Here is a 72089-nt window from a genome sequence, read left to right on the forward strand (position 1 = left end):
AGACAATACAGCAAAATAAAAATTAAAAATCAGATGAAAGACCTAAATAGCTTTGAAAATGAGTGGCATCTCTAAGACTAAAAGTCAAAGGAACTGTGCATAAACACTCTATTCTAGTCAGTAAACTTGTTTTCCATAAATGTACAAGTTAGTAATTCTGATATTGCTACACATGTATACTGGAACTGGCAGGCAGTGACAGATCTCTGACTGTGAGAGTGGGGCTTTACAGACAAGCAAGGGGATACAGCTGAAATGACGCAAATGGCAATGGATTAGAGGGTGTGGTAATGATGCCTGTGGTAATGGTAATACATGTGATAATGGATTAGAGTTGGAGACATTGCTATGAACTACGCTTAGCTAATATTGACATGGGTGGCAACTTGCAGAAATGTGTGTGTGTACAATTTAATGTACATATATATCAATATATTTCCATGCTCTGTCCGGTGAGAGGGCCCAAAAGTGACTATACTCCAGTAATAATCTGCATACCTATTGCCCAGATCTTGATTTCTAATAAAGGAAACCAGGGTTAGGAAATCAGAGCTTATTGGAGAAATAGCTGATTCTAGGTCTGTGGCAGGAAATACACAAAATGAATCTAGAGCATCTTGTAGTTCCAGAAATGAAAAAAAAAAGGGTTGTACTAGCTTCAGGGCGCAGTAGTAATATGCTGCTCAGGAGAAGCAGGATCTCACATGGCAACCACAGTTCAAATCCCTGGCCCAGGCAGATTGCATTCTGTCAGCACACGTGTAAGTGTCCCAGATCTGATAGGCTAGAAGCCTGGAGGAAAAGGATCACAGCATGACCAGACCCCCGTAGAGGGTGCTCCTCTCTCTTCTGCAGTCTCTCCCTCTGCTCTCTCTCTCTCATACATGCATATGTACTATGAATAAAGAAAAATGTTTAATAAATAAAGAAAATGCTTTAAGCACACACACAATCAAAAATCCTACATTGGCTAAGGCATGTCAAAGACACCGGAACCTGCTGAGAGAGCTCCTGAGGCTCAACTCTGAAACACTTTGAATAACAAAATAAATTTTGAAAGCATTCATTTATAACCCAAATATAAAATATATATGCATGAATACATATTGATATAAATAATAATCAAATAAATAAATAAAAGGAAGAATAGAGAAAAATCTTTGATGCAAAATAATCCCAAATCATTTGTGTAAGTATTCTATCCTCAAGAAGAAGGGGCTTAGCCCCCCATTTTTTTTTTTTTTTTGCTAGAGGGCGTGTGTGCTCGCCAGACAGACGGAGAGACAGAGAGACAGAAAGCAAGAAATGACCCCCAGGGGGGATGGCCACGATACAATCCCTTCTCCTCCATTCTCCTCTCAGGATCTTGGGCACGCATGCACATGCGCCCAGTGTGAGTTTAAGCCACCAGGTCTGGGACCCGAACCGTGATCGACTACATGGGAGTCCAGCGACATAGCCATTACGCTAACTGCTGGTCCCAAGCCCCCCATTTCTTAAATGTGGACTGCACACAGGGATTTCCTTCCAATGAGTACAATATGGAAAGGGTGAAAAAAGGAGTAATATTACCTGGAGAAACCTGACAAGCACCACACAGCCAGATGACCAAGGTCAGCATCACTAGTGACAAGTCGTGGTGATAGTATGTACCCTTGATACGAAAAGATAAAAAGAGCACTTCACCTCTGCAGTCTTCCTCCCCAATACTCATTACCATGAGAAAAACATGAGACCAGGTCTAACAGATGGGCATTCTACGAAATGCCTGATCACTATGCTTTAAAACTGACGAGGTCATCAGAAACAAGTTTGAGAAACTGTCCCGAGCCAAGAAGAACCTAAGGAGACGGCCACTCAGTGTAATGTGGTATCTTGGATAAGATCCTGGAATGGAAAAAAGAATATTAAGTAATATCTAAGAAAATTCAAATAAAATATCAATGTCAGTCAATAACAATCTGTCCATAGTGCTAACTAATTGTGATAAATATCAAATACTAATGAAAGATACTAATAACAGGGCAAACTGGGTGTGGTTTTATGGGACCTTTTTGTACTCTATCCTTAATTTTATATTGTAGGTACAAAATTGTTCTAAAAGTAAAATACATTTTTTAAAAATATAGAACACTGAAGATAAAACATTCTCTTTTATAATTTTTTAAAATTATAAGCAGTGTGATGCTTTCTAAATATGACATATAAGAAAATTTCCTAAATTTAGAAATTTTAAAAGAAATCACATAGGAAATTTTATACTGGTTAAATCACTACTTTTACAATGTCTCAAATTAAAGGGAAAAAAAAAAACAGAAAATATATTCAATGTGAAAGGAATAAAGAAGAATTGATATTCTAAATTTATAAAACCTCTTTAAAAACTATCTCTGGGCCAACAGATGGTGTGGTGGTTAAAGTGCTGGATTCCACATAGCCATGATTCAAATCCAGAATCAGGGGTCTGACAATCATGTCGGGCGCGTGTGCACGAGTGCCCAAAATCCCAAGAGGAGAATCAAGGAAAAGGGATTCTAGTGTGGCCATTCCCTTTGGAGGGTGATTTCTCACTTTCCCTCTCTCTGCCTCTCTCTTTCTGTCTCTGTCACTCACTTTATCTTTCTTCTGAGCACAGGTGCCCTATGGCAAAATAAAAAAATAAAAAAAAAAAACTATGTAAATTTGAGCAAAGGATATTTAAAAAGAGAAAAATAAAGTACTTAAAAAAAAAATGAAGGGCCAGCAGGTGGTATGGTGGTTAAATCACTGGACTCCTACGTGGCAGACTGAGGTTTGAGTCCCAGGTCTGGTAGCTTGCTTGATTTCTCATTTTCTCTCTCTCTGTCTCTCTGTCTCTCTGTCTCTCTCTCTCGCTCTCTCTCCAGTGACTGCACGTGTCCTATAGCAAAATAAAAATAATAATAAATAAATGTAATTAATTTTAAAAAGAAAAATTGTTTTGTCTGCTCAAAGAAATAAATAAAAATCGAAGCAATAAAATAGTTATGATACTGTTTTATATCTACTAAATGTATACAATATATTCATATATATATAACTAATTGCCATGTATGGTTACTTCATATTCATATATTTCTATGTTAAAGCAATAAACAACTAATTTGATCAGACAATGGTGGGCTGATAAAGTATCACTGGGTACATAAGCTTCTGATATATGTTGACAGGATCCTTAAAACTGTTCACACAAGGCTCTATCGCTCTGTCCTAGGGATTGGCAAACTATTGAGTTGTCGGAAAAGTCAGGACATATTTTTCTATGCAAAAATGTGTCATGACTTTCCCAACAACCCAATATTTCTATAAAGGGACAGAGAGCAATACTTTAGGCTTTTGTTGGCCTCAATGGCTCTGTTGGACCATTTGTTTCTGCTATTGTAGTATGACAACAATATATGATATGTAATGATAAGCTTACTGTGTTCCAACAAAACAGGCAGTAGGTCATATTTAGCTCATGAACCCAAACTTTCTAGCCTCTGAATTAAGAATAACAAAAATTGAGACCAGCAGTTAGCATAATGTCTATGTCGATGGACTCCCATGTAGTTGACCGCAGTTTGAGTCCCAGACCCGATGGCTTAAAACTCATGCCAGGCGCGTGTGCGTGCATGCCCCAAGATCCCAAGAGGAGAATGGAGGAAAAGAGATTGTAGTGTGGCCATTCCCCCTGGGGGGTGATTTCTCACTTTCTGTCTCTCTGTCTCTGGCTGGCTGGCTAACACACATGCTCTATAGCAAAATCCTCTCCAAAAAAAAAAAAAGAATGACAAAAGTGACAGGGACCAGCAGTTTATGTAATGGCTGTGTTGCTGGACTCCTAAGAGTCGACCATGGTTCGAGTCCCAGACCCGGTGGCCTAAAGTCATGCCAGGCGCATGTGCATGTGTGCCCAAGATCACGAGGGGAGAATGGAGAAGGGATTGCAGCATGGCCATCCCCCCTGGGGGGTGATTTCTTGCTTTCTATCTGTCTGTCTCTCTGTCTGTCTGGTGAGTGCATGCGCCCTATAGCAAAAACTTCTCCAAAAAACAAAAATAAAAAAGAATAACAAAAGTGAAATAAAAGTGCATGAAACAAAATTACATTATTGTATGATATCAATTATATAACTAGTGTTTGTAGAGAAAAACACTAGCAAAAAACAGTATTTAGCTATCAACCTGGGTCAGACGTGGCATGGTCCTTAAGACAGCAGATCCAACATGATCAATTGCATGGTTCAAGTCCTAGGCCCAGGGCTTGAAAAATACACCAGGTGCAAATGCATGTTTGTGCTAAATCCCAAAAGGAGGGAGAAATGGAAGAGAAGGAATTGTAGCATGACACCCACCCCCAGCTCCCAAATGGGAAATGCTTCTTTACTTTCTCACTCTCTCTCTGGTGAAAAAACCTACCCTCTGGTAAATTGTTTATACAAAAGAAGAAAGAAAAATAAATCCTAAAGATGGCTTCTTTGATTTGTCTTTTCATCAATAAGCTAGAGAGAGTCCCAGACCTATTCGAGATTTGAAGGTATCTTACTTGTGATACATACGTACATTCAAGAAATTTTTCAGTTAAACTTAAATTGTCCAATTTTTAAAAATGGGCTTCTTCTAACATCCAGAAAATACATTTGGAAGTGTCACTTTGTCTAATCAATTAGGATTTTGATTCTGAGTCTATTGTTAGTTATTAATTAAATGCTTCACTCTTCTTGAGCTGACATTTTAGGAGGTTTGCTTTAAGCCACACAATTGGAGAATGTGGCCTGCTTTTCTAAAGCTCTTTTTAATGACTTGTGTTCTTAATAGCCTCTGTTCAAGTGACAAAAGAACCACTGTTGTTAGGAGGGATGTACAGTACATTACACAAGTTTACCCTGGCAAGCCACAAGGGCTGATCTGCAAACCTGTGTCAGCATTTTTCAGTCCCACTAATCTGGATACAGATGAGTGTGCGACTTGCTCCAGGCTTCTCACTAGGCCAATCAAAACATGAAAAACAAAGGCCTTTAAAAGCTCAGTGCTTACCACAGTTCCCTGTAGTATTGCTGAAGTCAAGATCTTCTCCTAATTTTCCATGTACAAGATATCTCTCACCTGAGAGAAATCAGGTTTCATTCCCAGCCTTGGACTGGAGAGAGTATGTAATTGCTCCCTGTGGAAGAGAGAGAAACAAAGTCTTTTTCAGTTTTTCTGTGAAAACATACAAAACAACCCAATAGTTTTCTGAATGCCCAGGACGCAGACCAGGACAACAAGCTAGCCTAGAGCAAAGGCACACACTTGAGTTGACACAATGGAAAGAAAGAAAAATGAAAACCTGAAACCGTTATCTGCGGCCATTCCAGGAAGAGAGAGACTGACTTGTTCCTGAAGCATCAGCTCTGCTTCGTTGTCACTCACCTTGAAGATGGTCATCTCCTTTTCTTTATCCCACACATTATTTTTTCTCAGGGCATTTGTGCTATTAGAAGTGTTTGTCATTTTCTCTGGTTTAAATTTACTTTCTTTGTATGTTTCTCTTAGTATAAATAGATTGTTTTTGAGGACAGAGACTGTAGGTGGTGTTGGATTGTGCTCTGACTTCTACACTAAACACATAACAAATATTGGTTGAATATGGTGGTTAATCACAAATTAACTTAGTAGAAAGACTCTGGGCTACTAATCTGGCTCTATCATCAACCAGCTAGGTTTATTAATGATTCATGAAACTTTTATTATGAGAATGCTGTGTAACGATTCCCCCAAATCTCAGCAAATGACATCAACTAGCATTTGATTTTGCTCACACAGCTGCAGTCTTGCATGTGACTCTACTAAACTTGGCAACAATAGCCTTTGTTTAGTGTCACATATCTGTTCATTCCAGCATCAGTAGCCACTCACAGCATGGTTTTATGGCAAATGGCAGAATGACAAGGAGGAGAGCAGAAACACAGGTGAAGTCTGAGGTTAGAACTGGCATGGCATCACTTTCACCTGCATTCCATTGACCTGAATAAACATGACCAGGCTCAATATCAGGATGACAAGGAGATAGACTCCAATAGTATACCATAACAAGTTATGGAAAAGAAGCATTATGGAAAAAATAAATATGACCTATCACATTAAATAGGTGAAATTCATAGTTTTAATTTCTCCAAATAAAAGATAAAAAGAAAAATCTAGTCTTGATTATATCACAGTTCTTGTGAAGGTCAAAGCTTATTAAGTTAAAATTTAGCTTAACCAACAGTTGGATATTGCTTAGGAACCAGATAATGATTGAAAATGATCGAGTCGTGGTCAGTCCATGGGCTGTAGGTTAAGATGGTTCGATTCTACATGACTGACCACACAGTTTGAGTTTTGGACCTGTTGGTTTGAGAAACACATGGGCCACATGTCCATGTATCCCCAAAATCCTAAAAGGAGGAGAAATGGAAGAGGGGTATTGTTGTAAGCATGGGCCAGGGGGGTACTTTCTCCTCTCCCTCCATTCATCCCTCTCCTTCTGTCTCTCCCCAGCAAGTGTATGCACCCCCTGGCAAAAGTTAAAGAATTTTAAATGATCAAATCTTTTTCTTTAAGAAAAGAAAAAAGGACTGCAGTAAAAATATAATATGATCACTGCTGTAACATAAATTGTGTATACAAATATTACAGGAACAAATTATAGAGTTATTAAGTCATCCCAGGTGATAAAGGAAAGGCTTTACAAAATGATGTTCTAGGTGCTACTTTAAAATTAAATAAAAGTTGAGGAGACTAGAGTAATGGAAGAAGATGGAGCATGAGGAGGTATTGGCTTCCTTGGTAATATTTCTTTTTTCCAAAAACATGATTTAACATTTTTCAAAAGAAATACCATTTTTAGGGTAGAAAGGTGAGATTTGAAATATGGCACAAAATTTGTTATCTGGTGAATCTGCTTGTTGGAAGAATGTGTGTGTATCATATTATTTTCTATGCATACTTGAAATAATTCTTATTTTAAAAACTTTTAAATTATTTTAAAATAGGTTCTTGACAACAAAGGGAAAACATGGAGAGTATTCTAGGAAGAAAGAGCACGAGCGGTAGAAACTGGATTGTAGTGTGTGAGGGAGAATGGGAAGAGAAGAGGCTAAAGAAATGGGAAGGGGTTGTTTTGTTGAATTGTTTCCTAGGGCTCCTGTAATGAATACCACAAACTGGATGGCTTAAAACAACTGACACTGTCACACAGCTCTGGAGCCTAAAAGTCTGAGATCCAAGTATCGGTAATATTGACTCCTTTCGAGGGCTCTAAGGGAGAATCTGTCCCATGCTTCTTTCCTAGCTTTGAATGTTGGCCATCAGTTCTTGTCATTCCTTGTCTTATGTATGTATCACCCCAAGCCGTGCCTCCATCTTTGCATGGCAAAGATGTGTGTCTGCATCTTCACATGGTCTCCTCCCACTAAGCATGACTCTGTGTCCAAATTCATCTTCTTGTAAAGACACCAGTCATGTTGGATTAAAGGCCCATTGTACTGAGTATGACCTCTTCTTAATTTAGCTAATAGCATCTGCAATGGCTCTACTTCCACAGAAGATCACATACTGAGGTTCTGTCTGGGGATTAAGACTTCAACTGACCTTTTTAGGGGATACAATTTAATACATAAGAGAGGATCAACATATTCTACTATTGTGTGGCTATTTAAATTTTTTCATGTTTACTTTAAAATGTTTATACCTTAAAAATGCAAAGGAACATAGGGTCAACAGGTAGTGTAGTGGTTGAGGTGCTCGATTTCCACATGGCTGACGCTGACCATGATTTGAGCCCAGACTCTGTGGCTTGAAAAATTATGCTGTGTGTGTGTGTGTGTGTGTGTGTGTGTGTGCCTGAAATCCCAGAAGGAGAATAGAGAGGGGATCATGGTATGGCCATCCCACCTGTGGGGTGATTTCTCACTTTCTCTCTCACTGTCTCTGTCTCTCTTTCTCTCTATCTGACAAGTGCACACATCCTATGGCAAAAACCTCTAAAAAAATATTTAAAGGAACAGCATGATATGTTACTAACAAATTGGAAAATCTTCTTCAGGGACCTATGACTTAGCTGATTCTACAGAAGAAAGGAAATACAAGAAGAATTATGCTGTGTGTTTCTCCCATCTTGCTATTCATGTGCCTCCAGGATCACTCACATTATGCTCTGACTAAAATCTACCCATGCTGGGTGACTCACAACTCTGCCCCACTATCCTCTGCAAAGCAGTTTCATCGTCTAAAGAAAGAGCCCTCTGGCTACTACCACCACTCTCTTAGACTGTAATGCTTTGCTTTGAAGTCACTTTTTTAACCCTAGGCTCTCGTTAATTTGAACACCACAATCTAGTATTAATGGTCTGCTCAGATTTACATCTCTGTTGTAGGAAATTTCCTTAGTAAATTCTTCACAATGTATAGACTGCTTAGACAAAATATTTAGTCACTATAATCTTCCAGTTTGCAACCATAAGGAAGTGAACTCATATCTGTTCTTAGAACAGATTACTTGGCCCATTCCTTACTTTAGTTAAGTAGCTTTTCTCTTCTAATGGCATGATCTGGTTCTTGTCACTTTTTCTATACCCAACTCACACCTCTCTCTTTGCTTTCTATCTCCCAAATCCACTGCTTTCTGAAGCTTGAACAGGCCAAGGCCTTTCTTCTTTCCAGGCTTTTATACTTGGTCCTCACTTGACCTAGCTTCTAGAGTGTTCTTCCAACTCCTCAAATCTCTGCTCAATCTTAAACTTAATTCTCATTTTCAAATATCACTTCTTTGGAGAAGATTTTCTCTGGCATTCTATCTAAAGCACCTTCCCTGGATTCTCAGACTCATCAGCCTGTTTATTTACTCTTAGAGTTATTTGTTCCTTTTTTTATATACAAGTTGATTGTATGTCCCCTTTATAAAAATAGACGAGATGTCTATGAGTTCACTAATAGTCTCTGCTCCTTATAAAATGCCTGGCATGTAATAGGTATGAATTGAAGAAATAAATAAATAGGTAGACTCGAGCTCTTTAAAACTTTTCACAAATTTGGGCTTAAAGCGGGAGGTGTAGAAGCACTTGCATTGGTCATTTGTTAGTGCTGATACCCTGGATACTGGTTCTGATAACCTGAATCCTGGTTCTGTGACCAGATTTTTGGGCTCTGGTAGTGAGACTTCATTTTGAAAGTTTCTTATCTTGGCTGTCTGCCTGATCTCCAAAGTTTGGGATTCCAGATTTTGCTTACAAGAAACATAGACTTATCAATTGGTCTCCTCCCCCATTCTTCCTGTTCTTCTCTCCTCATGTGCTAACTCCTATAATAACTTCTCCTCCTATTTACTCAGATAAATAGCCCCAGAATTGCCCACCAAACTACCAAAGACTTCATTGTGCAATTCAACACCTGTCTTATTTCTCATCCTACTTTCTTACTCTAAATTTTCCTTCTCCTGTCTCTACTCCTATTCTGGCATCACTATAAGCATAAAGGGTGGTTAGCCTAAACACAACTACATAAAATAATCATTGCAGTTCACAGTACCCTCTTATTGGTGACTTGTACAAAACCCCATACTGTATCTGCCTCATTGAATATAATAAATATTTATGCCAACAATTAGGGTCTGTGCATTTACCAGCTCCGATACATGTAGAAGCTACATCTGCAATGTTTAAGTTGTGAGTACTCAATAACTCCTAAATAAAATTGAAGCCATTTATAACATTGATTATGGTTATGGCTTGAGTCTTCTTCTCTTGTTAACCTAATTCTATTAGCTTTCTTAACTACCCATGTTCATGAAGTATTGAAGAATAGTTCTTGTATGGGACCAGCAGATGGCATAATGGTTACGTTGCTGGACAACCAAGTAGTTGACAGTGGTTCAAGTCCTGGACCTAGTGGTTTAAAACACACCAGGCATGTGTGCATCTGTGTCCAAGATCCTGGGAGGAAAATGGAGGAGAAAATACTGCGGCATGGCTATCCCCCCCCCCGGGGGGGGGATGATTTCTCACTTTCTGTCTCTCTGGTGAACATACATGCTCTATAGGGAGAAAAAAAAAACTCTTAAAAAAAAAGAAAAAAAAAAACTTCTTGTGAGATGCTTATATATTTTCCAAGCTCTGGATATTATGGTTAGTCATATGGAATGTGGAATGGTCTAGACACCTTGGAATTGTTCTTGTTAGCCTGGAGTAAGAGATAGAACCAATTGCTTTTAAAATAATTATTTGTTTAAGAAGTTCCTGTGAGGAAAGTTATGCAGTTGTCTTGTGAAGCAGCATCTTAAAAGGCTTTTATTTTGTCTGGGTATGATAAGAATCATTACATGGTATGTCTAACTGATGACTTAGTGCTCTTTTAGTACATAGAAACGTCTATGGGAAAAGGAATTAAACAATAAGTACCAATGACTTAATACATGCTATGGTTCCAATTCAATTTGCTTTGATAAGAATCAAATAATCCCCGAGAACACAAATATTTGTCTACAGTGATTGAACAGTCTGTTAAAATTGGCATTCTCGGTCCTTCCAAAACATTCATTTGTCCTTTGTACGACCCACATGTTGTCAAGAGGTTAATAATGTTGAAAAATTCCTGTGGTATTCCTAGTTTTTGTGCTATCTGGAAGAGAAACATCAGGAACCTTAATTTTCTTCTCAACATAGCATGTTCTTTATTCATACTCAATACTTTTCTGTCTTAATCAACAAAATAGGAAACAGCTTAAATTCTAAAAGCACTAAAAGTCATAGCATTTTTCCTTTGAAGTAAAATATTTTATATGACCATAAGAAACATCAAAAGAATTCACATAATCAGAAGTCTTAACAATTAAAATATAATAATTTTTCCTCAGTGACACAGATAGACTTTAAAAGTAAACAGGCATTTTAAAAACTTAGCTAAAGGGAGTTTAAAATGTGATGGTTTTTATAGTTTAGAATATATTTCAAAATATGAATCAACCTTACATACTAGTATATAGACAATAGTTATCATATGCAATGATCATTCTTCCCATTTAGACATTTTTGGTAGTATCACATTTTACTTCTGTATCAAATTCCTTTTTATCAAGAAACAGTCTTTATTTTGAAAAGATAAGCTATCTATTCCAATTAAAGCATAGCAGGTAAAACCTTTTATCAAATGTCAAGCACAAATTATATCATAAACTATCATAAGACTAGCTATTGAGGACACCTTCAAAATTTCAAGGTTATTATCTTTATATATATTTTTACTCAATATGCTTTCAAATGAGACCCCAAAACAGAGAATTTATATTTAGTAACCTATGGCAATTAATATGAGTCAAAAGTATAAGTGGGTTTTATCTCCCTCAATCAATCTCAGGTGTTTTTTAAAAAAAAGTGACAGAGGAAGGAAACATTGTACATCATAGCATCAGGAAAGGAAGTTAGAACCCAATTCTAATCCTTCAGGGAGAAGACAGACTCTAAAAGCAGTGTATTTATGTAGATTCCCATTAGCTTGTTTGATAAGCATGTTGTTACAAAATAGCAAAGCAATAGACCACCATTTCTCCTAAAGTGATTCATAAACTAGAGTGGATGTTTCCATGTTATCGCTTGTCCCCAACCTCTCATACTTCGAATCTCCCTAGCACTTTTATCTGTCTAATCCACTGACCATCCTTCCTCTCCTCTCTACCGCCATTTCTCATTTCCTTTGCCTTTTTCAACCTGATCTTGCCCAGTGAACCCATCCATATTATCCCAAATCTTTTCATGCTTACCTCTGCCTTAGCAATGACAAGTTCACCTTCAAGTACTCTTCTGTGTCCAAGGGTATCTGTATATGTATAAGAGCTTGAATTTTAGAGTCAATCATCACATGCTCCAATCCCAGTTTTGCTCTTACTTCTGCAAAGCAGGTCAGCTAACCAAGACTCGATGCCCCATATGTAAAGCGAGAATTATAATAGAACTTACCTAATAGGGATATTCTGAGGCAAACTGAGATAATGCAAGTAAAGCACTTAATACAGTTCTAACAGAGATCAAACACCCAATGAACACTCGTTATTATTTTGTTGTATTTATTATGTCATCAATGGAAAAGCAATTCTGTTTGGTGCAAAGACAATGTTTTAGATGATTTTTTTATCATCCTGTAAGTATTATAATTGTACTTTCTGAACTAAAATCAAAACGTATAGTCTAGCAAATCACATGCACCCATGAGGCAAAAAAAAACAGAAGCACTGAAATAAAAATAGCACCAGGTGATTCCGGATAGAAAATCACCAAGCACGGTCCTATGCTTTGCTTTATAAATAGATTGAATTTTCAGATAAAAGCATTCTGGGTCTACACACATTAAGTAAAGGATTTACTTGTTTGGGGCAAGATTCTGAATTTATGGATAAGTTAAAACAAGTTATTGTTTCTCCCTTCCATGGGAGGTATAAATATAGACACCTATGCACTATACTAGGCAAGTACTCTAAAACAAATTTTTATCTAAGTCAGTCACAGGGCCACAAGCAGGAGGACACTTCTGCCCAGTGGCCAAGGTCTCATGGGAGACCTGGGTTCAGTTCCTGAGCCAATCTAAATAAGTCAGGCACAGTGGCATGTGCTTATGGCCCTAGCTAAACTGGGAGGCTACGGAAGGAGGATCGCGACATGGAGAAACCCTGTCAAAATACTTCTCTTTCTCTCTCTGGTGTTTCCCTGGCCCCAGCCTTACACTGATCATTCTCCATGGAGCCCTGGTCCCTCTGGCTTCTCTCTCTCTCTTCTCTCTCTCTTTCTCTCCCTCCCTTCTTCCCTCCCTCCCACCCTCCCTCTTACTAAAACATAAAAACAGAAAAGAAGGAAGGTTTATTTTTATTTTCCATAATTTTTTCTAGGGCTATATCAGGAAAAAGGGGGAAAAATTTCCCAGGTTCCAGAAGGAAAATATCTGAGACAGCTCTGAGAGGAAGTAGATTCACTACTGTATGAAAACTGGAGCTGGAGGTGAGATTTGACAGAGATAGAACGCCTGGTGACAGAGAAATTGGCCAGAAGGGCTATGGCTTTCCACTGGCCTCAGTGACCATTTCTGTTACCAGGATTATCTATATTAGCTTACCTCTTAGAATCACATGTTTAATCATAACTTTGTCAAAATTTTAAACGTGTTTTTATATACGAAGGAAGGACAGAACCCTTTTACAGCCTGTCATTAAGGTAATACAAGAGAGTGACAGAGAAATAGAGAAAGAGAGAGGGAAGGAGGTATGGCTAAAGGTGGGTAGAAGAAAAATGCTTCAGTGGGGTCTGGTCATGACAGAATGACTCTTTCAAGGCAACAGCAAAAATAAATACAATCCTTAGATAAATATAAGCACACTACAGTGAATGAACATAAATAAAAGAAAAAATAAATATAAGCACACTATAATTACAATGTTAAACCCTAATCCTTTTTATTATCCTCCATCTTTTGTGATCCATGCCCTAGGTCATAAGCATGTATGCAATTGAAAAATGAAAGCATAACACATTTCTCTCTTAATCTCCATTTCTCTAACATCAGATGAGCTATGGTACCTAAGAGAGACACTCCGTGAGGAAAAGGACAGTTGTATTTCTCAGGTAATCACTGGCCTTATTCTGACGGTTCTCTAATACTGTCCTTCCAATCTGGAGGAATGGATCCACTAGGCATGCACTCGTGGGAACAGAATGGCTCCCAAAGGTCTGCTTTTATGCTCCAGGTCTACGTACTCATCTTCTGATTTGCTTTATCACCAAGGTGAAATATTTATATCCCTCCTTTTTCTTATTTTGATAGTTGATTTATTATCACTCACATTGTGCTTTTTAAAAATCACTGCTGATAACCCACTGACAGTTTATACTGAAACAAAAGTTTCTATTCCCATACTAGGATAGGAATTAGGAATTCGGTTATCTTACCACCGAATACAGACAAACAACAATTTATGTCACTCTTATACAAAACAAAAATAAGATCAGAAAATATTGACTTGAGATGATGGATATGCCCATTATCCTGATTTGATCATTACACATTGTTTTTATGTACTGATAAAAATGACACTGCATCCCATAAATATATATGATTATTATGTGTCGAATAAAAGTAATTTGAAAAAATAAATTATTGGGACCACCAGATGGCATTAACAGTTATGTTGCTGGACTCCCACATAGTTGACTATAGTTTGAGTTCCAGATCCTGTGGCTTAAAACTCACGCCGGGCATGCATGTGTGCATACCCAAAATCCTGAGAGGAGAATGGAGGAGAAGGGATTACAGCATGGCCATCCCCCCTGGGGGTGATTCTTGCTCTCTGTCTCTTTCTCTCTCACGAGTACATGCACCCTATAGCAAAAATCTCTCTCTAAATAAATAAAAATAATAAATAAATTATTGAAACTGGGTTTAGGTACCCAGTTGCTCACCACAGTATTTTCTCTATTTAGTATATGTTTGAAACTTTCCATCCCCCAAAAAAAGAAAGAAAAGAAACATTCATGTGACCAGAAAGATAATGGCAAGAAAGAAGTGCTCTAAATGATATTTGATTCCAGTTACTCCAAATAGCATTCCTAGGTGCTCCGGGATTGCTCGTCTCAACCTTGGGAAGCTTACAGGAGGGAAAGGCATGATTTGTGTGTGTGCATGAGTTACTTCAGTAAGAAGAGTGCTCAGTTTTTTTCTTGAGGGGATCCAGACATGTAATTCTATACATTTAATTTTTCAAACTAGATGCGAGCCATATAACAAAGAAATGTGAAGTCTTTCTGGTGTTGGCCAGACTAGATTCAAATCCTGCTATCCGTACAGCTAGGGGGAAGCAATGAATTTTTCTGAACTTTAGTCTACTAGAAAATGAAGCTAATATGAACTTCACAAAGTCATTATACAATATGTGAAGTGCCTACTGATGTGTTAGGCAAATAATAAATGCTCATGCATGCGTACATCCTTCCTTCCTGTTGTAGTTTCAGTTGCTAATCATATAACATGTTAAAGAAACCCCAGTCTATCCAGATAAAACTGGAGAATTTTTCAGTACTTAAAAATACCAGTAACAGCGTGATATATCCAAAGTCCCTATACATGATTAACAAAGGGCTATTCATAGATAAAAAATCCATGCCATCAGAGAGATGAGACACTAGGTAGTGTGATACATTAGAAAGGATAACGAGCTCTCAAAGTCATGGCTTTTCATTTTCACTGTGTTCAGAAGCTGTTGCCTTGGAAAGAGACACCTAGTCATTTCTTTGTCCTTAGGGAAGAAATATTTCAAAAGTAATTTTAAGCTTTCCACTTTCTAAACATAGGGAAGGGTAGATATTGAGAACGATCAAACCATATAAAATTAATCATTTGCTATGTCTCTCTATTAGATTGAAAGACATCAGTTTGGTTTCCCTCAGATGTGAAAACGACCCTTGTTAGATTTTGACAAAGTAAAATATGATACAAATAGGAGGTTTTGAACTCTGAATCAAATGGCCTTGGCTGGAGGCCACTGCAAATAGTTGTATTGTGTGCTTATTACTGTTTTTACTAGATGAAAGAAGGATTATGAAGTTAATGTGACAAGGGGCTGCAAATTAACTGAAACCTGGCCTAGTGTGTGACCCCAGGCGTCACAGACACGAGGCCAGGCCCGGCATTTTACTGTGACTTTGGCTAGTTACTTCACATTTCAGAACCTCAGCTCTCGCATGTCTAAGATAAGACAGCTCTATCTTTTAAAGTTGTTAAAAATTAAATGGGAAAATGTTGGTAAAATGTCCCTGGCATTTAGGAAGTGCTTAAGAATCAACTATCTTCATGAATTTCTACTTTTAAAACATATAATACAAGCTTTTTATAAATAGTTCTGATTTTCCTCTAATTAAAACTCAAAATCTTGGGGCCAACAGGTGGCGTAGTGATTAAGGCACTGGACTTCCACATGGGTGTCCGTGGTTCAAGTCCCAGACCTGGAGGTGTGCTATCTCACTTTCTCTCTCATGCATGCATGTGCTGTCTCCCTCTGGTGAGTCCATGTGCCCTATAGAAAATTAGAAATAATAATAATAAATAAATTAAATTAAATTAAATAAATAATTCCTTGAAAAGATCAAAATCTTACTTTTCACACTGATGAGTCACACATCATTGTGCATATGTGTGTATGCACACAAGTGAACACACATTTATATGGCTTTAAAGCACACACACATACAGCTAAATCTTTTTTATAACATTTTTAATTATTTAATTTTATTTAGTCATTTATTTACTTTAATTTGATCAGAGAAAGACACGCACACAGAGGAAGAGACAGAGGGAAAGTGAGAAAGCAAGCCACTAGGACCGGGACTCAAACCATGGTCAGCTATGTGGGAGTGTCCAGCACTTTAACTACCACACCACCTGCTACACAGCTAACTCGTAACAAAATAGCAAGATAACTATTCAGTATGACCAGGCAGTCGAAGTAGCAACATGAGACTCAGGAACACACTAAAGGGCTAAGAGACTTTAAAGACTGGATGAGTCTTAAAAGAAAACTAACTTTCCCTTCAAAAGCCACAGATGTCTCTAAAGCCCATCTGGACAGCAGTCCCAGTCATAGACAGCTTGTGCAAATATGTAGCCAAGACAATTTGAAACCACCCCTGGATGACAGATGGATCACACCCCCATCATGTCATCTACCTGGAGAATTCGAAGGTAAGAAAAGAAGTCTCCTGTCCAATACATGCATGCTTTAGCATCTGCCTTGGAGATGTGAGGCGTTGAACAATCACAGGAAACAGAATTCTCTTCAAGTGGAAAATAAGCTTTGATTCAAAAAAGTAACCAATAGTACCTGGACAGCATAGGATATGACCCAGCACTCTGACATGGACACAGATCAACAGGTGACTCAAAGCTCAGATGACAGGAAGAGATAAACATAAAAACAGGACCGCCCAGACCAAGCATTCCCCAGACCATGTTTATCACGATCCTGGTGAATGAAAGAAGATAAGCTGTTGTTGGTATCTAAACTACTCTGTGATGTGTGTTAGCTTCGCTATACACAATTAAGTGTGTAGGTACTGTATATGTGTGTTGTGGATTTGTGCATGTATGTGTACAGTATATGTTTCCATTGTTTAGGTTGAGTTTTTCTCAAAGATAATCTACAGTTTTGCTAAGAAAAATCAGATGACCTGATGTGATACCAATTCACATTTACAGAGAAACAATACTCGTAACCAAGGTGACCAGAAGAGGCTCTAATCCGATTTGAGGACACCACCTCTTATGCATACATTGTATTGACTCTGGCTATTGCAACTCCCAGGCCTCTCACCACAAGGCAGGATCTCAAACACATCAGTTTGCTATCATACGTATTATTTAGGAGCTCAGTATAATTGTGGGTGCGCCAAAGCTGGACAGACTCAAGTGTTATTAATTTAGTCGGAAAACATTATTTTATTCTCTTCATGCCAAATTGAAAAAGCAAATGATCTGCTTCTGCACTTCACCTATCTCCTAAGTCTTCCCCAATGCTTAACTCATTTTTCTTCTTCCCTTGTAGCCTTACATTTTCTATCCCCAAATGTTATTCTGGTTTTCCTCACTTTATATCATCAAGGAAATCTAACTGAGAAGACTCCTATCTTCGGTTTACTTTTTTGTTTACAGACTTTCCCCACAGTAGAATTTCTGCCAGAAATATGACTCCACATTACTACTACCACCCAACCACGCCCTTTTCATCCTCGGAGTAAGAAAACCCAGACATTTATCTGGACCTAAAACTGCCCTTGCCTGAGAAAGTATGAACCTCTGAGACAAGAGAGGAAATACTGTAGACAATAGCAGAAGCTGCACAGCACACAGCGCCTGACTTGACACCACACCCATTGGTGGAATCTGCGACCAGCAAGCACACATTGCTCTCGGCACCATCATGCATTAGAGATGAGAGAGAAAAAACATCTACCGTTAAAGTCAGCTCAGCTCCAAATATGACACATGTGAAAATGGGATATCTTTGCTTCTCTGAATTAAAAACTAGGCAGGGAAGCCCTTACCTCTAAAAATTGCTCTTTCTGGGTAACCTGAGCAAATTTTTTGTCTCTTGAAACTCCAAGATGGGGAGTAACTTCCGATTGAACTGTGGAGTAATGAGGATAAGGAACATGATAGTAACCCCAGGGGACAATGTCTGGAAACCTTTTTTAAATCCTCTGGTAGTTAAGCCCAGCCACGGTGGTGCCGGTGTTAGAGGGCCAGTGTGCGCTACTGGAGTCACGCGGAAGGCCTGGGCTCAGTCCCTGGGTTGACGTGAATGCAGCAGGCATGCCCAGTGGACCTGTGGTCCTAGCTGGCTAAACAGCTGGAGAGAGAAGATTAGCCAGGTGACAAGACCCTGTGCAGGGTCTCTCTCTCTTTCTCTCTCAAAATAAATAAATAAATTTGGGAGGAAAAATATCTAGTAATTATATGTAAAAATAAAATCTTCATGTTTAGTCTTATAATTGGAAAAGCAAGTTAATGGGAAAAAAAAAAACCCATCGAATGTAGGTAAAAATCACAAAAAGTCTAAGGAAGCATAAGGGCAGAAGAACAATGAAAATGCCAGGCACACTCCACATCCTCAAACGGTCCCTCCCACCCTAGGCTGTCTCCCCACAGGTGAAGCTGCTCTGAAAACTTCCAAAAATCTCTCCGGCTCTCTTTCTTACTTTCCATGATACCTCTTGATTCTGTCCAGTCCCCTTACAACTGTCTGTCTCCAGTCACTGCCTAACGATGCCTTAGCCACATGGTCTGCCCAGCTCCGAAACATTTAGCTCCAGTTTGCCACTGAAGTAGCTGGGGCCCGCCTGGTTTCATGATCTGCCATCTCTCGGACGAACTAATGCCTCTCCCTGTCACCTGGGAAGCTGGTTCATTGCCTTACTCTTCAAGAGAAAGTCAGATCGTGACAATCTTGAAATTACTGCTCACTCCTTATTTCATCTTTCTGGGCTCCAGATTTTTCATTGATAAAAAAGGCTACGCCTAATCATCTCAGATGGTTGATAGGTTTAAAAATACTTCCTATAAAACACCTCAAGCTGGGCTTTGAATATGTTAAGTACTTCATAAAGAGTATGATAATAATTCCAAGTTAGAAGTAAACAAGCCCACATTATTAAAAAAAAAAAAAAGGCTTACTCCATAAATAAAAAGTTGTTCACTTATTGCAACATCTATACTGACCCGTCTAAGTGCACAGGAGTCCGAAAACGTTGCAATATTTTACCTAATCTTTGCAAGTAACTTAGACAGTATGACCAGCATTTCCCAGATGAAGAAACTGAGGCATGGAACTATTAAGTAATTCACCCAGTGCTAACCAGTTGTAGTGTTTCAGCCCGTTTTTGAATGCAGTTCTGTCTGATTCTAGAGCCTATCTCACTACCCTATCTCCTCATACACTGAGACATTGTCTTTCACGTCAGACAAAGCAGAGAAGGAGACAAAGGGTTTCTGCTTCTGAAAGCCATCCAGAATCACAGTTCTGAGTGACTGTTCACATTCCAACATCTTACACAATAAATCCATACTCCTTCCCTTCCAGAACCTGACCTTATTACTGTGATGGAGTAAGCTGACCTTCGGGCTCCTCCTGTTCCCCTGCTCTCCTTTCTGCCTTCCTTTACCCCAAGAGCCTCAGAAGAGCCATGCAGAACACTGAATGCCCTCGAAGTTCCCTTCCAAAAATACAAAACGCTCATACGAACCATCCTTCCCTCCAAAATAATTCTCTTTCTTCCCTCTTTGACGCTCTCATAAACTCAGCATTTTCCTAATCCACCAACTGTGAAAAATGGAGGCAATTTAGTGAGACTAATTCAACCTTAAAAATTACAAGGTGACAATGCATCTAGGTTGCTCTGGTTTTTTCTTATTTAATTTAAATTATTGTTTCTGGCTTACATATAATCTATGTTTATCTTTGTGGGCTACAGTATGTTTTTTTAAAGCATGCATACAGTATACATAATCAAATCAAAGATATATACCCATATTCATCCTCTTCAGTGCTGCATAATACTTTATGTTGTGCACATATGTTATGAGTTCTACTTGATTTTTATGAAATACTTATTAAATTGTATATATATATATATGAGAGGTTCTTGCTACAGGGCACATGCACTCGCCAGAAAGACAGAGAGAGACATAGAGACAGAAAGCAACAAATCACCCCCCAGGGGGGATAGCCACACCGCAATTCCTTCTCCTCCATTCTCCTCGGGATCTTGGGCACACATTCACACGCGCCCGGTGTGAGTTTAAGCCACTGGGTCCGGGACCCAAACCGCAGTCCACTACATGGGAGTTCAGCAACATAGCCATTATGCTAACTGCTGGTCCCAAATTGCCAATATTTTTTACTCTAGTGTGATTAAAGAATGTATTTATCCCCAGTAGGCTACTGAATGGTCAAATGTTAAGCGAATCAATAAAATGTCTCTTTTAAGTAAAAGAGATCAAACAATGTACAAGAGAGGTTTGATGCAGAATATTATTTTTCTAGGCTTAAAACTTCAACTGTAACAAACTAACAGGACATCTTGCCTGTCTTCTGATTTGATCATTATGACCAATACCCTTCAGCATTCACTCCCTTTGTCCCTCCAAACATACTCAAAGAACAAGAATCAAAGCTCAGTTTATAGTTTCGGAAAAAGAGCAAAACTTGTTCTCACTACCATACACTTATTCATTGTATATGTCCTCTCTCTTCTTTTACAATAATTATTTATTTAGTTTTATTTATTATTATTTTTTAATTTGACCTGAGAGAGAAAAGAAAAGTGAGAAAGCAAGCCACCAGATCTGGGACTCAAACCATGGTCCACCATGTGGGAGTCCAGCACCTTAACCACCATACCACCTGCCAGCCCCCTACTTTCTCTTTTTAAATTGTTATTTTGAAAAGATTATATGTGCACAATAAACAAAAATTTAAACCTAGGAATAGTATACATATAAAATTAATTTATCATCTATAGTAGGTCTCCTATTTCATTGTCCAAAATTAATTAGTATCACTTTTTTATGTAAACTTCCAGATATTTACCATAAATATGTACATATATGTACACAGTTTTCGTCTGAATTTCTTTTGGGTGTAGTATGAAAGAGAAATATACACAGTTCTAAGATTATGTCCTGCATACCTTATTTTATTCTTTCAATTGTTTATCATTTATTTTATTATTTATAAATACCATAGTTTACAATGTCCATACCAATGGACTTTTTATTTGTATTTAGTATCTTCCTATTACAATGTTGCAACGAACACAATTGTGCATATACATTTGTGTATTTGTGTACAAATCCATAAAACAAAGAGCTCAAGCTGTAATTGCTGAATAAAACAGAAAGTGTGTATTGAATTTTGATATTCTCAACTTTTCCTCCAAAAAGCCCATCCAATTTACATTTCACCCAATATTATATAAATGTGACTGCTTTGCATAATTTCACTAACAGTATTCACCATACAACTTCCTTACTTCTGTATACAGATGCTTCTTTTTAAGTGTATTTATTTAGTCCTTCTGAGAGACAGAGAAAGAGAGGGGAAAAGATAGAAAGAAGCAACACTGCCAAGAGAGTATTAACACTGTAATCTACCCCCAGCCTCAGCCAGTCCTGGAGCATGAGCACAAGTGCTGAGCATATTTTGGGAGGTCTTCAGGCACAAACCCAGAACCTTTCCATGCAGGTCAGCATTTCAGAGCATTGCATTACACTGCTGTGCCACCATCCAGCACCACAGGGGTGGCTGTTTTTGAACTGTTAATCACATGTTTACTATAAGGAGTAATAGTAGATAGTGATCATAAATTCAAAATGAAGAGGTAACATAAGTACCATCATACACAAGTTGGAATATAAACATTTGGTACATTTTCATTGTATAAATACTATAATAACTAGACATTTAAATGTATCCTTCAAAATAGCATCTTAGAAGCTCATTCCTTTTGTAATATTTTTTCTTTATTCATGATCAAACCCACGTGGGCGCATGGAAGAGAGAGAGAAGCCCACTTAGAAGCTCATTCCTTATGCAAGGATACTGCCAATATTCCAAATACTTTTGCAGCTCTTCTTAGGTTATGGTCTTCAGAGTCAGCGGCCTATTTGTGTTTTACTTCTGCCATGGTCTTTTAAAGATAGATTTGATTTTTTGGGTAACTAAAGTCATTCCATTTTTGGACAGCCAAGTCACCTAAGAAATAAAATTGTCTATCAAGCAAGATTAAATGTGATTTAAAATGAGGTCTATCTAAAACTAATGTGTGTGAGAGAGAGGGACAGAGACTAAGAGATCCATGGAGAAAGAGAGAGAAGTTCTGAAGGATGTTTCCAGTGAGAAGTTTAAACGTTGTAGGCTTGGATGTGTGGAAAGTTTCCCAAGGTCACAGCGGTAAAGGACAACTTCCATTTGGATATAGACATTGTGGTATGTTTGCTTTCAAAGATTGATTATTTTATAGCTACACCTCATAAATCCTGTGGTCGTAAAACACCTACCTATCTCTGAAGCAGCCCAAGCTTGTTATGTAAATGATGGTATCTGCTTTACCTTAACTGAGACCACTTCTGGCCCTGACTCGGCTAGAGTCCACTCTGCACCTAAGTAGCCAGGACTCTTCTAGTCCCACAGAATAAACAGACTTCTAGCTTAACTAGGAAAATGTTTTTAATTTTAACTTAAAAAAAAAAAAAGATTGTTAAATGATGAGAAATTACTAAAAAGTAAAAATAGTTTAAAAGAAATGAGCATATTTGTTTGGGAACATTTTGTTCATTATAAAGGGCTTTAAAATTAAAGGGGAAAAAACTCTATCTTGATTATCTGGCGTTTGCCAAAATGACCACACCCTGGCTGCTCAGTCTCTGACAGCCCCATTTTTTGTCACAGTTTAGTTCCAGCTGACTTAACTGATCTGTTACTTTCTAGTGACCTCCCCAAATTGGCTGTTTGCTATTTTAAGAGCTCTTAATCTTACAACTGTGTATTCCATGCCTCCTACCTCCACCTTTTTGTCAACCCATTTCCTTCTTAATCCCTACAAGTGTGGGGCTTTGGTTTCCTGAAAAAGACTAGGCTTTAAATCAGAGATGGATTTAAATCTTGGCTATTAGTTGTGACCTCAGAAAAAGTAACTAAACTCCTTAAGTTTTTCTAAATTGAATGCGTTTGTGTATTAGCTTGTTCTAAATAGTTTAATATATATTCATTAAAAACTATTTTTTTAAGGTTGTAGAAGACCAATGTGTATCAGACTGATGTGTTTGTGTGTGCATATGATATATATATATAAATTTATAAAATAGAAAGTAATATCATATTTAATATTGCGCAATTTGCTTTGCTTTTCTTCACACAATTTCTAGCAAATGTTTCTCTAGCCTCTGCTTATACATCTATAGTGGCCAAGAACTACAACTGTAAAAGTAATTCTTTCTCTTGTTGCTCATTGTAGTTGATTTTGAAAGGTTTTTCTCCATTTTGGTTTTAAGTCTTCCCCACTCTACTCACATCCATTTGTCCTATTTCTGTTCTCCAGAACAACACAGGTATTCCTGAGCCCTTCAGCACAGATAGCTGTTAAAATGCTTAAAGTGAGCATTGATATTTCTCTGATTCTTTTCTTCTCCAGGCTCAATAGCCTCAGGTTTTTCATTCGTTCTTTGGTTTTGGTTTTTTGTCTTTATTCATTTGTTCATCTGTTATTATTTCTGGGTCCTTGGCCACCCTAACACCCACATCTGCCAACTCTTTGGCTTTTCCTACCCCTCAAGACCTTCCTCAGTCCCTACCATCACCAGAAACCCTCCCCTCCTCAGTGCAAACTCATCTCACTTTCCCAATCCCTACCAAACTTTTACTCTGCCTTCATTTCTCTCTTCAGCTATTATCTTGTATTTCTTTTGGAACAATTTCTACTCATTCACCCTTCACATCAACTCTGTTGAAGAATATCTAAAATTTATCTCCAGGTTAGTTTGGTTAACTTCAGCAATTATTTTCTTTTCTTTTTATTATAAGATCAGTATATTTTATGTTCATTGTTTCAATCTTTAAAACATTCTCAAAAGTTTAGTAAGACATTCAGATAAGCTATGAAATGGGAAAAATCATAACATACAGAGAGAACTGTCTTCATTGTCTAAACCCAGTTTTATTTTTTTAATGTGTATGTGTATTAGTATAGCTATTAAAATAATTATCTAAGGGTCCCGATAGGTTCCAATTCCATCCATTTAAAAGCTATGTAACTTCTATATGCTTCTGTTTCTTTGTCTGTAAGTGGATATAATATTAATGGTAGCTATCTCATAAAGTGGTTGTGAGGACTATGTGAGTTACCAGTAATACCTTTTAAATACCTATAGCAGTATCTGGTGCTAGGCAGGTATTATATGTTTGCTGCAATGATAGCAGGGAGAATGATGATGATGTTAATGATGACTACAACACAAGAAAAAATACCGAAAGGATATTAGTCGACACATTATTGTTAGGTGATTATCATTTTCTTCATTTTGTTTATCCACATGTATACCTTTCTTACAGTGACTTTTTAATATTTGTGACATTTTAAATGATAGGATTTTTTTTAAAGAAGAAAGTTGAGGGCCAGGAGGTGGTGTGGAGGTTAAGGCAACTGGATCACACAATCACAAGTGGCCGATTACCTGGCAGCTTGAAAAACACGCTAGGGGTGTGTGTATGTGTATGTGTGTGTGTGTGTGTGTGTGTGTGTGTTCAAAATGCCAAGAGAATGGAGTGGATTGCAGAGTGGCCATCCCCCCTGAGGGAATAATTTTTCAGTTTCCCTCTCTCTCCCTCTCTTTCTCTGTCTCCCTCCAGTAAGCACAATTATCCTTACCCCCCCCCCCACAAAGAGAGAGAGCGAGAAAGAGAAAATAGGAGAAATATAGGTTATAGTCCTGATATTTCAATGATCAAACATGTAAATGAGAAAAAAAGGCGTCAGTACTGGCCATGGTGACGGTAAACACCATATGGTCCTAGAGCCCTTGACACTTTACAAATTACTTCCATATGCAGTAGCGCATTAGTATCTCCCATGCTCTCAGCCAACCTGATTCACTGGAACAGCTGACCAATGTGTCACAAAATATAAATACTGGCTCTTGCCCTGACCTCCACTTACCAAAAAGCTTCCAAGTCCTCAATATGCCTCCCCCAGCATATGACTTGCTATCTATAAAATTGAGCATAGGACTTGCTATCTATAAAATTGATTAGGCCTCTAAAAGCTGACCTTCCTAATGACCTTACAAGACTGGGGAGAAAGACAAGGAAAGAATAAAACAAACACATTTATATGTATAAAGCATCTACAGTATAGATCACTATCACGTTAATCTCATCGTGTCTCATTACCACTTGGGCAGAGGGTTTCATGCTCATGTTTCAGAAAGGATTTTTTTATAGAGGTTCAGTATCAGGCCCAAGGTCACACAGTTGCTAACTCAAATCAGGACAGGAATGAAAGTCTAGTTGAGCCCGAAGCCCCTGTTCACACTGAAGTCCCACACTGCGTGGATGAGATTTGAGATGCCCTGGTATTGCAATGTTAGTTATTGTTTTAGCCTCACTGCTAAACCTCAAGCCCCTTTGATGGGCTCTACCTCATAAATGTTACCCAGAACACGATGCAGTGAGGGAATTTATTTTCTTACAAACCACTCACCTATAGATGGCGCTATCTTTCAATCATGACCTACCCAGACTTACACTCATTATGAATGTTTTAAGGCAAAAATGTCACTGCATGCTGAAAGCACCCTGAAATAGCCATACCTCTCAAGTCTACCTAGTAAATGACTAAAACAGTAACTAAGCAGTATCATCTTCTGTGTCTCCAGTAGTGCAGAGAACAAACATGTCTGAAGGGTGGTCATTGTTTTATGTAATAAATATTAGCAGTGAATAAGCTTGGGACCCTTTTTCCTCCAGTTCTTCCTCGTTTCTTTTCCACCAACACATTTTTGGCTCTCTTGATTTGATGAATTACAATCCTGAGAGCATGTGAGAGTGAAGTCAGCATAATATACATTGATAAAAAGTCTTGAGTCAGTCAGTTGGAACTTGTTTACCTGTTCAAGGGAAGTAGCACAAAAAATGAGAGAACAAAGAAATCATGCTCCTGAAATTCAGGAGATTTTATTATGTTCAGCCAACTCCATTAAATCGAAATACTTGGCCTTGGATAAGCAAAATTATAATTACATGTTAAGATACATCTTCATTATCTTCATTGTCATCTTAATAGACATTTACTAGTTGCCAACCATAATATACTAACTATTATTATGCTTGGGCCTCACAATAATCCTGTGAGATAGCCACAGTTATACCCATATTCAGTGAGAAAACCAAGATAGAGAAATGTTAACTTTTCCAAAGTAACAGATTAAAAAAAATAGCAGCATAAGGATTCATACCTCAACAAGCTTGACTCGGACACCCATATTTTCTCAAAGCAGGTTTCTGATTGCCTCTGAAAAATGGTCAGGTAGGTAGGCATGTTTTTATATTTCCAGTCCACTTATACAATCCTATATTAAGTGGTTGGTTTGAAGAAAATGGGGGGGGGGGGCCCGCCGTTAGAGTTAGCATAGTGGCTATGTCTCTGGACTCCCAGTAGTCAACCGCAGTTTGCGTCCTGGACCCGGTGGCTTAAAACTCACACCAGGCACGTGTGTGTGCGTGCCCAAGATCCCAAGAGGAGAATGGAGGAGAAGGAATTGCAGCGTGGCCATCCTTCCTAGGGGGTGATTTCTCGCTTTCTGTCTCTCTGTCTTTGTCTGTCTGGCTAGCGCACGCGCCCTATAGCAAAAACCTCTCCAAAAAAAAAAAAAAGTAAAAGAAAATCAGCACACAATCTATGTGTTACAAAGCAAAGGTCCCTGTGATCACACCTATTCAGCAGCAGTGACTTACCTGCTGATCTATGATCTGGACCTAGAGGTAAATGCTGCTGAAAGATATAGGGGATGACCATAGGGCCCTAGAATGTGACATAGGCTCACCAAGCTGACCTTCAGTGAATACACTTAGGGATCAAGTTTCATTCTTGTTATTACTTGTACTCCAAACCTCTGACTATCAGATGACCTGCTATGAAAAAAAATAATAATAAGGGAAAATTGTTATTTTGTAAATCAGTTATCACTGATTTTTTTTCAGAGGCTGATGTTCACAAATCTTCACCTCCTTTTAACTCCACAGAAATCCTTCTCCTTCCAGAAAGTTCCTCTTCCCAAAGCCAAGGACTGATAACAATGAGAACATAAAAGCAGGTGCCTTGCCATCTCAAGTGGCTAATTGACATATCTGAGATTCTTCAAACTGGGTGACACCTATTTTGCTGGCTATCCATCTCATAGCAACTCCCCCATTGTTACCAGTGTCTGCCAAGAAGCCATGGAATGACCTAGAGACCTCACAGCACCCGGAGTCAGACGGTCAAGATCCGGGTGCTACTCACCCTGTATCCTTGGGCAAGCTCTTTCCCCTGTTGAGATTCCAGTTGCTCCACTGTAATAAGGGAAAGACCTTCACCAGATGCTTGAGAGGAACTGATGAGATCACACGCAGGCAAATATGCTGTGGGTTAAACCCTAGAGGGTCTGTGTTAAATGCTGGTCATGAGTGTATTTTTCAGAGGTTTGGTCTTGCCTCTCACTAGCCAAGAGCTTGTCCTTGATCTTTGAACCTCTTCCCAGACCCAGGAGAGGTAAAGATCTGATATTGCCTTGGGTGTGAGTGGCCCAGGCCATTCTTGTTAATGAACACTCCTTCCTGTTTCTCCACATGACAAACCGGGAGGGAAGCAAGGTCGGAGGAGAGTGGCAGGGGCCGCAGCAATCGAAGACCTCAGAAAGGATAGCTACAAATTGCTCAGGCTGAGTCAGGTTGATGTTTTTTCCTTTCAATGATTCAACTTGCTGAGGCAAATCAGTCTGAAATGTGTGAACTCCTTTGCCTTTCTCATAAGCTTCAAAACGAGTAGGTGCTTTTCATTTTTGTTTTTTTCTTTTTCACTTATCTTGGGAATGATTCCAGAGTTTGCCATTTCAGGTTGATGGTCCCTCATCTCCTGTCATTCAAATGTCCTTGAAGGAAGGCTTGTCATAACAAAGAAATACTGTACTAATTTCCTCTCCCCCAAACACACACGCCCTGAGGACAAGTTCCACATTTTATTTACATTTTAAGACTAATTTTAATCTCAAAATCACATATCCATACACCTATTTCCTTTTGTTGACTTCACTAAAATGCATGGTTTGTTAAACAAAACTGTAAACAAATATTCGCTATGTCTGTTATGTGTAACACACAGGAAAGGCTTTTAACTGAAATTCATCCATACAACCCTCCAACATTTTTTATTATAAATACAGAGAGCAAAACAATTCTAAATATATTTTTGACACTACTAGTAGTCAGCCCCCACACTGCTTCAAAAACTAACACAATTTGTGACAATATTCATTGAATCTACTACCTTAAACAATTTCGACTGTAGCTCTTTCACTAAGTGAGATGGACAAAGTATGTCATTTCTGTTTTTCCTTTTTGAGATTTTTCAGAAACACATATGCTTACACCACTGCCACCTGACACTTCTCCCCATGCTTTCGTCTTGAAAACTCAAATTCTATTTTGAGTTTCTATTTTGAGGTTTATGACAGTGGCTTAATAAGAGGGGGGGAAGTGCTGCATTTTTCCTCTTGTTACCTGAAAACATAATGGTGTACGTATATTAAATATATTCTTACAAGTGTCCAGTCATGTTTACCAGCTGGAATTCTTTTATTTAATGTGCAGGTATTTGCATTGTGATATTTAATTGAGACATTTATATGAGTAGAAAGTTGTTGATTTAGACAAATTTGAGAGCTACTAAAATGTATTGTTGTATGTTTGTTCTTCTGGTGGCTGTGGAAGCTTCATATTTTCTTTGGACATCATTAGATGTTGTAGTTCTTGAGGGACAACTTGAATGCCATAAGAGTTTTGCCATTTTGCTAACACTGGTATGCTCCATGCATCCACCATCCCACTGGAATTATTTATTCCATCTCTATTAGTTTTTGTTACAAATTTAACTGATGGAGCTTCTGGGTATTTAGGTCCATGTTCTAATATCACGCTATATAGTCTGTTTTCATAATTTGTCCTTGGTTGCCCAATAATCATGTCTGCCTACCTTATAACTGTCATGTCTTCATCATCTTCAAGACCACAGCTAACCATACCATCGCCTACCCCTTTTTGTACTTCAAGTTCTTCCAACAAGCAAAAGTTAAAAGGAACTTTAACTCCTGTGGAGACCACCATCCCTCCTGCAGAGACCACCAACTCCTCCTGCATCCTGACACCACTTTGCTAATTCTCTTAACTTTGAACATACAGACACTCCATGATTTACAATGGTTCAACTTATAATTGTTTTACTTGATTGTGGGTTTTTCAGGATATTAAATGTATTTCCCACTTAAGATCTATTTTATTTATTTTGTTATAGGGTGCATGCACTCACCAGAGAGACAGAAAGCAAGAAATCATCTTCCAGAGGGGACGGCCACACCACAATCTTCTCTTCCCCATTCTCCTCCCAGGATCTTGGACATGCATGCACACATGCCCAGCATGAGTCTCAAGCTCCTGGGTTCAGGACTTGAACCACAATCAACTACATGGGAATCCAGTGACATAACCATTACACAATCTGCTGGCCCCCACTTCAGATATTTTTGACTGGACCATCAGAGGTCAAGGAGCAACTCTATTTAAATGGCCATTTTAAGTAGTAATTTATATTCTTTAAACTCCTTGTACTTTCAAACAAAGGTAGATTAAATTATACATAAAATTTTACAGCATGGAATATATACAATAAAGTCTGAGTTCTTTAGAAATCAGGCCCTAGGCATATAAACTTTCTGTCTTGAAACGTTTATTATTGTAACCACTCATGGCTTTTTCCAATTAATTCGAATGAGAATTCTTTCTGTATGTATAACATGCATAATTTCTCGTCTTAATAGCTTTTGGTTTATTACTGAAAGGCATCATCCACACATCTTTTTTTTTAAGCTTTTGTTATTAGAGTGTGCACTTGCCAGAGGTAGAGAGCGAAAAAGATAGAGAGAGGGAATGCAAGCAATCACCCCCCAGGAAGGATGACCATGCCACAATCTCTTCTCTCGGGGTTTTGGGCGCACACACACACATATATGCCCCTCTCGAGGTTTTGGGCGCACACACACACATATATGCCCAGTTTGATTTTAAAGCTGCCACATCCAAGACTTGAAACTGCGAAGTCAGCAACACAGGTTCCAGTCACCTTAGCCTTCACACCACCTGCTGGCCTCCATGCCTCCTTTTAACACTTTCAGCTTCCATTTGGTTCCTCTTCCACATTAAAGTGTGAGCAATTTGAATCCCATGTTCTATTTCATCTCCATGCATATCTATAGCCATAATATCCTTCTGGCCAAGTTATTCAGGAAGAGATGATTTTACTATTTGGCTAAATCTGTATCTCTAATGGGAGTTCCGGCTGCCTTGAGTTGGACTCATATAGGGTAATTTAATCTGAATCATCAATTATGTTATCCTCAGATGACTGTAAAAACAGTAAGAAGCTGATAATATTCAGTGCCACTTGACCAAGTTATGGAAAGAGGCAAAAAAAAAAAAAAAAAAAAAAAGCTAAAAGAATGTTATGTGCACACTTTAATTCCTGGGGCAGCTCTTTCAAACTTTTCCAACATAACTGAAAATAACTGAGTGATAGTGCTTCATAGATCTGGAGTATAAAGTCGCCCCCAAAACCAAACTATCTTTGAAGTCTCATGATTTATTTTAAAACTTCAAATGACTTGCATTTTAATTCATTACCTATCTGGGTCTTATTTAATATAAAAGAAATTTCCTCTCAAATTGTTGGAGGACAAAAATGTGTCTCCAAGAAGACATGCCCTGTTTACTCTGGAAATCCACCAAGAATCCCCAAGTACATGTGGTCCAAGCTGATAATCATCGAGAAATTATTCTGGAGGAATCTTAAAGGAATCACAGCCCTCTCTTTACCCTTTGCTGCCTCACCCTCTTACTCCTTTCTTGCCCCCATATTCACCCAAAGGAAGAAGAACTCTGGAATAAAAACAACATAAGTGAACCCAGAATGAAAGAGGAGGTAGAGTTTTGAGAATTAAGAATGTCTAAAAGTTCTGTATTTTTTGCATCAGTCTCTTTTCAGGCCTGCCTTTTATTTATTTTATTTTATTTACTTATTTATTTTAGAGAGAGAGACTTTTGCTACAAGACGCATGCCCTGTAGGGACAGAGAAAGGACAGACAGAGGAAGCAATAAATCACCTCCCACCCGTGGGAGGATGGCCATGCCACAATCCCTTCCCCTCCATTCTCCTCTTGGGATTTGGGAAATGTGTGCACACATACACAGCATGAGTTTTAAGCCACCAGGTCCAGGACTCGAACCACAATTACGTGGGAGTCTAGCAATGTAACCATTACACCATCTGCTGGTCCGCCAGGCCTGCCTTTTAAATCACTCTACAACTGAGATAGAGGTGTGAGTCCTTACTTCTAAGAGGAGAGATCCTAGCATGACTATATGTTCCAGTTTTCTCAATATCATCCTTATTTGGTCCTTCTTACTTCTAAGAGGAGAGACCCTAGCATGACTACATGTTCCAGTTTTCTCAATATCATCCTTATTTATGCATGCATCCCAGCATAAATGTTAAAGTACTCTCTTATTTTTTATTAGAGAGATTTTTGCCTTAGGGCATGTGTGCTCACTGGTGAGAAATGGAAAGTGAGAAGTCATTCCCCCAGGGAGATGACCACACCATGCCACAATCCCTTCTTCTCCATTCTTCTCTTGAGATCTTAGGCCTGCACACACATGCACCTGGCATGAGTTTCAAGCCACTGGGTCCAGGACTTGAACCATAGTCAGACATGTGTGGTTCCAGCAACCTAACAGTTACACGATCTGCTGGCTCAAAGTACTCTCTTTTCATTTGTAAAATATATGGTCACTGTAAGGGATACCTTTCCCACTCTTCCTCCTATATAAGGACAACCAGAAGCAAACTAAAGGAGTAATTGACAACACGGTATAAATCTTCCAGAGTAACTTCAAGCCACCAAGGAAAAGGTACCCTTGTGACTCAGATCAGTCATCCAATTCACCCACCAAGGACCACATGAAGGTATTAGGGGTCCAAACCTTGGCTCCTAGTACTATGGTTTCCTTTGTCTGAAATAAGTCTACAGTATGGAATCTATAGTCACCATTTACTGCTCACTGAGGATTAGCAGGTCAGGAACCATGCATCTTGCATATACTACAATAATGTTTATAGAGAGAAGACAGAAAGAGAGAGGAAGGAAGGAAGGAAGGAAGGAAGGAAGGAAGGAAGGAAGGAAGGAAGGAAGGAAAGGAGAGGAGAGGAGAGGAGAGGAGAGGAGGAAAACTCAGATTGTTGTAATCTAATCACATAAGCTCTTTAAGCATCCTCTGCTGGTGGTGGAAGGGAGAAGGAGAAGTCAGAGAGAGAGATGGCAGAAAGGGAAGTCAGAGGGTTCTGAAGTATGAGAAGGATTTGATGGACCATGTACCATTGCTGACTTGAATATGGAGGGGCTCATATGGAAGGTATAAGAAGGAAATGAATTCTGCTGACAACTGGGGAGCTCAGAAGGAGACCCAAACTTCAGCTGAGAACTGCAGCTTCTGCCTCACCTGTGATTTTGACCTTGTGGGACTGTAAGCAGAGAAACCAGCTGAGTCACAAGGTACCTAGATTTCCAGCCCATGGGAAGGGTGAGATAATAAATTGGCATTATTTTAAGTCACTAGGTTTGTGCCAACTTTATTGTACAGCAACAGAAAACTAATGTAACTTTTCTGATTCCATCACTTTTTCACCACACCACCTTTATTATTTTTATTTTTATATTTTTTATTTCATTTTCTTTTATACGTTCAATCACATTATTTAGCTTACAAAGTGAATATTTCAACAGGTAAACATTTCTCTCTAGTCCAGTTGATAAAACTATAAACTATCTTCAACAGATAATACCACATTTCTTTGTCCCATTATTTGTAACCAATACTAATAAAAATAAAGAACAGTAACCTGAAAAGACAAAGAACTAGACTTCTAGTTTGTTTAATTTTATTGTGATTAAAATTTCACCTTTCTCAGAGTGACTTATCTTAAACCTTACCTCATTTCCTTTGCTCCTGAGTCTGTGTGCTTCAAGTCATATTTTTTTTTCTTTTTTTTTAAGCTCATTTACTTTTCTCTTCCATGAGCAAGACACCCAGAGGGACAGCACTCCCAACAGGGTCTCAAAGGCACAATCCACACCCAGTTTCAACCAGCCTCAGATTGTGGGCACGGGTGTGCCAGTGAGCTCAGGGAGGTCTCCACACATAAACCCAGAACCTTCTTAGGTGAGTCGGCCTCGCAGAGTCTCATGTTTTATTATTGTACCACCATCCCACCCCTTAAACTCATCTTTCAAAAAGGCAGTACTCTTGGGGACCAGCAGTTAGCGTAATGGCTATGTCGCTGGACTCCCATGTAGTCAAACACGGTTTGCGTCTCAGACCCAGCGGCTTAAACTCACGCCGGGCGTGTGTGCGTGCGTGCCCAAGATCCTGAGAGGAGAATGGAGGAGAAGAGATTGAGCCATGGCCATCCCCCCTGGGGGGTAATTTCTCATTTTCTGTCTTTCTGTCTCTGTCTGTCTAGCAAGCACACGTGCCCTATAGCAAAAACCTCTCAAAAAAAAAAAAAAAGAGGCAGTACTCTTGTTGATTGATTGCTTGAAAATATTTCAGTAAAGTATAAATAAAATAATCTGATAAAATATTAGATTATGAAATACTATAAGATTCATTTTGCTATGACCATTGGGAAACATTTTAAAACTCTAATATATTGAATATATTGTAGAGATTATTCGAGTAACATATTGAGGAACTTTTGTTTTATCTGTCTATTCTACCTCTTTCTGTAAACTACACTTTCCTTGGTAGGGGGTAGGGGAGATATCTTCCCTCAGTAGAACCAGGAGGTTCTGAGAAAATGTCCATGTTTTTAATATAGCCCCCCACACCCAGACAACAGTAAGTTTTCCCAGGGATGGACAATGTCTCTCATCTGAGACCTTCCACTGGTAACTTAACTTTTCACCAGAGAAAGTACAAATTAAGCCATACCAAAGATGTAGAGAGCTCAGAAAGTGTTAGCAGCAATATTCCTCGCCATAGAGAAGAAACCAGCCTATAGTGAAAGAGAAGGGAGTCCACCCAGGGAGAAAGCAGGGTCCCCAGTTGGAGAGCCCTGATAGTGTTCAACCCCTTACTTCATTTCCACAGTCCACCTGTATCCTTGCCTTCCCTGGGCTAGATGGTTCAGGCTTCCTTGCATTCTCGGAACTAGCATTTTTCTCCTTTTATCCAAGCCAGTTCAAGAGACGTTTCAGACACTTGCGACCAACAGAGATGTGGCTCATATAGCAGAGAAACTTTATTTTGCCTCCCTTTGAAATTACTTATCATCATGTGATGGAAAAAACTCCCAGCCAAGAAACTTATTCAAGTTTCTCCAAGACACTGGTGATTCAGCAGGGCTTCCATTTTTATTCCTTTCATGTCAAAACTAGGGCTTTATCATCAACTGCCTCACTCATTGGGTTGTTTTTGCTCACCACCATACCAGATACTCCTTCCCAAATGCTTTGTACATGCAAACACTTTCCTGTGTGTGTGCACACAGCATGTGTGCTAGAGGTGACATGCACTTTCCAGGGAGAGACAGAGAGGGAGAGGAGAAAGCATCTCTCTCCCCTCCAAAAGCAACCGTCAAACCTCAATTGTTTCTCCTCCATTTCTCCCGCCTTTCTGGATTTTTTTTTTCTTTTTTTGGAGAGGTTTTTATTTTTGCTATAGGGTGCGTGCGCTCACCAGAGAGACAGAGAGAAACAGAGAGACAGAAAGCGAGAAATCACCCCCCAGAGGGAATGGCCACGCCACAATTCCTTCTCCTCCATTCTCCTCTCGGGATCTTGGGCACGCATGCACACATGCCTGGCCTGAGTTTAAGCCACCGAGTCCAGGACTCAAACCACGGTCGACTACATGGGAGTCCAGTGACATAGCCATTACGCTAACTGCTGGTCCCTCGCCTTTCTGGATTTTGAGCACACATGCCCTGTGTATTTCTCCAGCCTTCAGGTCTGGGACTTGAATTAACACTCATCCATGTGGGATCCAGCTGCCTTAAACACCGAGTCATGGAATGGGCTCACACTTTTAAATTATTAGTGCTGTCTTGATTATAGTAACCTATAGTAACCTATAATTTGATCATGACACATCATAAATATATTGGGTACCTGTGTCACTTATCTAGTTAACCACTTTTAATATTTTTAACTGAATATATTTAATGAGGATCTTTACCGTATTGTAATTAAGGATGCAAATTCTGGTAACAGACTACTAGGCTCAGAGTTTGGCCTCATCGCCAACTTACTCTGGTCTTAAACAAGTTGCATGGTGACTCTGGGCCTCGGTTTTCTACTGTATCTTTTTTTTAACTAATGTAATTTAACTTTATTTATTTATTTATCATTTATTTTAATTTGACTGGAGAGGGACAGAGTAAGAGAGAGAGAGAGAAAGAGTGAGAAACCAAGCTTCCAGGTCCAGGATGAATATTTTTAATGAGGATCTTTACCATATTGTAATTAAGGATGCAAATTCTGGTAACAGACTACTAGGCTCAGAGTTTGGCCTCATCGCCAACTTACTCTGGTCTTAAACAAGTTGCATGGTGACTCTGGGCCTCGGTTTTCTACTGTATCTTTTTTTTAACTAATGTAATTTAACTTTATTTATTTATTTATCATTTATTTTAATTTGACTGGAGAGGGACAGAGTAAGAGAGAGAGAGAGAAAGAGTGAGAAAGCAAGCCACCAGGTCCAGGACTCGAACCACGGTCAGCCATGTGGGAGTCCAGGGCCCTTAACCACCACGTCACCTGCCAGCCCCTCTAGTGTATCTTAAGATGCATAGATAGACAGGCATACACATATATATATGTGCACGGATATGTGTGTACATACACCAGGCATGCATAAGAATGTGCAAGGCCACATTGTTTATAACAGCAAAAAATAAACTGAAAATAAAAGAAAAGAAAAACATAAATATCCACCAATGGTAGAATAAATTGTAGCAAAGCCGTATAATGGAAAGCTGTTCAGCCAGTAATAACTATAAACACATCACTATTGACGAATCTCAAAATAAAATGGTGACTAATTAAGTTGTATAAGAATTCATACTACAGGATGCAATTTTCCAGCTTCAAAAACAAGTAACATTAAATCCTACATTACCTAGAGATATACAGATGACAGAACTAAAGAAAACAAAGTAATGGTTCACTCAAAATTTAAGATAGTGATTACTCCCGTGGGTAAGAGAGAGATGAGACTCAGGAGAGCATGCAAAGCTATGTAAGGACCGAGGAAACCATTTCTGGTTTCATTTTTACTTTCGTCTACATTTATTTTATGCTGAATTTATTCTCATGCTGTAAGATTTGTTTCTTCAACTTCTCCTGGGATATCCTTTTATGCAACCTCCTCTTCTGGTTTAGGAACAATTTGTTCCTTTTCAATGAGGATCATCTTGATGTGGCTGTGGGAGAGCTCATGTGTGGGTTCATCCGCCCGTGAGTTCTGTAAGTACAACAGCACATCTCTGGTGCCTTGTTCACCTCAGTATGCTCGATGACCGGAGAATCTACATCTAATCCCTGAGTCCAACATTACTCTCTGCATTTTTAAGCATGTGCAACAAAAACTCAGCACTCTTTTGGGGCCATCAACCCTGTGTCCAGCCCCGTTTGGCCTGGGCACATCCACCAATTCTACCATTGTAATGACGGAATGACATACATTGCTTCTGGAAAGCGACTTCCTCCAGATACTTGGTGGTTTTTCGGCTATGCATACCCCAGATGGCCTGGGTATTTTCACAGGTGTTCTTAAAGTACACATGGTTATTTGAATCTCTTGATTTGCAGGACTTTATTGGGTTCTCTGAGTCAAGAAAATAGCAAACCACTTTCAAAGATCACCTCAGGCCACTCACAGCAAGAGCTAAAAACTGAGAGGTATATATAGGGTGTTTGCTTTCTGATTCGTCTATAAACTGTCCATGTTATCTTATGCCCTTATGTATGATCACTTAAAAATAAAAGTAATATATCAATAGTACTAAATACCACATTTTCAAATAATCCAATGAGATCCTACATGTTTAGCATATATTAGCTGTCTGTGATGTTGTTACACGCAGGTATTTGTACCAATTGGAAGAACAGATTCCCAAAAAGTGCATCTTTGTCTGTGTACATTCTTGTATTGCAAGACCTCTGGAAAATCCATATCCATGTGAGATCCAGAGTCCTACTAGAGACTCCAACTCGATGGTTTTCCTACTTCACCTCATAAGAGACAATACCAAAAGAGATACTTAGATTCTTAGCCACAGCTAAGAATTCTACATAAATAGCTATCAAACTCCCAGTGGATAGCTGTCCTGATAAATATGAGGTGTTTGGTTACCCGATGTCAGAGAAGTAAGCCTAGCCTTTTTTTTTTTTTTTTTTTTTTTGGTAGTTTTTGCTATAGGACACATGCACTTGGAGACAGACAGAACAATCAGAAGGGAAAGTAAGACATCACCCACGGAGGAATGGGCATGTGGCAGTCCCTTTTCCTCCATTCTCCTCTTGGAATTTTGGGCACATAAATGCACATACCCTACATAATAATCAAGCCACTGAGCCCAGGACTCAAACCATGTCACCCTACATAATTTTCAAGCCACTGAGCCCAGGACTCAAACCATGTGGTGGACTATGTAGGATCCTGCTGCTTAAATCACCATGCCAGCAGCTGGCTCAAGCTTAGCCTTTAAGAAAAAAATATTCATTTAGTAACTACATCTCAGTAGGGCAAATAATAGGCAGAGGATCATGTATCTGCATTAAATTATCCTTACCAGGGCCTAGTCAAAATTTAATAGAACTGTAGAATTAGTAAAGCACCCTGACCATCATGTCATTAAATTACTTATTTGCAGATGAAGAAGCTAAGGTTCCGGAAAATCAGTTGACTTCTTCTAGGTTAACAGTGCGTTTGTGGCAAGGTCATGATTAGAGCACAAGTCAGGATGAAAGCTGCAGAAGGAGAGCTACTATCGCGTTACCAAACCCAGCAGAAGGGAAGATGGGAAGTGGGTAGGAGTAGAAGGGAATGTGAGACATGAGAGAGCCAGCACTCAGTTCTCTTCCATCAGTGCTTCCCCAGAACATGGGCCTATTTCAGGTCAAAGTCCTAGGAAGAAAATAGACTTAACTAATACCGAATAACAAATACCATCTCATAAGCAATTTCACAGGAATCTAATACCCTGAATTCCCCTCTTCTATCACTTGCATCTAATACATGTGATGGGCATAAACACAGTACCTACTGCGACCTGATTACTCTGCTCCTATCATGTTTATTCCTTACCAAGACTGGACTTCTAATCATTCCTTCAAAAAATACTCACAGTAAACTTGTAGAAATAAAAGCTCTGTACTAGGCACTGATAACTTGATGAAAAATGTTTGAACAAATCATATTTACCCTGTCCAATCGGAGAAAACAGCAATTTATTTCAAAGAAGAATTGACCAACCAGAAGTAACTGTACACACTGACCCTCCAATACTTATGTCACAAGGAAAATCAAATAAAAGCTCATAAAGAAAATGTACTTGCTTCAGGACCTTATCAGCTTCAGACAGCTGATAGGGAAAGTAGGTCTTATGGCTGAACTCTTGAACCAGGAAAGGATCAGTCCAAAGTTTCTGTCAGGTGACGTGACCTACAAAAGTATTTCCCTTCCTCAGCTTATCTTTATGACTGACGAATGATTGCCCCTTATTTGCTCTATGTGCTTGGAAAATGGAGCTAAATTGCTGAAGCTGTCCCAAGCAAGAGGTTTCCTTCTGGAAAAAAAAAAAAAAAGAGAGAGAGAGAGAGAGAGAGAAATTGTCCGGTAATTATAACTCAAAGAAGAATAGCTTTTATCATCAAACTATGTTTTTTTGGTTTGGGGGCATTTCTCTGGTTTTCGGGGGGTTTTGGTTGCTGCCTTGGTTTTTTTATTTTGGTTTTTTTTTTGGTTTTTTTGGGGGGGTATACTAGTTCTTTGGGGAACCTCTTTAATAAACAGAAAAAGTCTCTGAACAAAATCCAGAACCTTCTCTATGTTCTAAGTTGTTGCTGTTCACAGTGTTATCTGCAGCTGTATCAGGGAGACATGACCTCCTCAGTTTTTCGCTCACTGCCACTCACCAATTGAGTTTTTTTGGAAATGCACAATTAAATATAATTTGTTTGTGGGGAATTTCTAAATCATAAAGTTGACCAACTCTGTTTCTTTGTGAGTGAAAAAGTTGAGTTATCACCAAGGTCTAGGAGCTGATTTCTCTAAAGGAACAGTTCAAGGGACCAGCAGTTAGCGTAATGGCTATGTCACTGGACTCCCACGGAGTCGACCACGGTTCACGTCCCGGACCCGGTGGCTTAAAACTCACACCGGGCGCGTGTGCGTGCCCAAAATCCCGAGAGAAGAATGGAGGAGAAGGGATTACAGCGTGGCCATCCCCCCTGGGGGGTGATTTCTCGCTTTCTGTCTCTCTGTCTCTCTCTGTCTGTCTGGCGAGTGCATGTGCCCTATGGTAAAAACCTCTCTAAAAAAAAAAGGAACAGTTCAGCATGCAAAGCAAGTTTAAGCCTCCTTGTTAGTGAAGCAAAGCTAAGTTTGAGATCCTCAAGCAGGACCAGGCCCAACCCTGTGAAACACAACTACCTTATAACTTCGAAGACTGGCACAGCAAAAGGCTCAGACAGTAGCTGTTACTGAATGACCACGTAATGTGCATAGGCACATGTTCAAAGAATTACAGTACTACTCCCTGCTCCACCGATTTTTCAGAACACTAAGGTAAGGGAAATATCCATAAAACACAAGGGAAACAGTCAGTGGACCAAACAGTCTAATGAAATGCCAGTCTCCATAGCCTACTGGAAGAGGCAGTGACTTATTCCGAATGTAGCATCAGCATAAAATAAAATTTATTTTCAAGGATTAATCCTAATAAAAAAAAACTAAGAAAGAGATAAGGGGTATAAACGAATAACAGGATACACATCAGACAATGTCATGGCAATTTTATTTTTTCAATCTCAGAAATCATTCCAATTTAAGAAAATAATCACTTTGGGCCAAAGGTGGCTGAGAGATTCTGGAGCCATGTAGAAAGACCCTAGGTTCTAATCCCAGTTTGACCTGAACATGCCAGGTGCACACCTGTGGGCGTGTCCATGATCTTTGCTGGTTGGAAGACTGAGGGGATTATCACAAAGTAGCAAAACCCTAGAAGGGGTCCCTGTCTCTAAACAAATAAGCCTATTTTTAAAAGAAAATAAGTTGAAAAGGCAAGTATTCTCATAGTAAAAATATTAGGTTTTTTTTTTCAATGTCTGAGTTCTTTGCTCATTTCAGTTAACTTTTTCATCAAGGGCTGGTTTGTTTCCCAGACCCTCACCCAACAATAGATTGAATTCTTAATCTGAGCTGTGGAATGTCCTACCTAATGACTCATATTCCTTCTCTGATCTTCTGAGCAGAAGTTCATCATGAAACTAAATGGCACAGGGAACAAGTCTCTCATATGGAGATTCTCCTCAAGCCTAAAGGCACCTCATGGCACCAATGTCTGATCCCATTGAAAACTAGGATGATCAGTCAGTCACCTCCAGAAGAACCAGCAAATTGTACGTGTTGCTGCAGGGCTGGGTAGAGGACATAAGGCAGGAGAAAGCAGCTATAAGTCATCCTTCTCAAAGCCCGTGATGTGGAGGAACAATCACCTAGGACACAAATGATCATTGTAATCCCCAGTCCAAGGACTTGGGGTGTGGGAAAGGAAGCTCAGCATGAAATTTAAAAGCTAGAATTGCAAGGTAAGAGATCTGAGAGCTTCAAGTGGGCAGGGTTTCCAGCATTTCAGAGAAGACTGCTTTGTTTGTTTTCAGTCTAGACTGAGTGGTAAGGCTTAGGAAACATGCTTTAGGCTAGAAGACACCCTGGGGTTGTTGTCTTTCTCCACTTAGAGCTCTGGGTAATAACACACATGCCAGTGCCTGTACTCAAAACTGACTAATGGCTACAGATGTTCCCTCTCTCTCTTCACACCCAATTGATAGTCAAGGATGAGTGCCATAACTTCGTTAGGACCTCCTCCATGTCCCCCATGCTACTGATGTCTTGAGTATTTCAGATGTCTTGATATTTCTCACCTGGATTAGAGCAACCTTCTTCTAGCTGCTGTCCTTGCCGCCACCCCCTGATCCAGTCTCTACATTGCTTTATAAAGAGCAATATTGATCCCAGGACAGCCCTGTTTAAAAATTTTAGCCACTTCTGATAGTTTTCAGAATAAAATGTAGATTATATTTGTACAGTTGCTGATAAAACCACTAGATTGGTTCAAGTCCTATCTTTGGTACTTACCAACTTCGGAAATTTCTTAAACTCTTTGATCCCAATTTTCTTCATCTATAAAATGGGATAACAATAGATTTGTTAAGGCTCCTTCATAGATTTTTTTAAATAATTATTTAATTTAATTTTATTTATTTATTTATTTATTTTTAATTTGGCCAGAAAGAGACAGAGAGCGAGAAAGAGAGGGAAAGTGAGAAAGCAAGTCATCAGGTCTGGGCCTTGAATAGTGATTGACCACATGGGAATCCAGCATCTAACCACCAAGCCAACTGCCAGCCTGATTTTTCTTTTTTGTTTTTTTTTTTTTTTAGACTAAAAGAGAAATCCATTTAAGAGGTTAGCCCCGTGCTGAGTTTCAGTGATTTTTGGCTATTATTACTATTATTTTATCAACCTACTATTATTAGCTACAAAAATTCTCCTATAACCTGTCCCTCTTCCCTCCCTAGCTGTCTGTCTTACAACTGACCCACCAATAATTACAACTCTTATACATGAAGTCACTACTTTGTGGCAGCCCTCTATGCCAACGGATTTACATGCAATAATCTTTAACTCAGCAAGATCAGTAATCATATTCTCATTTTACAGACAAGAAAACTGAGATGCAAAAAGAGTTAAGCAGTTTAGCCAAAGTAACCCAACCAGTAAGCAGGAGAGACCATAGTTGAAAACAAAGCCTGTCATTTCCCAAACCATTTTTCATGACTTCACCATGCTGCCTTTATCCCACTCGATTTCCAAAGTATTGCCACAGCAGTATTTCTGGTCCTGTGTGGTCTTCCAGGCCCTTGCTACATCTCCATTCAGAGACAGAATCTATGCCTCCTCCTGAACTCAAGCAAGATCTTATGACTGCCCTAACTTATTGAGTCCTGCAGAAGTTAGGCTATGTGATATTTGAGTATAGGCCACAAAAGACAATATAGGTGTTCTAGCTAAATCTTTGGAGCGTGCATTTTTGGGGGCTGAAGCTGCCATGAAAGAAGTTCTGCTACCTAAGGCTGCCATGCTTGAGAGATCATGTAAAGAGATCACATAAAGATGGAGATGCATGAAGAGCCCAGCTACCTGGCCATACTTCAAGCAACCCCAGCAGACACTGCATGGAATAGCCATCCCAGCAAAGGTCTGCCCAAATTGCAGATCCATGATCATGAGTAGTTAAGTCACTAAAGTTTGGAATATTTTCTTATGCTGTAACGGAAAACCAGAACACCCACAGAAACCTCCAACACTATTTAATCACTTTCATTTCCCCTGCTGAAGCATCTTCCATCATCTTCACATGTGCAGCTGCCTTGGCCTGCAATACCCCAGTCAGGATGCACCTACTATCATTTAAGGTTACTTTGCTTGCAAGGCATTGTAGATGTTACAGTTTTAGTCACATTTCCTCAAATCTGCAGGTGGGTGGTCGAAATATCTAGGCTTAGCTATTTTCTTGTTCACTACTTTCAGGCTGTTAGATTTAATCTCACTAGAAATCTCTTTTTCCTCCAAAAGCAAATAAAACTCCCAACTTAGCAGTATTGTAGACTCATGTCTAGCTCCTAGGAAGTTCCTGCTATTGGGACCAGCAGTTGGTGTAACAGCTATGTCACTGGACTCCCATGTAATCAACCACGGTTCGAGTCCTGGACCCGGTGGCTTAAACACATTGTGCATGCATGCTCAAGAACCCAAGAGGAAAATGGAGGTTCTCACTCTCTGTCTCTGTCTTTCTGGTGAGCACATGAACCCTATGGCTAAAACCTCTCCCAAAAAAAAGAAGGAAAGAAAATTCCTGCTATTTAGTAAGTGTTCAATAAATATTGATCTATTAACTAATTATATTATAATGCAATCATCTATTTATTTCTTAGTTTCCTTCTTTAAACTGTTAGTATCTGGCACCTAACATATGCAAAATATATTTTGAGTGAATAAATAAACACACAAATACATGAATAAATGAATGACTAGGCAAGTATAATCTAGCCTCCTTCTAATTCCTTATACCCCACATATAGGAAAGAAAACATGGTTTAAACACACACACACACACACACACACACACACAGGATCCCTAGCCCTATGAGAAGCAATCTTAGTGCTAGCTATATGATTTTCCTTCTATCAGATCCAATTCTCTTTTCCTGGTGGTGCTACAGTACCAAAGACATTATTTCTGAGACTCCCTTAGGCCCAAAGGCATGCAGAGGGCTTCTCACTTGGAGAAGTGCACACTTTGTTCTCATCCACCCCAACCTGATGGTGGGATAGTAAAGGAAGGCAGTGCCAAGGTCTCCCAAGGTCTCCAGCTATGACTCCCTTTCCACTTCTAACCATTTTATAGCATGCCATCTAGATGCCTGACCTTGCCAAGTAAAACCCAGTTAATCTTTACAATGCCATTCGCCTTTATGGACCCCATGATAACAGCAATGCCATATGGTGCCACTGCTGGGGAAAGGACTCTGCTCTTACCTGGCAAGCAGGTTTGTACTGCACTAAACAAACAATTTACCTCTGGCCTCATGTGTAATATTTCCCCACTGATTTATGCTCTAAAGAGAAAATATTAATACCAGCATGAGGTTGACTAAGAAAATAAGAAGAGGTGTTCCATATTTAATTATTTCATCGTAGAACTTACACCTATGCATATTTAGGCATAAAATTTCATGACAACAGTGAACAATCAATGGGTACATTGACTAAGTTCTGACTGTCCTTGGAAATCAATGTTTATCCCAGCCTTTGATCCAAATCATTCTAATACATCTTTATTTCGATATCTAGAAAACAGTACGCCTTCTTGCCTGAGAATAAAAGGAGAAGTTTAAAATATGTTTTAAATGAGTAAAATCCAGAAGGTTGGCTGCAGTCCTAAATTGCTCTAAAAGCAAATACAGAGTTTGTCTCGTTGTTGTTACTTTTATGTTCTATGACTCTTACAACTTTGATCATTTCGACATTTTTTTCTCAGAAGGAGCTGCCTGAAGTCTGTAGAATACTGAGGTTTGGAAAAGTTTCTGAGGTGTGGCACCACCTCCTCTGATTGGGCAGCAGCCCTCGAACGATGTGGGCTTTTTGCTGTTGACTCACCAAGGGCAGCAACTTCGGAGCTTTATGTCAGCAGGCAAGAATGCCAGGCGCTTCTCTCTGGCAACACTTAGCTTCAGTACAGACTTAAGCAAAGCTGTTTGAGTTACCCTTTGACCAGTGGAGTAACTCAAACATCCCTTGATGGGGTTTGTTGCTGTCCTAGTGACCATTCTCTAGCAAAGAAAGTTTAGATCTTAGAAAGACAACACTGAACTCCTCCAGCTATGTCTTTGGAGGTAACAAAATGATAGAATTCCTAGCTGAGATATGTGAGGGATTGGGCATGATTTTCTGGGTACCCTTTTTCATCACACACACACACAAATACATCTCTCCTAGAAGGAAAACCTCAGAATGCACCAAGTGATCAATAAAAAGGCACTAATAGGATTTCTAGCTTCTATATAGACTGTGTACTGTTTGCACCTCTGCTGACTTGATCTGTCCTAATTTCCCCCACATTTCTGACTACTCCAGTTGAAACCTCACATGAGAGCTAGGAGCATATCTGAGATCCTTTTGATCCTAATAGTCTATGATCTCATGAACTTAGACAACTGGGAGCTTTCTAAGAGAACTGGCTTTCTGATGCTCATGAGGCATGACCTAGCTCTGTGGGTGCCTATTCTTGTATATTGCTTAGTTTCACATCTTTTCTTTTCTCTGCGTCCTCCCTTCATTTAGCAGGAAAGAAGGTCTTAACTCTAAGCTAATTAAAATGTTCATATTTGCAAGCACCTTTTAGATGGTTCTTATGGTATTGAGCAACTGAAAGCAGTAAGCAGATGGTAGATAATACCCTCAGTTAAGGATCATTGCCAAGGTCAAGAAAGCAGTTACTCCAGTACAATAGGCCAAGGTAGAATTGATGAGTCACAGAAACTAAGTCCTTCTTAATTTAACTTGATATTGTATGGGACTCCCAGAGTTCTGACTCCTTGGTAAACTAAGATTTGAGACAGATTTACTCTCTACCATCTTGTCCTTATTCTGTTTCTTAATCCTGATGAATGGTACAACCTCAACTCCTCCGTTCTGTTTGAATGACCTCCAGGATTCTCCAGCGTGGTTGCTGTAGTGAGCTAAATGTTGGTCTCCAAAAGATATGCCCATGTTCTAATTCCCAGGAACTGTGACTATGGCCTTATTGGGAAAAAGTTAACGATTTGGAAATGAGATCATCTGGATGATCAGTGTCAGCCCTAAATCTAATCACAAGTGTCCTTATGAGAAACACAGAGTGGTCCACCAGTTGGCATGATGGTTAAGGTGACTGGATCCCACATGGCCGACTACGTGGTTCAAGTCCCAAACCTGGCAGTTTAAAACATACATCTACCTCATGTGTGTGCATGCTCAAAATCCCAAGAGGAGATTGGAGGAAAGAGGATTGCGATATGGTCATCCTCTTTGTGGGGGTGAGGAGGAGGAGCTTCTCAATTTTTCTCTCTCTCTCCCTTTCTCTCACTAGTGAGCACATGCATCCTATAGAAAATTAAAAAGAAGGAGGAGGAGGAGGAAACACTTCTTCTCCTTCTGGAGAACAGAGACTGAAGAGGAGACCGAGAGAGGTGGCCACATGGAATCAGAGACAGAGGTTGGAGAGACACAGCCACAAGCTGAGAAACACTTGGAACCACCAGAAGCTGTAAGAATCTGGAAAGAATCTAGAGCCTCTACCAGGAGCAGGGCCCCGCTAACATCTTGATTTCAAACTTCCTGCCCCTAGAACTGTGAATACATCTCTGTTCTTTTAAATCCATGTTTGTGGTCTTTTGTTACAACAGCCATAGAAAACTAAGTTTCGCACTCAAATGCCTTATAAGGAATCATGAACTGAATGAGCAGTCTAGGTGGAAAAATTCTGCTTTTACCATTCCCTGTAATTTTTCAGTATTAAAACTGATGGTCTTAAAGGCAGAGAAAAAACAGAAAGTGCATATGGGCTGTCACAAAAGTGACAGCAAATGTCCTATCCAAGAAAATGTGCCCATCATTCAGATCCATGTCACTGACACCAGGTGAAAACGTGAGTCCTATATGACCAAATTCTCACATTTTTATCATATTTTTTTATTTTAAATACTATGCCTTTTAAGCGTAGTATTTGATTCAAAAACCAAACAGGAAAACAGTACTCTGTGGGCACACTGCAGTGAATTATGACCATAAGTGGCCAGTTAAAACCTCTGGTGCCAACTGACCCTCCAAACAGTGTTTAGGGCTTGTGTCAAACACGATTCACAACAGACCCAAGAATAGGGCCCTGATTTCCTCCTCTTTAGCCTGGGATGCCAGCCCAGGCCACAAGCTCTCCCTCAGCCTTGGTGTAGGCAAAATTAAAGATTTCCTCAAAACCTAAGATTGTGCATCTGCTTCTTCCTTCTAGACCTCTCCTTTTAGCTTCTCCATGGGGACTTAATTTGCATTCTGTCCACTTGGAATCCAGAAGTTGTGTGTGTGTGTGTGTGTGCTGAAAAGGGTTAGGAATACAGACTTTCAATATAAAGTGTAATTACTTTAGAAGAAAAAAAAAGATGACAAAGTATTGAGAAAAATCAAAAACCATTTTCCTTGTTTTTATTTTATCATAAAGCATTAAAATATATTTTATTAAAAGGGTTGGGATTTAGATCAAGTAATATGTAAAATATAAAACTGAGATATAACTCAAAATTGTCATAACCTCTGTATTTAATTTATTAGTCTTTCTTTCCTCTGGCTACAAATCACATATATAGGATTACCTACCTCCCAGTTAAAACCTCTGGTGCCAACTGACCCTCCAAACAGTGTTTAGGGCTTGTGTCAAACACGATTCACAACAGACCCAAGAATAGGGCCCTGATTTCCTCCTCTTTAGCCTGGGATGCCAGCCCAGGCCACAAGCTCTCCCTCAGCCTTGGTGTAGGCAAAATTAAAGATTTCCTCAAAACCTAAGATTGTGCATCTGCTTCTTCCTTCTAGACCTCTCCTTTTAGCTTCTCCATGGGGACTTAATTTGCATTCTGTCCACTTGGAATCCAGAAGTTGTGTGTGTGTGTGTGTGTGCTGAAAAGGGTTAGGAATACAGACTTTCAATATAAAGTGTAATTACTTTAGAAGAAAAAAAAAGATGACAAAGTATTGAGAAAAATCAAAAACCATTTTCCTTGTTTTTATTTTATCATAAAGCATTAAAATATATTTTATTAAAAGGGTTGGGATTTAGATCAAGTAATATGTAAAATATAAAACTGAGATATAACTCAAAATTGTCATAACCTCTGTATTTAATTTATTAGTCTTTCTTTCCTCTGGCTACAAATCACATATATAGGATTACCTACCTCCCAACTTAAGACCACAGCAGTCCTACAGAGCATTATAAAGTAAAATACAGCTCAGCTAGGTTGATTTTTTTCCACTATACAGCAGTCGTTAAGAAAATGACTTATGAATATTGAAACAAATGCAAAAGTAGTACAAAGATTTATATTGTAACTCTTGCCTGAGTCTGCAGACTCAGGAAAGTTTTCATAATCAGTCCTTGTGTTCTCGTGGAAATAATGCAAAAGAAGTAGGGGAGACCCTTGAAGGATTCATCTAAAGAGCATAGGAATTTAAAAGATTTTCAGGAATATATAGCAAAATGACTCATTTTACTTGTGGACAATTATTCTCAGTCAAATTAAAGATCCATATAATTCTAACAATTCAATAATAAGGAAATGACCCAATCTTAAAGTGGGCAAAAGATTTGAATAGACATTTCACTAAGGAAGACAGGCAAATGGCTAAATATACATATGAAAAAATGCTCAGAATACTAGTTATTAGAGAAATGCTAATGAGGTACTACTTCATATACACTAGAGTCAAGTTGTCAAAAAGACAGACAATAAAAAGTGTTTGCAAGAAGTGGAAACCCTCATACCTTGTTGGTGGAAATGGACAAGACACTTTGGAAAGCAGTTTAACAGTTTCTTAAAAAGTCAAATATTAATTTTCCCTACAACACAGCAATTCTGTTCCTAGGTATCTATCCAAAAGAAATGAAGAAATACTTCTACACAAATACTTGCACATGAATGCTTATAGTAGTGTTACTTATAATAGGCATAAAGTAGGAACAATTGAAATGTCCATCAGCTGGTGAATGGGTAAACAAAATATAGTATATTTATGCAATAGAATGTTACTTGGCTATAAAAAAAAAAAAAGTAGTACTTATACTTACAACATTTACTAACCTAAAAAAAAAAGATAGAGTAAGGGAAAGAAATTGGATACATAACAGCACATGTTATGTGACTCCATTTATATGAAATGTCAAGAGAAGGCAAAGCTATAACACTGTTCATTACTGGTTGCCCAGGGCCAGGAATGGGAATGAGGATTATCTGAATAGGCATGGGGATCTGACTGGATGACTAAAATGTTTTAAAACTATTAGGATGATAGTTACACTACTCAGTAAATTCACTAAAAATCATTGGATTGTGCCTTTATAATGGGGGAATTTATAGAATATAAGTTCTACTTCAATAAAGTTACTAAGTTGACCTTAGAGAAATTATTAAAAGAATAAAGCATGCCCATAAAACGGTCTCTCTACTCTATAACCAATTGGTCAACAAATTTGCCAGTTGTCCCTACCAAGTAGCTCTTATTTTTACATATTTCAAGTGCACAATACATAGTTCAAAATATAAAATGTACGAAAATAGAAAACAATGCAAAATGTTTCTACCACTACTCGTCCTCAGACACCCAAGCCCCTTCCTAGAAGTTTCAGTTTCTTGTGTATCAGTCTAGAGACATTTTATGAATATACGTATAAATATTTGGCCACTCACACATACGCATTTTTTCCATAACTTATTTCATACTCTACACAGTATTCTACACATTTCTTCTTTTACTTAATAATCAATACTACTTTTACATTTTTGAGTAATCTCCAAAGGAAATTACAATTTAAAAAAGAATAAATAAAGTCCCACTTCTGCTCTATGAGAGGAAATAATAACAATAATCAGTGCAGCTCTATGGCCTGGTGGTTAAAACAGCCAGATCCCCCATGGCTGACTACACAATGCAATGTGTGTCCTGGACCCGGTGGTTTAAGAAATGCCTAAAGTCCTGTAAGGAAAGAGAGATGAAGGCATAAATGTTTGTGTCATGACCATTCCCCATAGGGGTGCTTTCTCCTCTCCCTTCCTCTCTGGCAAGCACACATGCCCACTAATAACAATAATAATAACAATAACAATAATAATAATAATCAATACCATACCAGGATGTAAGTATGTCTCAAATCTTTCCCTCTTTACTGCCCACTCCCAGAACCATTGGTCAGATCCTCAATACATTTTACCTGGGCCATTATATTTCATCTAATTTTAGATGGCATCAATTATAAGACACCCAGTTATTCGGAAGCATTGAGAGAGGAAATAATGTTACCATTTAAATTATGGCATATTCCTGATTATAAGATACATTCCAGTTTTAGAAAAAATAAGTACATGGGGACCAGCAGATAGCATAATGGTTATGTTGCTGAATTCCCACATGGCCAACTGAGGTTCAAGTCCCAGACCCAGAGCTTAAAACTTATACCAGGTATGTGTGCATGCTTGCCCAAAATCCTGGGAGGACAATGGAAGAGAAGAGACTGTGGTGTGTCCATACCCCCTGGGGGGTGATTTTTTTTGCTTTCTGTTTCTCTGTTTCTCTATGTCTCTCCAGCAAGCAAATGTGCCCTATAGTCTAAATCTCTTCTAAAAAAAGAAGATACATGTATATGCATCTGAAAACAAACAGAAAGAATTATTATAATAGTCTCCCAACTAGTTTTCCAACATCAACTAGCTCCCTTTTATTCATAGTCAGAATAATTTTCCTAAGCTTTAGATTGACTCTTCTAATTCCTCTACTTGAAATCCTTTATGGTCCCACACTGCTACAGATGAAGTCCAGACAACTGAGTTTGGCATCTAACACCTTCTCATTTCTGGCCTAATTTCTGTGCTCTCAATATGCCCAACTATTGGTCATTTCTCAAGAATGGAGTACCCGTTCAAAACATCATGTTTTTGTATATGTTGCTCTCTCTGCTTAGAGGACACCTGAACCCTTTTCCTCCCAGCTAAATACCAAGTATCTACAAGACTCATCTCCAGGAAAAGCACCATGGTCTGCCCCAGTTCCATTGGAAGTTCTGTCCTGCCACTCTAACTGTGCTTAATTCCATCAAAAGCATGTCTTGCCTCATACTAGAACTTTTTGTTTCCTTGCCTATCTTCACTACTCTTATTTTTCTTACAAAAGATCGCCCTAGTGCCCAGAACATGGAAGGGAGTCGGTAGTATTTAATGAATGATTGGGTACTTTGGCCCCTGGTTGTAATCAGCACATCTACAGTAAGGCGTGGTCGGCACACCGAGGGGAAAGTACACTGGCTCAGAAGTCAGAAGATGCCAGGGATGGGCTCTGACACGTCTCTCTGATCCTGGTTTGGTCAGTGAATGTTCCCAACACTTGTTTTTCTCATCTAAAAGCATGAACAGTGTTACCTTCCCAGAAGAGCTGCTGAGGGGATTAAATGAGAAAGAGCATCTGAAAGAACTGGCAGAGAGCTGGTGTTCTAAACATGGCAGTTCTCACTAAAGTGACAGGAACCCTTGGGGCTGTAGAATAGATTTATGTGCCCTGAAAGCAAACACACCACTGACATGTGTTGCAATATCAAATGGACTTTGTTTCTCTGTTATTTTATTTTTGAAAAGGTGATAGGTACCATGTTTCAGAAATCAAGCAGATGCAAAAAAAAAAAAAACAAAAAACAAAAAACAAAAAAACACTCCATTCTTGCCCAAGTCATTTACCCCCAACCCTTGTTGGTAAGGTAATTAACTTTAATTTCTTTGAGATTCATTCAGGCATTTTATTTTTAAATACACATAAAGATAAATTATATCCCTCTCTCTCTCTCTTTTCTTTTTTTTTTTTTTTGCGCAGAATGTACCATGTTACACATATACTGTTGTCATTTTTCTTTTTTCACTTAACATCTATTATAAATGGGTTTTGTGGCCCTCCAAGTTTGCCCAAAACGATTCCAATCAAAAAGGCAAGTCATGTGGAAGGAGGAGTTTCATTATGGCTTCACATCACAACTCTGAACTGTGAGAGAGGTAAAAGCTCTGACTCACAGCAGCAACTCTTTCTAAGGGGAACCACAAAGAAACTGCATGACTAACAGTGAAAAACTGAATCTGCCTGTTATATCAGGCCATGGTCAAAGAGATTGCAACCAGACTGAAAGGGCTGCAGAGATCTTATCTCACTATATTTCCTCGAGTCGGAAGAACGCTGCACAGATCACAAATGCGAAGGCTAGTAAGTCTTTAGCACTACCGGGTCCTGGTTTTCATCACTTGAATGACATGTTCTGCAGTGAGCCTTCACTTTTAAAAGAAAAAAATATTTTTAGATGTGGAACTAAATTCCATTTTAGGGCTGTGGTTCAGGTGCAGAACAGGATCTGCGATCTTTGTAAGGCAATGTCTGAATAGAAATCGAGAGCTGGTAGTGTGCAGAGATGGTTTGAGATTTCAGTAGTTGTTTTCTTTCCGTTTTGTGGAACCCAGCAATGATAGAGCTGCAAGCTCCAAGTTGTTGAAGTTTTGACAAAATGAAGATATTAGAATAACAGATCCGTGTTTTATGGCAAGTTTACTTATGACCTAGTTGCTAATATCCACTCTCCCTTTGATGGTTTTCTCAGACATCACCTGAGTTGATGACCTGGAGTTCTTAATCTCTCCTGTGAATGAATAGCCCCACTTCAATCACCACGCTCCCCACTCTCAAATCCCTGTCACCGCCTTTACTGAAATTCTCCACATGGGTGAGAAAACAGACTAGTTAGGAGAAAGCCAATGGGTCAGTTACTACAGGCATCAGGTTTACCATCTTACAGTAGATTAGTTTTACCCTGACCAGTTCGTCATATAAACACACTGGAGACAATTTAGCAGGAAGATTAAGAATGGGCTGGGGAAGAGGATAGGAACTCTGGATGGTCTTTCACAGGCTGGAAGACAGGACTGTGTCTGAACGTACACGTCTAGAGGAGTAAGAGCCTGAGGTGATTTTCTACACAGTACAGGCCATGAACATGGAAAACTCAGCTGGAAAGAAAGAGAAGTGCAGGAGTGATGAGAGCCAGCAAGCAAAGGCACAAAAGCCAGCAAGGTGAGGGGAGTGGGAAGGGCCGTAAGGGCAACCAAGTTATGCCTGAGTCTGTGGGGCTGATGTGTGAGCTAGAGATGGGCCAGTGACAGTGGGCAAAGGAAATGTGACATGCTATAGCACTAAATCTCGGAGTCTTGCAGTGACACAGGGATTTTAATATCTTTACATAGCTCAGTGTGACTGGAGTGAGGATACCGGTAGGACAGACAGAGGTCATGGTGAGAGACAAAATGAGGCTCCAGAAATGGCCAGAGCCAGGAGATGAAAGGCCTTGTGAGGTCATCCAGTGAATCTTGGATTTTAACTTGAAGACGCTACAGGAAGCCACTGCAGGATTTTATACAAGGAATAACAAGACTGTATTTAAGTTGTAGAAAGGACACTCTCATAGGCATGTAGATGGGTGGATCTGAGTGCTATTTTCGTAACAGCTGTGGTATTACAGCGTATTACACTGTGCATGTCTCACACTGTACTATAACCTTAATAAGGGTAAGGAGTGCTTGTGCTTTCTCACTATGAGAGCTCTAACACCTAGTCGTTGCCTGGTACTTAGTTAATCTGGATGAATAAATGAATGAATGCTATTATCTCATTTCATTCACCGCTTTGTCTAACACATGGCACTCAGTACAACGTGGGTAATGAACAGAGGTCTCTTAAAGAAATGAATGAATGCTGACTTCTGCTTCACTCTTCAGACTTATCTCCATTCTTATAGAACATTCTCCAAGATTTGGCCCAGAAGAATAAAATTACAAAGTTTTCTCAAATTTGCTTTTCATTTGCTACTCCATCTAATTAGAATTCCCTGCTCCTTGGGGCCAGCAAGTGGCATGGTGGTTAAGGTGCTGGACTCCCAGATGGCTGACCATGGTTTGAGTCCAACACCTCGCAGCTTGCATTCTCACTTTCACTTGCTCTCTCTCTGTTGCTCTCTGAAAAAACTAAAATAAATAAATAAATAACAATAATAAATAAAATTAAATAAATAATCCTTAAACAAAGAATTCCCTGCCCCTATATGCTGCCTATCTTGTGAATTCCAATTCTAACTCAACATTCAGCTCAGATTTTACCCACTGGGGTGAAGTCTTTGGTAATTCCAGTACTGTTTCCCACCATGCTGACCTTCATAAGCTTCCTCCTCACCCACTTGTTCTTTGTTTCTGGTTGTGTATATTCTTGTTTATATGGGTTTTATTGCACCCATCACATTTTGTATCTACAATTTATTTGTGCATAACTCTGGATTTGGAGCTTCCAGAGAGCAGGAGTTGCTCCATTTTGCTTCTTTTTTTTTTTCTTTTGAGAGGTTTTCACTATCGGGCGTGTGCGCTCACCAGACAGACAGAGACAGAGAGATAGAAAGCGAGAAATCACCCCCCAGGGGGGATGGCCAAGCCACAATCCCTTCTGCTCCATTCTCGTCTCAGGATCTTGGGCACGCACGCACATGCGCCCGGCATGAGTTTTAAGCCACCGGGTCCGGGACGCAAACCGCGGTCGACTACGTGGGAGTCCAGCAACATAGCCATTAGGCCAACTGTTGGTCCCCCATTTTGCTTCTTGAACACAAATCCTAGTCTAGACAGCTTTGTGAAATTTATTTATTTATTTGTTTGTTTATTTATTTTTGGAGAGGTTTTTGCTATGAGGCGCATACGCTCACCAGAAAGACAAAGAGAGACAGAGAGACAGAAAGTGACAAATTACCCCCCAGGGGAGATGGCCATGCCACAATCCCTTCTCCTCTCGGGATCTGGGGCATGCATCCCCACACGCCCGGCGTGAGTTTAAGCCACCGAGTCCAGGACTTGAACCGCGGTCGACTACATGGAGTCCAGCGACATAGCCAATACACCATCTGCTGGAACATCCTTGTGAAATTTAGGTTTTATTTCTTGAAGCCATTTACATTTGATCACTTCTACAACTGATTATTTTCATGTTTTACTGTAAAACAGTTCTTCCTTTCCATATCTGAAAGTCCCTTCAGACTACCTTTAGCAGGTGTCTTGGGAGTTAGCAAATAATTGTGTTCATAAATCCATTGCCTTTCTGATTTCTTTTCTGTCCTCTCAACTTTTATATCTGCAGATTGAAGAGTCTTGAGTATTAGGAAGTAACCCCTTTCTTTCTTTAAATTATTATTTTCCCTTTATATCTTATTTTTACCCAAACTTCCTTTTAGGAATTTTGTAGACTGTACATAGTATTCCAGGGACAAACACAAGCTTCCTATCATTGTACAAATGAAGGACAATGTGTATTTGTCTCATTTTCAAAATGTTTCAGTGATGATCACGATTTTGTTAACTTTTGAATTAGAAACAGTAGTTCAAATAAGAATCCTTGCAATGACCTCTTAGTCTTTTTTTTTTTTCTTTTTTAGAGGTTTTTGCTATAGGGCACGAGTGCTCGCCAGAAATCACCCCCCAGGGGAGATGGCCACACCACAATCCCTTCTACTCCATTCTCCTCTAGGGATCCTGGGCATGCACACACACGTGCCTGGCGTGAGTTTAAGCCACCAGGTCTGGGACTTGAACCACGGTTGACTACATGGGAGTCCAGCAACATAGCCATTACGCTAACTGCTGGTCTCTTAGTCTCCTTCTTTTTATGTACAGGAGCTGAGTAGCCAGTGCAGTAGGTTCTTTTCCCAGTGTATCATTTTTCCTGAGTTTGATCATTGCCAACCCTCACTACCTGCCAGGGTTTTTTCCAATCCTGGCTATGAGCATCCTGTCCCATAAGATATGGTGGACAACTGACTCCTCCCAACTAGAATGTGTGAAAACCCGAGAAACTAATGCTCTTTCTGTTTCCTCTAAAATTCATCATTTTTCATTTTACATCTAATTTCTACTCTCAAGGTGTGATAATAATTCAGTACTCTTGGAATGCAAGATTTGTGAGGCACTGTTTTAGCAAGTTATATTGCATACATACAGTCATTTAATTCTCACAAATCCCTCTTATAGCCATACTAATTATCCCTGGTTTATACATTAATAAACTTAGACACACAAAAAAATAATTTTCCATAAAGCACAAAACTAGCATGCGTCAGAAAGGCAACGTTCACCTGTGAAGTCTGACTCTGCCTAGGGCTGGGAGTCGGTGGAGAAGGAGGGATAAGAAAAGATGGTTTTACCTAAGCTTTTCCTTTTCTAGCAGTGTGACTGTGGGTGGGTATTTAAGCCTTCTGAGCCTCAGTTTTGACATCTGTAATGTGAAGACAGAAATAGATACATCAGGGTTTGCTGGGTGTAGTAAATATAACCGCACATGTAAAGCACCTTGCTGACTGAGTGGGTAACAAGTGTCTCCCTCCACCACCCAGTTAGTCCTCTGACTACTTGTAGGTCGCACAACCATTTAAGAACCATCGCTGAAAATCGCAAAGTTTCAACTTCCTGGCCCTGTTCTGTACCAGCTGTACGAACTGAAGCTCCTGTTTCCTTTTTTTTTTTTTTTTTTTGAGAGGTTTTTTCACTATAGGGCGTGTGTGCTCGCCAGACAGACAGAGAGACAGAAAGCGAGAAATCACCCCCCAGGGGGGATGGTCACGCCGCAATCCCTTCTCCTCCATTCTCTTCTCGGGATCTTGGGCACGCACGCACACGCGCCTGGCCTGAGTTTTAAGCCACCGGGTCCGGGACGTGAACTGCGGTCGACTACGTGGGAGTCCAGCGACATAGCCATTATGCTAACTGCTGGTTCCCCTGTTTCCTTTACTGTAACCTGTCAATCATAAAACCCATTATGAGGATTAAATGAGATCACGTTGGAAAGGCAAGTAGCATAGTGGATGGCATGTGGTAAATGTTCAATCAATGGCAGCAGCTATGGTAATGGTGATGATAAGTAGAGGAGGGGACTGGGAAAGATTAAGAGCATGATGTTTTCAACTCGATTTTCCCTACTCACCCGAACAAAACTACCACCTGCCTCTCAGGGTAAGAAATGGGAAAGCTGTTCATTGTTACTTCCTTCAGGGAAGAAAACGGCTTGAGTCTCCAGGGAAGAATGCTCTAAGAAACAGGTTTCAATCTTCTAGTGCATTTAATAGTCTGGGCCATTGATTAAATTTTTAGCTAACAGGGAATTACTCAGAAATTCTGGTTAATAGGAAAGTCAAGTAACCCAGAGACACAGAGATCTAGACTTTGAACTGATTCTCAGGTAATTTTGAGTTGGTGGCCCCAATTCAACATTGCCTTGAGTTTAAATCAATGTATTTATTGCCTTGGATCAGCAACACATCTAATAATCTAAAGGGGTTTTCTAGTGAGATTTTTAAGATTGACTTTTTGCTGTAAGGGGATTATTTATTAGGAAATACTTCTTATCATTGCTCACCAACTCAAAGAATTTATGCACATATCACACAGTTTCATTATTGAGAATTAATCATTGAATACCAATAACAAAGTAGACACTCCTTTTTGCAAATATGTAAATTAACACAGACATCTACATAGACATGTGTATATATGCTGTCAGAACATTGGTCTCAGAAGTTGGAAGTTTCCTTAAAAGAACTTGCAGTATGTTTTCATGATCTCACACAGACTAGTATTAAACTTCAGTCTCCCCTAGACAGTACATGATCGTGTCACATATTTACCCACGTTTCATAAACAATAATGAACATGTGTTTTCTGCCGCCCAGAAAGGGCTAACCTTGTTTTATTCAAACTCTGTTCCTCGCACATTCACCTGGAACGTTTTAACACACTGCATAAAGTTCACCCAATGAACACCTCCCACATTAGTGAAGAAAATTTATGCATGCATAGTCCCACTGCCTAAATTAAGAAACTGAGGGGGGAAAGTTGATACCTTCACAGGCCAGGAGTAAACATTATGACTACCAACAAAATTTGGTCTATCTATGTTTGCTTGGAAAAAAGTTTTCAAAGATAAAAACATGAAATTTTGGGACCAGCAGTTAGCATAATGGCTATGTCGCTGGACTCCTACGTAGTCAACCGCGATTCGAGTCCCGGACCCGGTGGCTTAAACTCACGCCAGGCACGTGTGCATGCGTGGCCAAGATCCCGAGAGGAGAATGGAGGAGAAGGGATTGCGGCATGGTCATCCCTCCTGGGGGGTGATTTCTCGCTTTCTGTCTCTCTGTCTCTCTCTGTCTGTCTGGCAAGCGCACGTGCCCTATAGCAAAAACCTCTCCAAAAAAATAAAAAACGCTTAAAAAAAAAAAACATGAAATTTTAAAATTTTACTCATGGCTACTATTACCGTTTCATTAGCATGAATATTAGTAGATTAGTAAAAAAAAAATCACACCTAAAATCCTTCCAGAGACAGTTTAAGCCCACAACCCAGGAATTTTGATGCAATTGATAAGTTTTAGATGTCCCGGAGTAAATTAAAAACTAAACCAAAATAATCAGTAATTTTAAAAATAAAACAACTTCATTTGGACATAATAAACACCTAACATTCTATAAAGTTTGTGTAATATTTTTCTAACATTTGTTATTTAAAGAATTGTATCAGATGAATATCACCAATTCGAAGTGTCCCCTTATACATTACTTTAATACTCTTAATTCACACATTTCTTTCAATATTTGGAAGTAACATGTTTGATTTAAACCATTTATACGTGTTTTAAATTAACCATGTCTCAATCTAATATTAAATTTAAAGAGGAAAAAAAACTTGAGAAGTTTAATATTTTATTTTCTTAATTTTCATAGCCCATTGAATTCTGTTCAAAAAATGATTCTGAATCTTAATATATATTTGATGTATTAGCCCTACATTTGAATTTTTAATTGTTATCTTTCAAAATTAGAGAGTAAAATAATCTCCTTCAGGACCAGCAGATGGTACAATGGTTACATCATTGGACTCCCATGTAGTTGGCAGCAGTTCAAGTCCCAGACACAGAGGCTTAAAACTCACACCAGGCACATGTGTGTGCATGCCCTGGTGTATGCCCTCTTAGCATGCCCAACATCCCAACAGAAGAATGGAGAAGAAGGGATGGAGGCATGGCCATCCCTCCAGGAGGTGATCTCTCTCTCTCTCTCTCTCTCTCTCTCTCTGTCTCTCCAGGGAACACACATGTCCTAAAGCAAAAAAACTCTCAAAAAAAAAAGTCCCCTTTATCATGTTACTTGTCCTATGCCTTTTATAGGAAAAATTACTTAGATGAAAAAATGTGTGAGGATGTTTTCAAAGATTAATGGGCATCATTAATTAGAATCACGTGGTACTTTTGCTCTGTTGAGAATGAAAGAAACAAGTGCTTTTTGGGGTTTCTCTTCAGTTGGACAACAGTTTCTGGGATGCTGCTGCAAATGATCCATCCCGATACTCAAGTTCAGGCAAAAGCAATCCAAAGTTCTCAGTCACTTTTGTTTGTTTTAGCTAAAGAACCAATGAGAACTCCACCCAGGCCTGGAAGTCTGCTTACCCAGGGACAATTTTACTAGGTACATTCAGTGGTGTTTCAAAGTTCACAAGGATGACTTTATAGAGTCGATTTCCTTTTTATAGAGACTGACCTCATCAGTCGAAGCCTCCTGAAGGCAATATCAGTATAAGCTGTCTATTCAAAGCAGCTGTTGAAGGCAGCACAATTCCCCAGTTTCGGGCATTTAAATTAACACACTCTTACTCAAAACCATGTTTTGCACTTAACCACAGTTTGCAGTGAAATGAATCAAACAGTGAGCAGTAGAGGATGCATGTGAAATACAGATAATGCTGGTTCTTAGCATAGGCCTATGGACCTTCTGAACTTCAGTGAAAATTCTGTTTGTGTGTTTGTGTGTGTGTGTGTTCTTATGGGTGCAAGTGTGTGCTATGAACCTCCTGAGAAGAATCACGGCATTCCAGAAATTCTCAATGGGGCACGTGGTTCCAAAAAGTTAAACACCACTGACATGAGACTAGTAATAAATGGTTACTTGTCAGGGCCAGCTGGTGGCATAGAGGTTGAAGCAGATGGACCCCACATGGCCTACTGCATAGTTCAAGTCCTGGACCTGGCAGCTTGAAAATCACAGCAGGTGTGTGTGCGTGCATGGCCAAAATCCCAAAAGGAGAATGGAGAAGGGATTATGGTATGACCATCCCTCCTGGGAGGTGATTTCTCACTTTCCCTCTCTCTCTCTGGCAAGGGTATGCACCATATAGAAAACGTAAAAAGAAACAAACAAACAAAAAATTACTTGTTTTTGCTTTAATATGAAGTCTAATAAATCATTGCAACATTCATTTCTTATGACCTTATAAAATCTCAACAATCAAAGGATAATTCTTAGGCCTTTCCGCTCTCCTCAAAGTTACTTCAAGCTTCACTCCAGTAGGTACCATTCACATGCCAGGCCCTTTGAAAGGGCTCTCTGCCTAGGTCAAGTCCTTAAACTGCCAGGACTTAATGTGCCCTTTCTTTATTATTTTGTTTATTTTATTTTCCATGAAGGAAAGACAGAGAGGCAGCACCCCACCAGGTTCTATACACCCTGACCCACCTTCAACCTCAGCAAACCCCAATGATGGGCATCTATGTGCCCAGCATAACTCAGGGAAGATTGTGGGCATGAACTCAGAGCTTTCCAAGATGAGTCAGCCCTGCAGAGAATTACATTTTACCTCTGTGTTACTATCCAGCCCTTTCTTTGATTTGATTATGACAAGGAAGTAGTCTTAGTTAGTAATGGGATTATTTCATTTCATCTCTTTTCTAACATACTCTGGCTTCCCCTTTCCACAGAAAGTGACCTCCAGTTCAGAGTCTTCACAGGTAACTGTGCCTGGCAAAAATTTAATAACATTACTTTGTTCCTGGCATTTTTTTATGATAACATTCTATTTAATACAAATTCTTAATATTCAGCCAATGCAAAAAGGTTTTGAAACAAATAGTTTTTGTTTTTGTTTTGTTTTGTTTTGTTTTTTGGAGAGGTTTTCACTATAGGATGTGTGCGCTTGCCAGAAAGACAGAGAGAGACAGAGAGATAGAAAGTGAGAAATCACTCCCCAGGGGGGATGGCCACACCACAATCCCTTCTCTTCCATTCTCCTCTCGGGATCTTGGGCACACACGCACACGCACCCGGCGTGAGTTTAAGCCACCGGGTCCAGGACTTGAACCACGGTCGACTACGTGGGAGTTCGGTGACATAGCCGTTACGCTAACTGCTGGTCCCAACAAATAGGTTTAATTTGAAAAAGGAGAGCCAAATTAAGAAAAAATATTTCCACTAGTACAGGTGATATATAAGAATATGACAAAGTCACAAACGTGGTATGTAAATGACAGAAATTTAGGGAAAACATAGACTGAACCATTGCTAATCCAGTCATGTTTTGTTTTTATTTTTAATTTGCTATAGGGCACATGCACTTGCCAGAGAGAGAGAAGAAAAAAGAGTGTAAGTGAGAAAGGACCATCCCAGGGGGAGGAAAGCCACCCCTTAGTCCCTTCTCCTCCAGCCTCCTTTTGGGATTTTGAGCACGTACACACACGTACCTGGCATGTTTTTCAACTTGCCAGGTCCAGGACTCAAAACACAATCAGCCATGTAGCATAGAGCCACTTTAACCAACATGCCACCAGCTGCCCTCAGGCTTTTTTTAAAAGAAAATGCTGACAGCCCTTTGAAAAATTTCACATACTTATGACAAATACTATAATGAACAATAAAAATTTCTACCAAATATTTCTGAAAACAGTATAAATTGTGAGAGATGCAGATACTATTGATTAGTTAGGATGTTTTCAGATGCATGAAGTATAAAACACAACTGAAACTATCTTAAATGATAAAGAGTATCTCCTGATGGTTTCCAGAGAGATTCACTCGACGGTTCCAGGACATGACAGAGGACTCAGGCTCTTGCCACAGTTCCCTCTGCCATCCTTAGCATGTCAAGTTTGTCTGCAGACTTGTCCACCCATGGTCTTGAGATGACTTTCCTGGCACCACTCCTCATCAAAAAATAGCGAGATTCAAGAAAGTGTGAACCATTGTCTTTTGTCCTTTTTGAGAAAAACAAAATGTAACAAAATGTCCCATGTTTGCCCTCCTATTTCATAAGGAAGGTTGTACTTCATGTCCACATCTAAGTCAAACAGTGACAAGAAAAAAAGAAGGACCAAGACTGCTTTGGCTTAATCTGATTTGCCTACTGGGGTTAAGAAAAGGCTGTTGAAGAACATGTGCTGAATAACTGAGCGATTCGAGGGTTCTTTTGGCAACAAAATCTGAAGTCGGCTGTTGGGTAGGCATTTTACATTGCTTCCCATCCACGTTGAAACACAGTTAAAACACTTATGGGGGATTCAAAGAGGCTAAGGATTAAAGTTGGAGAAAAACATTAATTCATAAAAAATAATATAAACCTGGGCCATATTGACTAAATACACACAGAAGATAGAGTTTAGGAACTAAGATGAGTTTTTGTTTTTGTTTTTGTAAGCTCCACACATACATAGTAAGATAAATAAATAACTCAAAGGCATTGGCAGAGAGCTAGGTCTAGCCTTGTTGACAAAGGCAGTAGGATGCCACTGTGCGCTAGTGAGTCTTGTGGGAAGGCCCTGAGTTTGGATTCTGGTTTGACCTGAGCATGCCTGGCACTCTAGGAGGAGCAACTATAATCCTGGCTGACTGTAAGGCTTGTAGGGAGGGGAGCACAGCATGTGAGACCCCACTAAGGGTATCAAGAGAAAGGAAGGAAGGAAAGGAAGAAAAAGAGAAGAAAGAGAACGAAGAAAGAAAAAGAAAAAGAAAGTAAGGAAGAAAAAAAGAATGAAAGGAAGGGAGGAAGAGAAAAGGAAACTTAAAAAAAGAAAGAAAGAAAGAAGACATTGGCTGATCATCTTTTTCCTCATGCCACACTCCACTCAGATCCTGTGAACAAGAAAAAGGTACAACAGCAAACCAGGACAATAAAGAAGTGTTTTGTCATTATTGGTTTATTTTTTTTTTTGGGGGGGGGTGTTGAGAGGTTTATACTATAGGGCATGTGCCCTAGCCAGAAAGACAGAGAGAGACAGAGAGACAGAAAGTGAGAACTCACCCCCCAAGAAAGATGGCCACACCGCAATCCCTTCTCTTCCATTCTCCTCTCGGTATCTTGGACATGCACGCACATGCACCTGGCGTGAGTTTAAGCCACCAGGTCCAGGACTCAAACCATGGTCAACTACATGGAAGTCCAGTGATGTAGCTATTATGCTAACTGCTGGTCCCATTATTATTGTTTTTAACATTTTTTTTAAAGTTTGGACTAGTTGCTATGAAAAAAAACATTATTAGACATTTTTACCTTTTTATTTTAACTTACATGTGGGACATGTGCTATGAGGCATCTCTCCTGAGCATAGCGCTTACAAATGTTTTGATCTATAATAAATAAAATTAAATAAATAATTATTTTTTTCCAGAGGTTTTTTTTTTTTGGCTTTAGGCTGTGTATGCTCACCAGAGAGAGAGAGAGACAGAGATAGAGACAGTGACAGTGAGAAGGAAAGTGAGAAATCACCCTCCAGGGAGTATAGCCATACTGCAATCCCTTCTCCTTCCATCCTCCTGGGATCTTGGGTGGGCATGCACGCACATGACTGATATGAGTTTCAACCACCAGGTTTGGGATTCGAACCATGGCTGACCATGTACGAGTCCAGCAATGTAACCACTATACCATCTACTGGCCCTAAATAAATAATTTTTAAAAAGATGTTTTAATCTGTCCCTGACAGGCAAATTTAGCTCTCAAGGATGAGCTGGGTTATTCTCTCTTCTCTCAAGTTACTTGTGTTTTGAATGCTTTCAAAGCATGATTCTTGGCTTAATTCCCAACTTCGGAATGAACAGAATCAAATAAATGACTAAGTAGGATCTAGATGGAGATATGAGGAGCTGAAAAGGCCATTTGACAAAGATTGATTGAGCACCTAAATGGTGCCAAGTTACTTGCCTCTATTCTGATTTTCGTCACAACAGTAACTATCATATGGACATGTTCTTTTTCCAGTAGCCACTTCCAAAGATGGAGGATTAAGTGCCAAAGAAGGTGAGTAATTTACTAGAGTTTATGAAGCCAGTAAATAGTGGAACAAAGAGTTGAACTCAGATCTTTCTGACCCCAAAATCCATGCTTTTTCCATTGAACAGTTCTACATCTTGAGTATCTGTGCAGCCAAGTAAGGAAGGGCAACATAAAGAGATTATGAAATGAAAATAAAGGAATGGACTAACCGATAAGGAGAAACAGAAAAACAAGAGTCAATATTGAATCCAGGTAATAAAAGAGACATTTCGTACCTATCATGTGCCAGGCATAGAACAGACAAGAGACTGGGATACCCGTCTTGTCGTGGGAGAAGTGAGGGAGGCAGCTCAGGGATCAATAGTGACTCTGAGATACCCTGAGATCAAATGGGAGGAGCTTTTTGTTTATTCCTTGGTATGGGGCCAGAACAGGGAGTAGGTGTGGCTGAGACTCGGGGATAAACAGGCACACCTGAGGAATAAGGAATGCACTCAGCAGGGCGGGGTTGGGGAAAGCATACCTTTATTGTAAGGTTGACTTTTCCCAGTTAGGTAAGCTTTCTCTTAGCTCACACTTACATGAACCTGGAGCCAAACTCACTACCTGACTCTTTTTTTTTTTCATTTATTTTACAATTAAAGTATGAATTTATTTTGGTACAAAAACTTTTTGAAATTCATACATAGTTTTCCAATTGCACGTATTTCCATGAGCTTTTATTTTTCTGGAACATTTTTTAATTAATTAATTTACATTCATTCCCTAAGTATCATCACAGTATATAAAATGTGATTTCCCATCCAGAATATACTGCATGGTGGCTTAATCATGCATGTTATCATCAATAATTTTCCATTTCTAGTTTCATATATGTGTGTGTATATATATATATATATATATATATATATATATATATATATATATATATATGTGTGTGTGTGTGTGTGTGTGTGTGTGCTTGTCTTCCATTCCTTTCCCCCCCCCACATTTTATTGATCACATAATTTCTTAAATAATCTAAATACTTCCTATAGCAGGTATTGAAGAGATTCCAAGAATTTCTTGAATTTCTGGTAGTTTCAAGAAAAGCAGTTTTAATTTTAATAAATCAAAGAAATGCTAAGGAACTTTGCTTAAAACTTAAAACCAGGAAACAGGTTAGGATTCTGTTCAAATAGTAGGTACATGAACCTATCAGCAGCTCAAGGCAGGACAAAAATCCTTAAAACCGGAAAACAAAGCCTAGAGGAAAACCAGCAATGTTTTAGTCAAAAGTCATAAAATGTGATTTCACCAGTTCAGCCTCATGTACTTAATCTTCAGTTGTGGTTCAATCTTCCCGATTAAGTTCTGGGATATAATATTCAACTCTAGACTTGTCTCTACAATTAAGTTGGCCATTTTCTTAGTTTTTCAACCCTTATTTCTGAGCGTCTGTATTTAATTTTCCTGGTATGGCACCCCCTTGAGAATTTCTTGGAGATCTGGTCTGGTGCTGGTAAATTCTTTCAGATAAACCTTTTTCTTCTGGACATAGCCCAAATCTGTCCGTGTTTTATACATTAGTAGAAGTTTCCTGATTTTTGTTTTTTATCTTAAACAGGGTCTTGCTATGCTATGATCCTCCTGCCTCAGCCTCCTGAATAACTGGGACTACAAATGGAGAATCAAACCCAAGTCCCCCTTGTGACCTCAACCTGCTAAGTGACAGATATCAACCAGTGTACCCTATGTGACCTGGTTATTTCCGTCATGAATTTTAGCAACTATAGCTTACTGAGGATTATTTTAGGCATAATAGTGTTACCAAATTTGAGATCCCTTCTGAAAAATGATCACCCCACCAACATGTTTTCTGTTCATAGACCAAAAAGCCGGGTAGTGTTCCCTGAGTTGTCATCTGGGTGTCAGTGTCATCTTAGGTATCTCGCTTATTAAATAGTAGTATTAGTATGACTGTGGGTCCAGTTGGTATCAGTTTCACATGTCTGACTTGTCTTTTGGAAAAGAATGCAGTTTCTTTTAGTGCATCAGCTTTAACCTGCCAGTCTTCATAATGGCCTGCATATTTGTTGGAAGTCCTTCTCATTCTTTCTACTACTACCAAGAAGACATGGCAGATGTTTATATTTATCCAAACCGTAATAAAAACAGTACTACTGCTTAAACTTATTTCCAGTCTGAGCTTTTCGTTTCAACCAAAAGTTGGATATACCCAAAAAGCAAACTGACAGGTCACACCATGCAAAAGAACTTGCAGAGACAGAAACCAGTGCCATGTCTCTCTTCACCTCTTTTACCGAGAGTTCAGAAAATATAGACATGCTATTGGACAAAGGTCAATAAAGTTCTCTTTGATCTGTCCAATCCCATTGATTGCTAGACAAACTTGTTTACCAAATATAATTAAGTGGCCCATTTCTCAAAAAGCATTAAGCTTATTTTCAAACTGAATGTTTCTGTATTTAAACATACTTGAGAATTTCATTGCAAAATTTACTGGTAGTAGATTGTGTTGCTGCTTTTATAAAGATATGACCTGGGAATAGCCCCATTATGAAATAGCCCAAAATCTCTGAGCCTGGATCAGATACAGAGATTTATGTTCAAAACCTGATTCAACTATTTGATCCTTTGTTAGTTTGGCAATTTGTGTAACCTCTCAAAATCTCTTCATCTACAACATAGGGATAATACATTTTATTTTAACAAGTTATTTGAATTCAATGAAATGGTGATAATGAGTAATTATAGTAGTGTATGACTCTTAAGGAACTATAAAGAAATAGTCATTTAAATTTTAAAAACAATAGACTCAATCAAAGTCTAAAAGAGAGTGTACTGAAGATGTAGACTGGGTGGGACCAGCAGATGGAGTAATAGTTACGTTGCTGGACTCCTATGCAGTTGTCCCCAGTTTGAGTCCCGGACCTGGTGACCTAAAACTCACACCAGGTGTGTGTGTGTGTGTGTGTGTGTGTGTGTGTGTGTGCATGCTCAAGATCCCAAGAAGAGAATGAAGGAGAAGGGATTATGGTGTGGCAACCCCCCCCTGGGGGGTGCTTTCTCGCTTTCCATCTCTCCATCTCTATCTCTTTAGTAAGTGCACATGCAGTATAGCAAAAATCGCTCAAAAAAAAATGTAGAGTGGTTATTCATTCATTCATTCTTTCCTTTTTTTTTTTTTTATTAGTTTGCTATAGGACACATGTGCTCACCAGGAAAAGACAAGGAGAGAGAGAGAGATTGAGAAATCACCCCCAAGGGGAAATGGCCATACCACAAACCCTTCTCCTCCATTCTCCTCTTGGGATCTTGGGCATGCACGTACACTCTCCCAGCATGTGCTTCAAGTCAGCAGTCCGGTACTCAAGCTATACAGTCAGCCACGTGGGATCCAGAGGCCTTAACCACTACCTCACCTGGCTAGCCCAATAGTAATATATGATTATTGAGAGAAAATTAAAGGTTCAAATATTTTGAAAATTTCATGTGAAGAGTATATCAACCAATCCCCAAATACCAATGTCTTCCATATCTGAATCTACAAACTTGACTTCTATTCCAAACTTTAATCTCTGATCTCCCACTACTCACAGGTCTATTTCAACATGTTCAAAACTGAACTCAACATTTTGGTTCCCAAAACCTTTATTTCCTAACTTAGTGGAGGATATCACAATTTACTCAATTACAATATTCAGCTACCTGGATGCCATTCTAAAATCTTCTCTTTCATGCTCCACCCTAACCATCTAAATCAAAGTCGATAAAGCTGTGGTTCTTGAACTTGGCGGAGCTTCAGTATCATTTAGGATGCTTTGTAACAACACCAAGCCCTAACCCAAAGATTCTAATCCGGAAGGTGTGGCATGGGAATCGAAATTCAAAAATAAATAAAACTTCCACAAGAATGGGATACTCATTGATATTTGGGAGTCACTTTTGTGGTGTGCATTTTTACCATATCTCACATCTATACCTTCCTCTCTGTCCCACTGCAGCCCCTTTTCCTCAGACACTCCTAACTTTCTTGAATATTAACATTACTCCATAAATAGGTACTCCACATTTGGTCTCCTTTCCTCAGTCCTATTCATCTATCCTTCCCAGTGCCACCAAACTATTTATCTGAACCTAGGTTTTAGAGAAAAGCAGATCCAAATTCAAATCCCTGTTCTGCTAATTACCAAGTCAATAACCTTGGCAAGCTAATTCACCTCTGAAATACTCAATTTCCTCATCGAGAAAATTAGGATCTCTTAAAAGAGGTTTAGATGGAATAACATCTATAAAGCTCTTTATACAGGACCTGGCATATGGCACGTTGTTAGTATTATAACCATTATTCATTTTGTTATTATGAAACAACTTATGTGATTTCTACATGTTATGTCTTCTTCCTGCTACCAGCTTCCTCTTCAGTGAGCAGACCCCATGGTTAGGTTGCCTTTTTCCAGCCTGGACCACCAATGATTGCTGTCATAAAGCATTTTCTGATGTTGCACCTGTTCTTCCAGATTCTTTCCATGGCTCACATCTGAGGCCGGCCCAGATTACGTGGTTTAGCCAAATAGAAATACGTGGTCTGATTTGGTTCATTCCCTGTTCAAATCTGACATATCCAACTACCAACTGACGGAGTTGGGTGTCCTGTGTCCTGACTCTAAATAAAGTTAAGAAACAATCTTCTGTTGTGTTATAGAGGGCCTGATCTTCCACAGGAGTATCATATGCCTAATTATATGTTCCTCCCTAAACATAAAGTTCTTTGTGATTCTTGACTTAGCCAATACCTAGCATTTAAGTTCAGATAGAAGTAAAGATTCTAACTCAAAATAATAACACACCCATTCATTCCTGCATTTGACACATTACAGAATGCAGTGGGATTCAGATATAATGGGCAGTTCCGACTCTGGATCTGCCACTTTCCACACGTGTGATCTTAAGTCATTTGATGTTTCTGAGCCTCCATATCATGACCGTAAAAGGAAAGGATAATACTCCCTCATGAGATTGATGTGAATTGTGAGCCCCAAGCACACTTGTGTGCCAGGTGCACAAGAGGTGTTTGGTCAACAGTTGTGCTGCTATCGTGATAGAAAGAACAGTAACAATGGTGAGACGATGCCATGTCACTGCTTTCAAAACATGTTGCAACTAGCAGAACAAGAAGAGAATTACAACCAAACCAGCAGGACAGAACTATAAAAATCAACCCTGCAATAGGGCTAATCTATAAAAATGGTGACTGATCTTGTACGTTGAAATGTTCAGGAGAAACAAGCACTATGGACCAATCTGGAGAGATCTTCTGCGGGTAAGTGGGTTCAGTGATTCAGATGAGCAAAATGTCACTATCTTTATCATGGGGTAAAATATTTTTGATTCTAAAAAGGTACACTGTGGTTGAAAAAGGACCCTAGCCAGGGGCTGGGACCATTGAGAGGACAAGTAGAGGCAGAGTAAAACTCCTCAGAAAATAGACTAATAAGACATAACAAAAAAATAATGATAATGATGAAGATAACTTCTATTGAATATTTATTATGAGTTGGGTGTTACATCAGTCCTTTCATATTTTCTCTAATCATCACAACAACCCAATAAGAGGTCGGGTGCCAGGTAGGAAAACTTGAAAACACAATGGACATGTGTGCGAAGAGGAGAAGGAAAGAGAGGGGATTGTGGTGTGGCCATCTCACCTGGCCGGAGGGGGGGGGGGCGCCTTTATTTCTCGCTCTCTCTGACAAGTACATACATCCTATGGTTAAAAGAAAACAAAAAGAAAAAAGAGACCTAAAACATGGGAATGAATAAGTAATTTGGTGTACAACCCACAAAAGCAGCCACTAAAACTTACATGACAATGGGGGCTAGCAGGTGGTGTGGTGGTGGATGAGGTTCTGGACACCCACATGGCCAACCACATTTTGAGTCCTAGACTTGGCGGCTTGCTCTCTCTCTCTCTCTCTCTCTCTTTCTCTCTCTCTCTCTGTCTCTCAGGGTGAGTGCATGTGCCCTGTAGCAAAATTAATAATAATTAATAAAATTAAATTAATTCTTTTTTTAAAAACTTACATGAAAAAACATACATACCAACCTTGAAACAATATGAAATTTACTTATAAGGTGATGTCCAAAAAGATGGACATTATGTTTTTACTTAAAGCATAGAAAGAAACTTGGGAACCAGCAGTTAGCGTAATGGCTATGTCGCTGGACTCCCACGTAGTCGACCGTGGTTCGTGTCCTGGACCTGGTGGCTTAAAACTCACGCCGGGCGCGTGTGCGTGCGTGCCCAAGATCCCGAGAGGAGAGTGGAGGAGAAGGGATTGCAGTGTGGCCATCTCCCCTGGGGGGTGATTTCTCGCTTTCTGTCTCTATGTCTCTCTCTGTCTGTCTGGCGAGCACACGTGCCCTACAGTGAAAATCTCTCAAAAAAAAAAAAAAAAAAAGCATAGAAAGAAACTAAAAGAAAAAAAAAGAATACATATCAGTATAAACAAGGAGTAACTCTAGGTGGAGAGAGTGGAGGTTGAACTGTTTCTTTTTGGATTGTTGATATTTTAAGCATATTTTTAATAAACATGGGTTAATTCTCAATGCAAAAAAAAATGTGTTTTAAATAGAAAGAACTAGCATTCTGGAAAGTCATTGGACATTTTGCAGTTAGTTCTGAAGCTGGCTCAGCCCATCCTTCTATTTTCTTCACCATGTAGCCATGAGCCCTTGACCTAGCAATCTGGTGGAGTGTGGTCATCAGAGTCATTAAGTAACTTCCCTGAGGTTTTCAAGGGTTGCCATTTTTCTCTACTACCTAGAAAGAGCCTCAACGGGTTTTTGGTTTCAGAAACTGTCAGAAATCTAGTGTTCCTCCCAATAGTTCATTTCCATAGAGTGATGTAGTGAAACTCAGGACCACACAGGCAACGCTGGCTGTGATTGTTAAACATTTCCCGTTATGTTTGGTTCCCTTCCCCCTGGTGGACTCCAGCAGAACTCAAAGGCTGTTCCTTAAGGACTCCCAGTCCAAATAGGGCTGCCCCCACACAGTGTGCACTGACAAGAAATAGGTCACCAGCTTGCATCAGCCAACAGGCTCTCAGAATCCCTACCTAAGAAGGCAACAGACGCCAGCTTGATCACAGTGAACACGGAAAATATCAAAGGATCGTTGTTACTGTCCTCCAGTGGTCGGTACTGTTTTAAGTTTCTGTTTCAAAATACCTTGGCAGCCATTTTACTCCAGGGAGCCAGGACGGGAAAAGTCTGTTCTTGCAACATTACCAATAGCTTGGGGAAAACCCAATCCTCTCATACACAAGCAGGGCTGGCTACATCTGACTGCACAGAGCAGCCAAACTGGGATTCCTGATCAACCCGTGCCTCGTGGTTATTCACTCAGCACCTCCTCTGAGATTTGGCTGCACACACGAGACACCCGAAAGGGTTTTGCTATGGTTTCAGTGTGTCCCCAAGAATGCAGGTGTTCAGCCACTGTGGTGGGATTAACAGGGTGACAATCTGATCCAATTATGGTGTTGAAGGGGGGGTGGGGGGAAGAGATTAGGACTCGATTGATTCATGATGGAGTTGTAAGCAGAAAGAATTAAGTAACTTCCCTGAGGTTTTCAGGGTTGCCATTTTTCTCAACTACTTTAGAAAGAGCCTCAATAGGTTTTTGGCTTCAACTGAACACATGGAATACATGTTCTCCTGCCCGCTATCATATTGAGATGCAGCCCAAAGAACTACACCAGACGGGGCCTCTGGACCTTGGACCTACAGACCTACAAATGTGGACTGAATAAACCTGTAGTTTCATAAATCACTCAGTCAGGTATTTTCTGTTTTTAGTCACAAAATTAAGTAGAACCAGCTG

At 39.3% G+C, this 72089-nt stretch overlaps 1 long non-coding RNA gene across 2 annotated transcripts; it reads right to left on the reverse strand.

The window, feature by feature from the left end:
- Positions 1-1431: 1431 nt before the first annotated feature.
- Positions 1432-41872, reverse strand: LOC106733704 (uncharacterized). 2 transcript variants are annotated; one of them, XR_001369646.2, is made up of 4 exons: positions 41828-41872; positions 11776-11831; positions 5037-5163; positions 1432-1887 (listed from the first exon to the last, which is right to left on the reverse strand). It is a non-coding gene; the product is annotated as an uncharacterized LOC106733704 (long non-coding RNA). The 2 variants fall into 2 exon arrangements; XR_003547608.1 differs by lacking the exon at positions 41828-41872 and adding an exon at positions 34543-34604.
- Between the last annotated feature and the right edge of the window lie 30217 nt (positions 41873-72089).

Source organism: Tupaia chinensis, unplaced genomic scaffold, assembly GCF_000334495.1.
Source record: "Tupaia chinensis unplaced genomic scaffold, TupChi_1.0 Scaffold144450_1, whole genome shotgun sequence".
Lineage (NCBI taxonomy): Eukaryota > Metazoa > Chordata > Mammalia > Scandentia > Tupaiidae > Tupaia > Tupaia belangeri.